The following is a 70,270-nucleotide window of genomic DNA, read 5'->3' as shown; positions in this document are numbered from 1 at the left end:
CTCTTCACTTGATGCGTAAAGGATGACGTGGTTGGGGGAGTGGTTGCCTTCGACTATATATTCAGTCGTCCCTGTCTTCAACTCAGAGAAGTAGAGTACAGACAACTTAACTAGAAAAGCTCAACTCAGCCTCTATATTCCGCAGGTTCTGGGTGCAAGCATGATCAAGAAAATGTCACCATCCGAGAACGAGTTTGACATTCCGGCAAAGAACTGTCACAGAATGGTTATCCTGGGCTCCACAAAAGTTGGCAAGACAGCTATCATCTCCCGGTTTCTCAACGAGAAATTCGATGACCAATACACACCAACTATTGAGGACTTTCATAGAAAATTCTACAGCATCAGGGGAGATGTGTTTCAACTAGACATTTTGGATACATCTGGACACCACCCGTTCCCCGCAATGAGGAGACTTTCAATTCTGACTGGTAAGTTTTGCTTTGCAGTTACCAAACTGGTAATAATGAATGTGCATAACTAGACTTCCAAATATAATAAAAACATATTTAGAATGCATTACTGTATAACGTTGTATTGTTTTTAGAATTGTGGTATTCACTGTACTTTTTCTCTTTTCTCAGGGGACGTGTTTATTCTGGTGTTCAGTCTGGACAACAGAGATTCATTCCAGGAGGTACAGCGCCTGAAGCGACAAATATACGAGACCAAGTCCTGCCTCAAAAACAAGACCAAGGAAAATGTTGACGTCCCGCTGGTCATCTGCGGCAATAAGTGTGACCGGGACTTCTACCGAGAGGTTCAGGCAGAGGAGATTGACCAGTTGGTGGCCGGCGATAAGCAGTGCGCCTACTTCGAGATATCCGCTAAACGGAACTCTAACGTCGACCAAATGTTTCAAACTCTCTTCACCATGGCCAAACTGCCCAACGAGATGAGCCCGGACCGTCACCGCAAAGTGTCCTTGCAGTATAGTGAAGTGCTGCACAGAAAGTCGTTCAGAAGCAAGAAGTTCAAAGATGGGGATGCTTACGGGATTGTGGCACCTTTTGCACGGCGACCAAGCGTGCACAGTGACTTGATGTACATAAAAGAAAAAGCTATTGGTGGAAGTCAAGCCAAAGAGAAAGACAGGTGTACTATCTGTTGAGGACTGCGCAAATAAATAAGCACTTGAGAAATAGACTGAGAATGAGACGCAACACGCGCCGATAAGTGATATCAGAAAAGTGATATCCGAAAAGTGTTCAAAGTACGGGAATTATCGTCCTCAAACTTTGTAAGTGCTCAAACTTTGAAGGTGCAGTCTGAACAGGGACAGACAGTCATGCGCTTGTCCCGGTGAAACTAGCGCGCTACACTTCAGCAACATAAGCCTACTGAATCTACATCTGCCTACTGAATGAAGTGACACTTTGTGGACAATTGTTTACATTTTTACAATTTTCTAAACTGGACTGAACTTGAATGTTTGTTGGCTAATGAACAAATTAGATTCTGAATGTATATTTATTCTTATGCGTTTACTTTTTCAAAAAAGAATTGATGGAAAAAATAAAATATGAAAATCTAAACACGTTTGTGCTCATTGGTCACAAATATAAAGGCAATGCAAAGCACAAACACACACAATGAATTTGCTCAGTCATACTGATGCCTACAAGGCTACTACATCCCAATCCCTTGTCTCGTGAGACATTTAGCCTCAATGTAACCATTACATTGACTAATAAACAATAGCCTACAATACACAGAATAGCGTATCTCTGGACATATTCCTTTATTGTATAGACAAAACGTATAAAATAACATTGTAAAAAAAAGATTGGTAGTGCAAAGAAAATATTGCCCAATAATAAACCCATTGCACATAATTTAGTTGCGTTTGTGTGTGTTTTCTTCAGGAATCGTTGTTCCGTTTCAGTCATTCATCAAAACGTGTCTTCGTAGACATCTGACGATCCACACTGCTCCACCCTGCTTGTCCATGAGCGTCTTAATGCAAGTCTCGTAAGTCACGAAGCTTTGGGTACGTCAAACATACATAGGCTCTTGTACTTCTGTAATAACTGGTTCTTGGTATGAACCTGCTCCCTCAGTGTGGCCAGCTGCTGTTGCTGCTCTGCTGGACTTGTTTCAATTCCGTGCATGGTTGAGATTTGCTCGCGCGCCTCCTGGATCTTTGCTTTTAGTTTGGCCAGTTCTTGATGCACATCCTGGCTATCTTTATCCATGCTTTATCCAACATAGAAACAAGTAAAATATACATTAATATTATTTAGTAATAAAAGACATATGACTGTAAAAATGTAAACAGTCGGAACCAACGATGATAGCATGTGTTTTGCCAGATGAGAGTCAAGATAATAGATTTAATCATGTTTGCTAAAGCGTTTAACTAATCGTCCTGCCAATTACATTACGGATACTGAACATATTTTACAATCACATGATTTGCGCGAAACTTACCATTTTATAATCGCATGGACTAAAGGCAATACAGAACAATCTTCGTTGTCTTTCTCTCTCTTTGTCTGAGCTACCGCCATCATTGTCGCTCTACATAGCAAGGCGCGTACGATACACGTCATCAATAAAAAAATGCGGGAGGTGTGGGAAAAAAACGACGGACGACATTTAAAACAAATACAACTGTTTTGAATATTTTATATATATATATATATAAATATATATATAAATATATATATTGACTAATATATATATATATAAAAAATGCTAAGTGACTAGTGTATAAACAAGGGTTTGTGACACTAAATGTAGTTGCAGGTTTTTGCAATTATGAACTTGACCTTTTGAAGGGTAGCCTTCTAGCCTGCTCCTTATAACAGTCCCTAGCAACTGTCAGTTGTTTTATCCAAACAGCAATGTCTGCTGGTGTGAAACGCCACAATCTGCAATCATACGGATTGGTGAACCATCAGCCTGTGCAAACACAAGATGAGTAAAATGTGTAGGATGAGCATAGATATAGGTCAATGTTGTTCAACCATCCAATAGTAACAGTTAAGAATAGATTGCCGCTAAAGTTGTATTGAGGTCATGGAAGTGAAGATTTGCTGTGTGAGCTCATGACTCTATAACGGAATATTTCAAACCTGAATACATTAAATCGAGAAGTGACTAAATGTAAAATGACTAAATGTAAGTATGTTCCGAAACAGGTAGGCCTAATCAGTGCATGTCTCTGTTTATGGCAAATGTGTAGCCTAAGTCTTACCTTCAATATTTTATTAATTTAGCAGATACTTTCATCTAAAGTGAAATACAAATTGTGTATATAGTAAAAGCAGCAGATAATCAAGCACCAGAAGTGCACAGTTCTTAGTTTTTTGTGGTATTATTCTGTGGGAAGCCTAGTTTTCCTACAATTTGAGCAGAAAATGTGGCCCATTTTCAGGGGCAGCAGTCAGGTGCTGCCCTCCTGTGTCATAGTCACCCTTATCTATGCGTGTCAACGTGTCTGGTGATCACTACCCTATCAAGGGCCACCTATCTTAACCTAGTGCACTGGCTTTTCAAGTCACATTGACCTGATTCTTTTCTTTGTGCCCGTTCGAAGCCTGAGGATTAAATAATCTGTTTGAAGACTGATAACCATATTAGTATTTCAGTATGAACTGATTGGTTGACTATTAATTTGTTGATGTAGTTGTGTCTTGCAGAAAGGATGTTACACAAAGATACCTGGCCATGTCCTTGTTCCCTAGGTGACCAGTGTTTCCTTGAGGGTTGGTGGGAGTTTTGTCTTACCTGACCCACATTTGATCCGGTGCCTGTTGGGGGAAATCCAATGGTGAAGCTAGCCAGCGGGATGTCCACACATTCGCTCACACACCTGAAGAGGTTCAGAAGGTGAAAAAAGAAGGGAGGGGGTCATATAATATCTCTTTGATAGATAGACCACCCTTACTGGTTTGGTGAGTTATATAAGGTATATACTTTAAATATTGAATGTTTGCAATATTTGTGCGTGATTCAGACTGGGGCAGGATAAACTCTCATATGTAATACCTAATGGTGTCTATTTACCCACAGAATGGATCCAGCAGTGAAGCCAGCCTACACACACACATCTCATACAGGTGGCAAAGATGCAAACCACAGGTTGTGTGAACCAGGTGTGAGAGAGAATGGCATGATGCTTTCCCAGAAGCATGTAGCTGATCAAAGATATGGTCAATTCTTACACTTCATTCGTCCAAAAACTGGGTCACAGTATGCATTTCGCGCCTCAGTCCCTCCACAAAGGTCATTGAGTTGCTGTTTGGACGTATGATTTGTAGAGAACTAAAAGGATTTGTATAATGCTGAAGTCGGCCTGAACCTGGTGTGTAATGACCTACTTCTGTGTCATTGAATAGGAACAGGATGTGTAGATTCAGGTCAATAGACAGAATACGATTTATCCAAAGAGAGAAAATAAGATTTCATATTTCATCTATCTCCTTCAAAAGCCAGACATCACAATTTAAAAAAGTCATTGCATTATGCAAAACTAGCCATGCTCACAAGAATAGCATGGTAAGACAGTTTGACAGTAATGTTTTGGGTGTTTTTGATGTGTAATTCTATTTTTGTAGTTGTCAGTTCATGGACAGCTATCAGACACTCTGTCAGTGTCTTTGTTGTTTTAAATCAGTGACCGTAGGAACATTCTCCTGGGTAGTGTTATGGGCCCCCTCTGTGTTTGTGCTCTGAATTAATGAACTTCATAGTACATGCTGACTATAGTATGAAAATGTAACTATGACCATGTTTTTGCAAAACTCAGTGAATGGTTCATGAAATTAAAGTTACAACATCACCCATGAATAGCATCATATAACAACCGGATGTTTTTCTATGAATGTTTGGTAACACGTTATATATAGTCCATATGCTAATAAAGAGTTACCAAAGGTTTTTCCAGACATTCTGTTGACAATGTCTGCTTTCAGATTATATAATATACATATATATATATATACATATAACATATGATCTGATGCAATTTCAAGTTTACCAGTAGTCAATAGGAAGTTTGAAGGATTGTGCCAATTGATGACTCACCTCTACTAAAACACACAATGAGTTCACAAGGAATGTTGAGACTTCTGTGAGTGAGTAAAATCGATCATACATAATAATAATAATCAATAAAATATTATTCCTTTTCCCAAAATTATTTTTTACTCACTCCCAGAAGACAGGTGGATGCAGACAAGACCCAAACATTTTTACTGAAATAACTTAAATGTGAATGTGTAGTGAAGGCTCCAATAGCCAGCATTCAGCATTTTACCTCAAATGTTTGGTGTCGTGAGTAGTTGAGGATCCAGCAGTGCGCCTTACACTGTCAGGGGAATTCAAACTGCTGGTGGAACAACCAATTTAAAATGCGGCAGAGTGTTGCTGGGAATTTGCATAGGTAGCTCGCTAAAACAAAATGTTCTATTTTTTGATCTCAGTTGTGCTTCATGTTTGTCACATAAATGGTCTGGTGCAGAGCTCTGTGAAAACACCTTGAACCAACACTGAACCTCAAAGTTTGGACCGAACTACAAGGGACCTTTGTGACAGTTGAATGACAATGACAATGGATGAAAAACTCATTCTTTTGCCGTTCTAAATTCAGTTGTTGTCATGGCATGTCTTGATTCCACTTTCATTTCAAATATGTCCTCTGACCCCTACTGGGGGTCTACCGATTACCTACCTATTTTAAAGGAATGCAAAACAAGACACACACTTTGACACTTACTCCAGGCAACATGAAGTGCACCATCAAACAGCTTCCAGTAGCTAGTCATTGTTTCCTGACCTCCTGCACTCTGACCTCCTGCCCTCTGACCCCTTTTGAAATCATGCAACTGTAAGTGCAAGCTCTGCAGTGTCAGTCCAGAGTTTCTGCAGTATGAGCTCACCCAGGGTCTCAGACATCTATGTTGCGTGTGTGTGTACATGTGTGTGTTCAGAATTGGGGTTCACTAATTCAGCTTGTTACCATCAATCTTTTCTTGCCTTTCTCCCACCGTAGGAGTGTAACCCCCTATCAACACTTTAGATTGTGCCACAATTATGCACCTTGGCCCTCAGGCTTGCCAGTGTGAAAAGAGAGGGTGTAGCATGAACGGTGCTGAACCATCATGCTCCTCTACCCATTCTGCCTCTCCTCGCCATGTCCTCCGTAGGAAATGACTCACTCCTACTTTGGCGGACGACGTCAGAGACTTTTTTCCTCTTAGTAGGCAGACAGAGTGATGCTAGGAAGCGACACACACATGCAAATGACCGATAAAACGAACGCTTGTTATATTTTCTCCATAGAAACAAGCCACGTCATTGGGAGGCAAGGCTCTCGGCGGTCTTCTTGTTGAGGAGTTCAGAGCACGCCATTGGGATGGGATCCCGCCCCCATGCAGGGCCCTGTGGGCGTGGCCCTTGGTCTATAAGGTTGATCGTTAGAGTGATCAGCGACTCTAAACAGCTTCATATTGCGATCTCTGACCTTTAGAGAGACTCTGTTTAACATGTCAATGCCTCATGCCTCAACATTGAGCATAAGGTGGATAACACAGAGCGTGCTATTTTGATGATTTGCATCCCAGCATTCCTGTGTAGGGTGGATTTATAGGAATTGTTTGTGGAAGCTGACAGAAACTATGCTTGAAGTCGACATACAGTAAATGGAGTTATATAGATGTATTATTCATCCCTTCCTTGCGAGCATGTTTAACTTCACGGTGCATTTTATAAAAGCCTTGCTCGGTCAGAGAAATGGTTGTCAGGAAGAATGGAGGAATTCATAATTAACCAACACTTGTTTAGCTTTATTTGTCCTTCAGGGTATCCAGATGTTCAGGGAAAACCCATCAGTGTCAATGGGTGTTCATTTGCAATGGGGAGACCGGCTACTTGCCTTCACAGGCTTGTTTCATTATTTCTTTCAACCTCTCCGTATCTCAGGGCATGCAGAGTTAAGGAGCTGAAAAGGCCCATTTCTATAATAGAACAGTTTTTGCCTTTAGAGGATATAAGGTCAACCGCAGCTGTTACACATTCAATTTTTACCAAATCAATTTGATCTGTATACGATTTGCCATCAATTGGCAGAATTCATTCGTTTTACAAATAGGTCATTGTAGATTTGCCTGAACAACCAGTTCTTTCACATTGGTCATCAGTGTGTTATCCTCCACAAGTCTGTGGATTTTAAACTGGTCATGGGTTGCCTATATCCCTTTTATGTGGGTAGTAGTGGTAGTTTAGGTAGCTCACAACATGGCAAATAAGTTAAATGACCATACATTTATGAAACCTAATGTCATAAAACCTTACATGAACAAGTTTCAGGGTAACTACTGTCATCGCAGTTTACAGACCCTTAGAGATGAAGAGGGCACCTCCTGCCCCTCCTCCACCATCTGCCCCTTATTCCTGAACAGTGGGCTTTCTTTGTACCCCCTCCATCTTTTCCTCCTCTCTTCCTCCCTTCCTCCAGCTCTCCGCTCTGTTCCCACGCCCTCAGTCGCCCAGCGCGTGTCTCCAAGCCCGGCCTCGTGTCTGCCTCTGACCCCGGCTTGGATCCTTGGCTCTCGAACACTTGCCTTTCAGCTGCTCCGGGTGGATGGAGGGGGAGGACACTCAGCTGCGGGGTGATTGTTAGTTTTCTGCTGTGCTGGGTGGGTGGGAGACAGGGTGTGTCATCACCCAAGTGAAAGGTGTTACACTGTTTCCCATTCTGGCTTGTGTTTCTTTCGCAGCCAATAGGGTGTCTACTATTTAGGATTTGAAATGTGCCATTTACGAATAGAAAAATGGATACATGCTATTGCTTTGACTTGGTAGGGAGGGGAGCTCGGTCAGGTATGGGAGTATAGCCCTTGGGAGTGGGGTTGGGGTTGGGGGGGTGTGGTGTGGTGTTAAACAGCCTCAGAAGAAACAGGGAGGAATCACGAGTTGTCGTGTCCATGTCCGGGAGATCAGTGTACTAGCTCCAGACTCATTAGCTTGTAGAGCCACAACAAATTAATCTCTCTGTATAAATACTATCAATCACACCCACACATCTTATTTCACTCGGAACATATCTTAATTCAATATCCAAACACAGTTTTCATTGATGGCTCTGGCGAGCCTGTTAGAACTAGTTTGAGACAGCTGTGCGACAAGGAGGCAACAGAGCCTGTGGAGAGGGATGCTTGCTCTCGGAGAGGAGTCACCGGCAGCAAGCTGTGCTGGCCAGCTGTCCCCAATTGGGAGCGTGTGTGAAGTAGCCTTCCACCTTCTCTGGCCACACTGACTACAGACACACTGCCTGGGAAGGTGCGTCATGTTGGACACTGTGTGACGCGTGTGTGTTGTTACAGTAGACCGGTTTGAACCGCATTTGTCCAGTGGACGATGCTAGAGTGTCTGGTTTGGATTTTGCTCTGTTTAAACAGATGTTTGCTATCTCCTTCAACGTGCACGCGGTGGTCGAAGGGGTTCAGGTGTGAATGTGTAGAGATGGTCATAAAAACAACTTGATGTTTTGTTATACAACACGAGTACAAGAAGTCTCTATAAAGAACACACAAAGAAAGTTCTGTAAACAGTGTGTTGAATACCATGGATAGAGAGTTGAATATAATAACTTCTACTCAATGATAACAGCCTGTGATATTGATTAATAGGCACTGTCTCATGATTTAACACTCACAAAATAACCAACTTTTCAATCCTATCCTCAGTACTATCCGAGGGTACAACACAATGATTTGAACAAAGTTAAACAAACAGTTAGTTTCACTGTAGTTTTAAAGGGTTATGCGGCCTGACAGATTCCCAGCAGGACTTGGCAGTGCAGGGGGAAACACTGGCAGTTATGGCCAGCAGTTCTTATGTATTCCCTCAGTGCATCAGTCTTGAGTTGTAACATTCTGTCCTTTACTACTACTCTAGGACTACTTGTCCATTCCGGGGGCTTGGTGATCTTGATCCCCAAGCCCCTCCTCCCACCCCCTCATTGCCCTCCCTCAGCGTGCTCCCTCTGCGCCCAGTATGACGTCCCTGGCATCCCACAGCATACCCTGAGTGTGTCATACTCTTCAGGCGCATCTTTCCAGAATTTTCCAAGGAAACATTGCTGCTCATATCAATTCATTTCTGATTCCGTATGCAATCTTATCAGCAATGCTGATGAATCACATGTATTTTGTGGCCTAAACAACGTGTGCGGGTAGAAAAGATTGTGTCTGGCCGTGTAAGAGTACGTATGACTGTACGTGTGTGGCGGGGGGTGAATACTCTATGTGTGTTTGTGTGTGAGCATATGACATTGTGTGTGTGTGTGTGTGTGCGTTTACCTGTGTTTGCTCCTCAGACAAGGATCCTTGGTGTAGCTTTCCCTCCTGATCAGTCTCAGTGACCTGCTCCATTTATGACTCACCTGCCCTGGCCTCACCTCACTTCACCACCCCCTTAACTGATTCATCCAATAACTGAGCTGGCACACGACCCCTGAGGGGCACTGATTGGATTATTGGATAATGTGTAATGAGTATGTAGGTAATATATATAATATATAGTATAATATATATAATAATATATAGGTAAATGAGTTTCAGGATATTAGTTATTGGTTAGAAATAACAAAAGACAAGAGTGTTTCATACCAGAGTTGATCTTAGCTATTGTTTGACCAAAAGGTGTGAGTAGCACAAACCACAGGGTTGCATCACCACTCCAGCATTACAACTCAGTGAAACAGTAACAGTTCTCATGTGGGCTTACCAGTCTACTAACTCCTAAGGTTAATACGGCTGTACCAGGGCAACCTGGATCCCAAAATCATATCCTGGACTGTCATAAGAAACAGTCTTCAATCTAGCATTAAAACACACCAAACAGATGAACCTTTGGGGGACAAGAGTGAAGAATGTCATCCTTGCCTGTGATAGTCCATTTGTCTCTCTCTCCAACAGCAGCCTCCCAAGGTGACGATTCAAGGCTCCCCCGGCCCTCACCCTGAACCCCAAGCTGGGGTATAAATAGATGTGGGATTGTTGGCAAGCAGCAAAGAAGCTTGTTTTGTCTGCTTCTAGGCTCCGAGGTCACCTCTGTCATGGCATCTCCACTGTGGCATTAAGATACTGGAACATGGCTGGCCATCTGGCTGGTCCCAAGGACCCATTCTATTTTTCAACTTTCAACAGATCAACCTGGAAGCTTCTTCCTTCCGTTTTTTAACATCGTACTCGAGAGCCAGAATGACGTCATATTGTAGTGGAGATGATGCTATTGTTGCAATGTGCCTGGTCAAAATACAGACCGTGCCTTGGCACTAACCACGGAAATCATTTTAGAAGTGGGCATCTGGTCCAGAATCTGGTCCTTGGTTGTCTGCTGTACTTATGTACAATATGTACATTGCTTTGGATAAAAGCTAGAAGGTGAAAAAACTATAAATGCAAAAAGAAAGAAGATGGCATAGATATGGAAACTTTAGGGTCATTCTCAGCCTGTGGCTGCAGTCTACTTGTAGACCTGAGATAGCATTTCCTGACAAATAGTAGCTGGGGGGGAAGGCAGTCCTGGGGCCTGCTAAGAGACAGTGATGTTATTATGGCATTACAGACAGTGTTATTGGTGGTGAGAGGCAGGTTTAGAACACGCAATATAGTTTCTCACAGTACAAATACATCTATTCATTACTGGCAATGAAGAAAACAAACAAGGTTGTTGGCCGATTTATTGAAAGTGAATTTTTTTCTTGGTCTTAGTAATTTAGTGTTTGTGTGTTCATGTACGCTCAGTAAAAAAAAACAATAGTGACAAAAAGGAAATGCGGGTGGAAGTGCAAAGTTGGCAAGGAAATACTCCAGAGGCCTGCTTGTTTGTTGTTGTACTTGAGCTTGTATACAGACACACACACACACGCACACACGTGAGGCATGAGCGGTCGTGAGCCCCCCCCTTTTCACTCTTCTCTGAGGGCTGAGCTGAATCACTGCAGGGAGAGAAGCACCTCTCCTATTCCCCTCAGTGAGCACATCACAAGGAAACAGATGACAATCAGGACATGGAGTAAGAGGAACACAGCCGCAGCGGGAGAGCGACAACGGCAGATGTCATTCATATATTCTATTGGAGAAACCGAATTTGCGAGACACACCATTTGTTAGACAGCAGTAGCTGAACCTCATACCAACTCATAGTTTGATGTCTCTCTAGCAAACCAAAACTAGGTGTTCAAAAGCGATTCAATGAGTCAGTGTCTATCAGTATACAGAGACATTGTCAAGTCTTCTGATGCTGAAGTAAAACAATCCATAAATCAATCTGAGTCACCCCTCCCTGAGTCACCACCTTACCGCGGTGGAGGGGTTTGCCTGTCCTAGTGATCCTGGAAGCTATGTTGTCGGGGGCTTTATGCCCCTGGTAGGGTCACCCAAGGCAAACAGGTTCCAGGCGAAGGACCAGACAAAGCAAAGCGGGGCTCAAAAACCTACCATGAAGAAAAATAACAATGGTTCTCAGTTGCCCCTGCCCAGAAGCGGGTCACCGGGCCCCCCCCCTGGAGCCAGGCCCGGGGGTGGGGCTCGATGGCGAGCGCCTAGTGGCCGGGTCTTTTCCCATGGAGCCCGGTCGGGCACAGCCCGAAGAGACAACGTGGGACCCTCTTCCAGTGGTCTCACCATCCGCAGGAGGGGTCACGGGGGTCGGGCGCAGTGTGAGACGGGCGGCGGCCGAAGGCGGTGGCCTTGGCAGTCTGATCCTCGGCTGCAGAAGCTAGCTCTAGGGAAAGGAACCTGAGCTGGTGCGCGAGGTAGAGAAATTCCGGCTAGATATAGTCGGCCTCACCTCGACACACAGCATAGGCTCTGGAACCAGTCTCCTTGAGAGGGCTGGACTCTCTTCCACTCTGGAGTTGCCCTTGGTGAGAGGCGTCAAGCTGGGGTGGGAATACTTGTTTCCCCTCAGTTTGGCGCCTGTACATTGGGGTTCACCCCAGAGGACGAGAGGGTAGCCTCCCTCCGCCTTTGGGTGGGGGGACAGGTTCTCACTGTTGTTTGTGCTTACGCACCAAACGGCACCTCAGAGTACCCACCCTTTTTGGAGTCTCTGGGGGGGTGCTGGAAAGCGCTCCTCCCGGGGATTCCCTCATCCAGAGAACGCCTCGGGGTCCCCCAGGAAGAGCTGGTGGAAGTGGCCGGGGAGAGGGAAGTCTGGGCCTCCCTGCTTAGGTTGCTGCCACCGCGACCCGACCCCCGGACAAGCGGTAGATAACGACGACAAAATCAATCTGTTGGAGATGGGTGTTTAATCTCCATGTGAGCTCACCAGCTGAGCAGCTACTGTGGATTCATTCTAATCACCTCCCGGTCATGTGGAGCTGTTGGTGGATGATCAGACTTTTGTACATTCTATTTTTTATTTAAGATCCATATTTTACATATCCATCGCCATGGTAGCCATAGTGGGCGGTTTGATTGTAGGTGTGACAATGACTGCACTAAAACAAAAATTGACTCTGCAAATTAATAAATAACAAGGATTGAAAGTACTGACCACTGCATAGAAAACAAAGAAAGATGTATGAGTTGCACCTTCCTGTCACAGTAAATGTGTCGTTTGTGTGAACTTAGATGGCGAATAAAACAAACTCTGATAATACAATCCTGAAGGAGGGGACCAGCCAGAATCAAGCAGAACCCCTAATCCTCTGACTGTTGACGTCTGTCTCCAAATGGTGTCGGTGATATGCCCTTATGTCTACAGTCTTCATAGCTCTTTCTCTTGACAATTTTCCTTTGATAGGCCACAGAGAGATGAGCCCTCTGTATTTCTTAAAGGTGGAGCATTGACACACTCCTCAAATTATACGGATTTAAGTGATGTTGTTTAACTAACCTTGCAGGGACCATATGTCCTCACGAGTACAGGGAAACGTGAAAAACTTGACCTTGTAGGGCCCTTTAGCTGGATCCCTTAACTTCTAGTTTTGTGGGTGTTTGGGGTTTTAGAGTTAGGATTAGAATTAGTGTTAGGACTACAATTACATTGAGGGTTAAGGTTAGGGTTAGACAGTAGTGGCTAGAGATAACATCATTTTGAATGGGAGTGAATAGTCGGGCCCCACTAGGATAGAACTCCTGTGTTGCAGAAGCTGCTCCAAGGGGTGCAGAAGTGTCAAGAATAGCGTGTGTGATTCTCACACAGTCCATAATGGTGTTATGTAGCAGAACCAAATGAAAAGTGACACATCACTAAGTTTGGCCTGACTGATTAACTTCAAGCAGGTTATGTTGGATTTTTGCATCCCCTGCCCTAACCTTCTTACCTAACGCCTCCGGTCTGTTAGTCAGTAAACACACGCCAGATCCAGAGACACATGTAAGAGGTGACAGATGGAAGGTCAAAATGCATTTATATATAAAACACTGAGTAAAAGTTTGGGTCCTTTCAACCCTGGTACGTTTCCTTGAAATCTTTGTCTTTATGTATACACACTTTTAGTGCCCCAATGCATGTTTCTGGGGGTTAGCGAAAAGTCAATCCCAACTTTATTCTTATATGATTAAAGTGCACTTTCAAGATAATAAAAATGCTATACAGTACATTTAAGGTCCATTAAAATGGTTTCTAAAAACTTTGGCTGAAGGTTCATGCAAACTTCAGGTTATATTGCCAATTCGAGGACAACAAAGACTGAACGAGCAGTGACTCATTGACTATTTAAATCGTTGGTCAAAATGTTTGATACATTGATACAATAAGTGGCGGTAAACAAAACTGGAGTCAACTTTACTGCACCACCAGGGCCCACTCTAATTGTATACCAACTGCGCATTCTAGTGGTGTGTCAGTAGAACTACTCCATCCTGAAACAGTTCAACAATTTGCATCGGTCGAGGCATCCTGCTATGCAGTGATGTATCCACCTTGAAAAAATGGTGTCACAGAAACGTACCTCTATAACAAATAGGATACTAGCGCCATCACACACACACTTACAATGCTTCGTCTTCGTTTAGGCTATTACACATGTATTCTTAACAATCATAGGCCTATCTATTAACCTGTGTATGATGATCACTGGGTAAACGCTTGTTTGTTGAGACTTGTTTTCATTGGCGAGGTGATTGGTTTTGTTATGTAGAAGCATCACTGTCTGGTTCAGCCATCAAACCTAGAGTTACTTTCAGAACTTCCTATTCGTTCATAATTCCGCCGGGTTCTATCAGGTCCGAGCACATTTGCATTGGGAATGTATATGGGGTTAAAAGTCTGCGATATGTTATCACCTGGGAGACTGATATTTCTTCCTGACATGGGGATTTTTAGAAGCCTTTTAATCAATATGTCATATTAATTTAAATAATCACACAGCAGAGTCATCATTGATATTACTGACGTATTGAAATGACTGGAGTTCAGATGGACCTTACTGTATCCAGTTATCCTTTTGTAAGTACAATTATATTCAACCACTAGATGTCAGTGTCTTGTTGACAAACTGCGGATGTACACTACTATGTATTGAAGTAAACACAGGGGCTTCTTATGAAATATATCCATGTAAATAATATGTGTATGTATAATATAACAGTGTGTAGACGGAGAAATGTTAGGTTCACAGTACAGCACAGAGCATGTCCTACTATCTATTCCCCAAAACTAGGTAGGCCAACTTAAAATCTTGAGATACATTTATATGTTAAATTCGATTGCATAATACGGCAGAGGATGAATTTATCAATAAATAGGTGTCGTCAATCTTTACTAAAAGCTTTGATTGACACGTTTAATAAGAAATGTGTGTTTCTTAAACTTACCTATTGGTGGAATTATATTGGTAAGAACGCCTACTCCTACAAATGGCACTAATTTACACCAATAACATTATTTTCATTGCTGCAAAGAGGCGTGGCCTTTACGGGAAACGTGTTCCCCAACTCTTTTGTATTAGCAAATCATGTCTCGCTTTGGGCGGGCTTAGTAGAGCTTGTGGTGTGCTGTTGAAATCAGCACAGTCCAGCTACCATAAAAAAAAAGAAATCTACGAATCGTGTGTAAGTGTCTAAGCCAAGGATAAAGGCACTTTTCAAATAGAAAGGGAACACATGTACGAATTCAGAAATTCTAGCTGATATACTACAAGTATATAAAGGACGTATGTGTCAGATGTCCGACACCGAGTCGTATTTTGGATATTGCCGCGGCTGTCCCCATTTCCAAACGGAAACCATCTCTGGACAGCCAGCTTGCGCTAGCTTCATAATTCTTTAGGACACTTTTCATCATTTAACAAACAAATTGAATGTTGGTTGTGTCATGAGTCCGGCCGGGTGCTCCCATGTGAACGGTTATAAGGTGGACAATTGGAAACAGAACCTACGAGTCATTTACCAGTGCTTTGTTTGGAGCGGGAGTGCTGAGACCAGGAGACGAAAGGTAAAAACAGAGGAATGCAAAAAGCAAAAATGGAATATTGCCAATGCATATTCAGAGAAATTGGTTATGTGCATATGACGCCCCACACAGTTTGAAGCACTCAAATATTGGATAAATAAGTTGGCCATGAGCATCAAAGCTTGCTGAATGTGTGAGACTGCTAGTGCTAGCTTGGGATGGTCTGTGATTAAGGATCAATTAGCCAGCTAGTAGCTAGCATCCTGATGACTGCTCTGCATCGCTGGGTAACTTGTATTTGGCAGTCGAAGAAGCTAGCGTTAGTAGCCCTAACAGCAAGCCAGCAAACGTTTCACGCTTAGATCAGACAGCCAGCTAGTTTGCAAGTGCAACCTTTTTCCCTCCATGGGTGAACTAACACAATGCCTCTGTTTTTAATAGCTGGCTAACTAGCTAACTGCCCATAAGAGCTAAACAACACATGATGCAAGCTTGCTAAGCAACTTCTTAGCATGTTATAATGTAGTGATAATCACTTCAACATTTTCTCACCGGGTCTAGTATAGCTAGATAATATGCGTATAAGTTCGTTTTAAAACGGAAGTACTGTGGTTTTTAGACGGCAACATATAGCAGCTACACTTAAAAGGTTCCCTTTGAAGCTTAGCTAGTTAGCTAGCTTTAGTTAGCCAAATCTTTTGTGCTGCCCCCCCACACATTGTTCAGTGAGACAGACACCCCCCCCCCCCCCCCGTCATCTCTTTCATTCACCCAATAGTAGTAAAGCAGGGGTCCCGCACATTTACACATCCAGCTATTTAGTTCCACCATCTGCTGTCGTTCTTCATGGCCATGTCTGTATGCTAATTCCTTGGGGACAATTTTAAAGCTAGGGTTTTTATTAAAAACACGTACATTTGACGAGCCCAACATCATATCATAACTTGTCATGATCATAGTTTATCATATTGTGCATTCCCACTTGCAATCCCAGCACATCTTACATGTGTCATACATTTTTATTTCGTTGTTGATGAAATAGGTGCTTCAGAATGATGCGGGATGGACAGCATTGGTGAGTTGAAAAACCCCTTTCCTCCTTGCACTGACACAAGCAGAGGCCAGAAATGACCGGCATCAATCGACCAAACCATTCATTCTGTTTCCCCAAGGACGTTTATCCTTACAGGACTTGTTGCCATTGTGAATCAGACAAACAGACAGCCTGATACCACGTAGATGGGCGAGTGGGTGGTAGCCTCAATGACACAGCCACAGTAGTGGGGCTGAAGCCCCCAGCACGACTCACTCTGGCCATGATGAGTTCGATCACTGCAGAGTTCTGCCTCGTTAAAGCAAACGGCTCTGCTCGATGGATGACCCTTTGTTTGCACTGCGCCGTGGTCCCCAAGCCTGGCTGTTAACACGACGCCCCGCTCGCTGTTCTGTATGGCGTTATGATTAACTTTTGCTTTTTTTTGTCGCCCCACCGTTTCAGAGTTTTCCTCTGAAAGTAATTAAGCCGGTGCTTCCTCTCCCGCCGCGTGCCGCGCTGGGTGCGGGGGAGCGGCGTTCCCGGAGGTACGGTCTAGACTGGGCCAACTGCAGCGCAGCAGCTACAGCAGCCCAACTGGAGCCTTCCTGTCAGGAAACGAGAGCATACGCAGCTCTGTGGATGGAATCTGCTGGTCCATGCTGCACCAGATCATCTCTCTGCCTCACGGAGCCATTTGTTGGGCCTATCCCAACCCCAGTCAGAAACCCCAGTGGGAAACACTGGACCACAGTCAGGGGTGCGTTAGCCTTGCTATGTATATCCATAGGCTAGGCTTAATACAGTCGGCCGCAGCTGGACCAGATTAGTGGGTTCTGACTGTCTGTAGGTCTTGACTGTGGAAGCTCGCCAGCCCCTTAACTCTCGCTCTGACCGTGACGCTGTAAGCATTTGGCACTTGTTTCTCCAGTTTGGCTTGATGATTCAGGGACACAGCCCCTCTTTCAGTCCTAGATTATTGTGCGGCTAGTTGGAGGAATTCAGGTTCATTGTCCCAAGTCCCCTCTGTCCAGTGGTCCGAGTTGAAAGCCTCGCTGTCACTGTGCTCGGCCCCCAACCAAACACTGCTGTCTTGTTTATCGTCAGGATTCGTGGAAGCCGTTGTAGCGTCTGTTATGCAAACAGGACCAAACAACCAAGGTAGGCTAGTCTGTCAGTTACAGACAAGGGTTTGAAGGTCACCTGTGCCGTAAGGGCAAAAATGCTCTTCAAGTATGTGGTACTCCCAAATCTCTTAAAAGGTTAGTTGCATACACAAACTAAGGGTCAAGGCCACCCCCAGTTTTGCTGAGCATTTTTGCATTAAGGACTAACAACAAGCTGTAGTATTTTGTGTCGTTTTTAAAACGTTTACCCTCCAGTCTAACAGAGGGATCCATGGTGTTCTTACAGTTTCATATGTCATGGCCATATACTGGCTTATCTGTCTATCTTGACAACAGTAACCAAACAAGGGTAGGAAACATATTCTGATCTGGGACTAGCTACTGCACGAGGACATCTTCCACAGGGCAGCCTCTCCTTCCAAGACACCACTGCCCTTGGAATATTCCATGAACACAATTGCTGATGAAAATGAGGGTTCTGTTAGGACTGAGTTCCATAACCAGTTCCACTGTCTGTCTATGTCTCTCTGTCTTCCCATCTCCCATTGTCTCTGACACGCGCCACAAGCACTAAGCCCTGAGGCTTAGAACCCCCCGAGCTTGCTGGCTAGCTGGCTTCCTCCCCCTCGCAGGACCACTGCATTCCCTCCCCACATACAGCCTTCCAGACACACCCTGCCTCACGGCGCCAGCCCCTGGCAGGTGTAGATGTTTATCATGTCCGTGGTGGCAGGCTCTGTTGCTCTGGCGGGGGGGGGAGGGGGTGTCTAGGACACCTTCTTGTTAAACAGCTGTCCTGACACCTGTCTGCCAGGCTGCTTGGGCCTCCAGGGGGCCATTCCGTATGGGGCCGGGTGGGCCGGTCGCTGATGCCCACTGGGAGAGAGAGCGGTGGTCGGAGGAAGGCATGGATGGATGGAGGGAGGGAGGGAGGGGTGGCTAGATGGAGGCAGTGGGGGAGGGAGAAGCTGAGGGAAGGAAGGCGGGAGAGAGACAGCAGGTGACATCAGGAGAAATGATTTTCTCATTCCGTCTCCACTCAGGTGGGCGGCTTGGCTGGTAAAGATGTGTTGGTGCATCCCTCCTCCCCTGCATCGATTCACTCTCTCACCTAGCGGCAGCAACACTCATGTGTGTTCACACACACACACAGCACAGGCACATCTCACCAGATCATTGCAAACATCACTTATGATTTGTAACTCCTTCATTGAGCGAGGGATCGCGCTGGGTCTTCGGTTGTAGCGCGGCCCTACCTCCTCCTCCGACCCCTCGCGGCTACGAACCTCCCTTCTACCGCAAATGTCCTCTCGATATCTGGCTGGAGAGGGGCAGGGGGGGGGTTTGATTGTGACACGGACACATCGTTGAATCGTACGGCCAAGCATGGCTTGATTTGCTCCACGATGTCTCTCGCCCCTCCCCCTCCGTTCTTATCAGCTGTCGCTGCGAGCCGTCGGCCTTGCTGCCTCCGGCTAAAATCAATTCTCTGTCGACGCAGGGGGAGCACCGGCTGACCTCTCTCTGTCCCGCTCTCCCTCTGCCGTGCCGGCCCAAGTGTCCTGAGCCGGGGCGAGCCAAACATCGGCATCGACGGGCAGGCTCGGTGTGAGCGCGTCGTCATGGCAACGCAGCGTTGCGAGCGAGGCTGCCGCCGCCGGCGCGCAGCAGCACAGCGCTGCATCTTTGCCCCTTTTTTTTTTTTTTCCCGTGTCGGGGTTTGTCAACTCCCGTCCTTTTTTCTCTGTGGGTCACGACGGAAGCGTATGGGTGGTTCTGGTTCGCGTAGCACCCCTGCCCCCCCACCCCCGGTCCTGAGGTCAGTCCATTGTGGTCCTCTCCAGGACATCACGGAGCCTGTCCTGAACTGTGTGTGTGTCCCGTCCCCCCCCCCCCGGTATCTCAGCAGTGGCACAAACAGCCTGGTGTCCTGACGCTGAGCGAGGCATTCAAGATCCGGGGAAGAACACAGGAGACACCCTGAGGAGCTCTTAATGAGGCCTCTACCAGGAGACCTGCATGATCCTGACGCTTCCCTAATCATTCTCTCTCTCCTGCTTTCTCCATCCATCTCTCCCCGCCTCTACTCTCTCTCCTCTTGGCCTGATCGCTGCCTCTTCGGGTGGTGTGTGTGTGTGCGATCAACATGACACCTAGCTGCTGGTTTCCATGGAGCTGAGGGAGAGATGGTCTGGGCGGGGGAGTTAGGAGGAACTCTACAGCGACGGTTCTCCCGGATGTCGCTTTGCGACTTCCTGTTTTTCGCGGTGCGAGGGAGGAAGTGCAGCCCTCTCTCCCCGCGCTTTCCTTTTGGTTCCTATTTTCAACGCTTAATGCGTGCGCCGCCAGAGTGCTTCTCCAGCGTGTCGCAGCGGGCCCGCGTTCTTTGGGAAGCCAGTCCGCTGTCACGACTTGATTCCGTATTCACAAGATGCGTGGATGGCGGCGCGCCTCCTCGGGATCAAAGGTGTGCGTCGTAGCGTTGTCAACAGTCCCTGGTGACGCCACGATGAAGAGCAGCCCGGGTACGAAGCGGAACAGATTGAGCCTCGCGTTAAAAAGAGGCCTCTGCCTTCCCCAGGTTCTGAGGGGTGCCGCCTATTTATAATTCATAGTTTATGAATGGGTAAGGAGGCGGAGAGATGCGCGTAAATATTCATGAAGGCCACGGCTGTAGATGTGGTGTGCTTTTCCCCGTTCGTGCGCAGGCAGGCGAGGCCCATCTGGAGCGCATGAGGCCCCGGCACCTGTTTGAGTCCTCACAAAAGGCGTGCTCGCTCCTTGGCTCGATGCGACAGGATTGTGAACTTCTGGGCGGAAGACCGTTATGATTTCCCCCGATCGGATCATGTTACGGAGGGGGTGGGGGGGTGGGGGGACTGGATGGATGGATGGAGGAACGGGGTGAACGGAGAAGGGAAGGGAGGAAAGGAGATGAATGGAGGGAAGGAAGAAGGCTTGCATGTCGGTACGAGGCCCTGCTCCAGGAGGTGTTTGCGGCTAGCAGGAGGGCTGGCTGTGCCACGGTCGAGGGGGGGGATCTGCAGCCTCCTCAGAGGAGAGGGACGTGGTGATGAAAGCGAGCAGACGACGACAGCGTTCCGCAGCCTCGGCAGCTTTGAAGAAGTCACTGACGCTTTGATTTCAGCAGCTCCGCGATTCAAAACGACATCAAGCCTGACTGTTTTTTTACCCGCCAAAGCCGTCCGATAAATAATGTAATGTATGATCAGAGGAACCGTGGTACTGTACTATACGCCACACCCGATCCAGCCCTTTCCTCTCTAAATGGGGGGGGGGACAAGCCTATGGGGGGGGAAACAAGCCTACGTGTTTCTCTCTGGAAGGACACTTGCTTTTCACCTCCTTCCGTCAACCTTCTGACCGTCCTCCCACCTGCATCCCTCCATCAGATCTGTTTATCACATGACCGCCACAGGAAGCTCATCTCCATTTGTTTTGAGGCGCGGTGATTCACTGTGAGGCCATGGTCCATGTTCAGTTGGCTATCGGCATCATTTTCACCCCGTCTTGTGGCATCCACAGCAGTCCGCAAAGAAAATCCCTTGTGGCCTTGTTCACATTGTGCATGTAGCAGGGGAGGAGGGAGGCCTGGCAGGCGCTCGCTCGCTCTCTCTTTCGCTCTCTCTCTTCCCCCACCCCTTGTCCACTTCCTGTTCCATACCCGCCAGTCTCCCACCTTGTCCTCCTCCTTCGCTCTCATCCGTGTGTCTCACCTCCTGCCCCCCCCCCCCTCCTGTCTCATCCTTGGCTACGCAGGGCCTAGCTGCAGACAACAGACAGTGGTGGGTGGTATGTGTGATATGACAGACCTTGGTGTGTGGGCCCAGTCCAGCCCCCCCCCTCCCTCCCTCCCTCCCTCCCAGCCAGACTAAGACCCAGACCTGCCGAGCAGACATCTGACGTGTCTGTCTGCATGCTTGTCTGTCTGCATGCTTGTCCGTCTGCATGCTTGTCCGTCTGCATGCTTGTCCGTCTGCATGCTTGTCCGTCTGCATGCTTGTCCGTCTGCATGCTTGTCCGTCTGCATGCTTGTCCGTCTGCATGCTTGTCCGTCTGCATGCTTGTCCGTCTGCATGCCTGGCTGTGTCAGCATGGTCGCGGCAGGCTGCTCCAGCCTAAACAAAGGCTTCTGTCCCTCGCCCTATCCGCCATCCCCCCCCCCCCCCCCACACCCCAGCTTAGTTCCAGCCTGTCCGACCTCCCAGACCACGCCCGTCTTTCCTCGAATGCCTCCAGTATCACCTGATCTCTCAGCGCTCGGGGGGGGGGGGGGGGGAGTTAGAGCAGCAGACGCTCCATCGGCTTCTCTTGGTGTTGTGGCTTGTCAGATCGGTGATGCCAGGCAGGAGGGAGATGCATGGAGGAGACTGTTCCGGCCACAGCCCAGGGCTTCGTCGGTCAGAAGCCGTGCTCCCTGGCATGGGGATCTTCAGTTCTGGATAGGAGACGGACGGCAGGCTGGAGCTGTGATGGCTGATGGGATATTGACGGGGAACACACGGCGGGAGGGAGGGAGGGAGGACAAAAGGTTGGGTGAAGGAACGGGAGGGAGGGGGTGAAGGAGAGGGGCAGGAGGAGAATCCCATGCACGGGTCGAGAGGAGGGGGCGGGGGTTGAGGGTGGAGAAAGAAGGCAAAGAGAGGGATGGAAGGATGGCGTGATGGGTGGTGGAGGGCGGGCGGTGGCTGCAGCCTGGTTAATTGGACGATGTTAAACTTGGCTCCAGCGTCAGCAGAGGGGGGAAGCTTCATGAAACATGCATGGTTCAGGTTCAGAGGGCCGCGGCTTAGCTCCTTTTTAAACTTGCAGGCAGCTGCTGTGTGTGTGGTGTGTGTGAGAGATTTATGTACGTATGAACACAACTCAGGCCTCCTCATTGCGACGGTATGAAACATGTTTTTCGGGGGGTTTGTTCAGTTAAAGATTACGTGTGTGTGTGTGTGTGCATGCGAGTATGTACATTTGTCTGTGTTACTGGAGAATTTGGATTATGTCTGTGAGTGTGTGTGTCATTCCCCAAATGTTCACACTGGATGAGCTCGCTCTCCTCGCTCCCTCCCATCCCCCTCCCTTCCCCCTCCCTCTCAGCCAGGGAAGGAACCATGCATCAGTCCACAAGACCACAGGAAGCCATCTTAACCGCAAAGCATGCTGGGAGCAGACCGATGACTGACGTAGGCGCCGACCGAGGCCCTACTGTTTAGATGCGCTTCAAATGAATCCCTTCCATCCGTACTTCCTGCCTCCTTCCCTCTTTTCCATCTTGGATGGGGGGGGTGGGGGCGGGGGGAGGAGCGGGGTGGGAGGAGCCTCGCTCTCCTTTGTCATTCGAGGGCGGCTCCGTCCTCTCCCAGGCTGACCATCTGGCTAATGACCTGTCAATCACCCACCAGGGTAGTGAGTGAGGGCGGGATGGAGGGAGGGAGGGAAGGGAGGGAGGGCTGAGTGAGTGAGGGCGGGATGGATGGATGGATGGAAGGAGGGAGGGAGGGAGGGAGGGCCCAAGTAGAGGCCCTCCATCAGCTCCAGTGTGGACACTATTACTGCCCATTGTCCTGGCGGTCCCCTAGCCCACGGTGAGAAGCCTCTCAGGGAGTCAGCGGAGGGCCGCAATTAATGAGGCCCGGCGAGGCCAGGCTTCATTGGAGCCCCACGGGGCTGTGGTCCTGGTGCTGTTGCCTCCCAAGGTGATTTAAAGTGTTAATAGTCCCTCTGGGGGAGGGGGGGGGGGGCAATGGAAACCCTCTATAGATTTTCGGCCCCATAATACCTTCCTGTTTTGGAGCTCTGCGACCCCTGATTGGTGCCCTGGGCATTCCGCCGAGGGGGTTGTTTGTGTTCTCATTGGTTAGGTGATGATGCTCTCGGGAGACCGTTCGCTCACTTACCAGGCGGCTGCTGGCGCGCGCGTGTGCGCGCACGTGTGGACACTGGACGGATTTGTTTGAGGGCATCTGGTATCTTTTGAATCTTGACAGATGACTGTACAACCTTTGTTCAGCTGCGGTGTTTTGGTCTGTACACAAAACACACACGAGCGTCTGCTGCTGCCGCCGCCAGCGCTTTCCTCCCTCCTCTTCGTGGGTCGTTGTTGTTGTTTATCTGTGTTTGTGTGCACGTGTCCGTCCTACGCACACAGCGGGCTGCTGTTCCATACGCCCCCAGTTCAATTGGATAAATGTAGGTTTGGGAGCGGCTCCACTTCCTGACTCGTTTGCGAGCTGGCTGTTCAGACAGCCCCAGCCCCAGCCCCAGCGCCCTCCTGGCAGTGTGGGCCAGCGCACACAGCCGCGCTGGCTCTGCCTGGATGGGACCTGCTTGCGGATCAGAGCACGCAGGTGTTCTCTGCCTAGCCGTCAATGTAGCCTCATTAGCGTTAGCGCTGCTGCCGTCGCAGCTTTACCTCTCTTAACTGTGCCTCCTTGATATATTTGGGGCATGGAGATCTCCTGTAATGAGAGGACTGTTCTGCTTTGGGTTGCTCTCTCTCTCACACACACACTCCTAGCCTACCTTTTTAACAACCAGGTTGCGTCGTACGTACGCACCACACACAAACGGTTCTTCTCCTCGGCGCCAGTCGAGGAGGGAATCGAGCGCCTTTTGATCTCCACCGAAATCAAAAGACGCCACTCGTGCCTGATGCCGCTAACGGGGGGGGGGGGGGGGGAGCCCAAGGCATCCATCTACTCATCCATCCACCCATCCATCCTCCTAATCATCGTCCCGTCCCCCCTCCCCCGGCGTTCGGCGGGCGGAAGATCCGAGCGGCCGTCTCCTGCCGAGTGCGAGGGCGCGGCGTCCTGGATGTGTGACAGTATGAGGCCACGTTGAACATCCGCTCCCGCGCTTTCATCTCCCTCCTGGCTCGCGCTCCCGCAGCATGAGCCAGGGCGGAGAGGGGGAGAGATGGCGTGCGCCGCGTGCGTGCCGTCAGAGAGCCCGGGAGGTTGCCGGGGGACAGAGGGCTATGCAGAGGGGCAAGAGGGGGGGAAGGGGGGGGGGGGGGAGCATCTTGTCTTGTGCTGCTTAGTGAGGCTGACAGACCAGGCGTTAGACACTGGGGGGGGTGGGTGGAGGGAGGGATGTCATGTAGCTGAGGACTGTGCCCTTGGGGGGTCAGTCAGCACAGTGCTGGAACATCCCCATCTACATCACCATCAGCAACACACATTGCAGCAGCTTCCGCTCTGCCTCCTCCCTGCCACCTCTTTTCCTCTACCTTTTGCTCTTGCCCCCTCTCTGCCTCTTCCCCTCTGCCGAGCTCTCCTCTCTGCCTCCTCCTCTCTGCCTCCTCCTCTCTGCCTCCTCCTCTCTGCCTCCTCCTCTCTGCCTCCTCCTCTCTGCCTCTTCCCCTCTGCCTCCTCGTCTCTGCCTCCTCCTCTCTGCCTCCTCCTCTCTGCCTCCTCCTCTCTGCCTCCTCGTCTCTGCCTCCTCGTCTCTGCCTCCTCGTCTCTGCCTCCTCCCCTCTGCCTCCTCGTCTCTGCCTAGCTCTCCTCTCTGCCTCCTCCTCTCTACTTCTTCCCCTCTGCCTAGCTCTCCCCTCTGCCTCCTCCTCTCTGCCTCTTCCCCTTTGCCTAGCTCTCCTCTTTGCCTCCTCCTCCTCTCTGTCTCCTCCTCCTCTCTGCCTCCTCCTCCTCCTCTCTGCCTCTTCTCTGCTCTGCCTCGTGCCTTCGGGCCCGGCCTGGCTGCAGTTCCATGTGGAGCAGCAGCAGGAGGAGGCAGGAGAGGAGCGTGCGTGGCGTGTCAGAGAGCGTGCTCTATGTGGACGCCTGTTCAAACAGAGGGCTGACTTGGAGTCTGTGAGTCGCCCTGAGACTCGGTGGCTTATTGCATGTGAAGGGATGCGATGAGTCACTGCTTTTCTGTAGCAAAGGTCTACTGGTTTATTAGCTAGACCTCCCTGGCTGTGTGTGTGTGCGCGTGCGTGTGTGTGTGTGTGTGTGTGCGCGCAGCTTGAGCGTGCTCTGTTAAATCAGGGCTGTGTCCACATCGTTATCACTCAACCTATTCACGGTCTCAGCCGAAGACGGTGCAGTTGTGCATATATGAATGTTTTGGCAGAAACGATGAAGAGTAAAAAGTGAGGAGATTCCCACACCGTCTCTCTCTCTCTCCCCCCTTTTTCTGTGCTGCTGGCTTGCTACCTGTACGACACTTGTTCCAGTCATTAGAGCCGGCGCCTGATCAATAGGTGATCTAATAAGACATTAAAAGCCCAGAGAGAGGGAGAGAGAGAGAGAGGGAGGGTGAGATGGAGATTGAGAGAGAGAGGGGGGGGTAGGTGGGGGCAGAGAGAGAGAGAGAGAGAGAGAGAAGGAAGACTGCTGACACTGAGGAATAGAGAGCCTGGGAAATGGGTAGCGGAGGAGGGGGGAGATGGATTTTCCGCCCGGGGACGAGGGGTGGAGGGTGGGGATGGGTGCAGCGTTGGCAGGCCTGCTTGTTTTTGACTGGAGCCCTGGTGCAATGCAGGAGGACAGAGACCAGCAGCGCTCACACACACACACACACACACATACACACACACCCAGAGGACTGGGGGCCCCAAGGCTCTCGGGCCTTGAACTCAGCGCACTTCCTTCCACAATTGTGTGTGTGTGTGTGTGTGAACACGTGTCTCTGTCCCCATCGTTCTCTCTCCCAGTCATTCTCTCGCTCTCGCTCTCAGATCCCATTCATCGTGCTACAAGCTCCGCCCACACAGGCCAGACTGAATGAAAACAGAGCTTAGTGTGTGCAAGCGCTGAATGTCCCCCACCCTGCGCCGTCATCACAATCCTCCAGGCCTCCTAAGGCCTAGCCAAAACACCGGCCCATGTCTGTCTGCGCGTGGCTCTGTGTGGCCAGGGTAACAGTGTGTACGCGTCGCCTGTGTGTGTGTGTGGGGGGGGGGGGGACCTGTATGGAAATGTGTGTGTGTGTGTGTCATGCATAGGTGTGTGTTATTGACATGGATCGTGTGTGTGTTGCGCTTCACTGATGTCCCCTCACCTCCCACCTGCCCCACAGTCTGCGTTCAGCTCGGTGCAGTTGCAGCGGGCCGGGCTCTGGAAAGGAGAGAGATTCCTGTCGCTGCTCCTTCCTCCCGGCACTCCCCCTACTGGTCACCACTTGAACCACAGATTCTGATATCCAACCCTAAATACCCTGTGGACCCCTTCGTTTTTTGGTAGTTTTACCGCTGCAAATACCACGGCCCAAATAACATACATCTATGACACACGTGAGTGATGTTGGACTGGATCACATCAATCCTGGGTCGTTGGGGCCCAGTGTGGTCGATCACCTGACCAAGCTCTCCCTGCCTGTCGGTGCGATGCGGTGAAATGTGCGGCCCCTCTACCCGAGGCCTTCTGTTGGGATTCACTGTGAAGGCTTCCTCGTGTTCGCACAGACCAGACGGCGTGTCTAGACACACACACACACACACACACAAACACACAATGTACTAGTACAGTCATAAAGAGTCACCCTCTCAGTTTCACTTCTTTCTACGTGTGTGTGTGTGTGTGTGTGTGTGTGTGTGAGAGAGAATGGTGTCAGGTTTTCCCATTGTGTCCCAGCCTGTTCACCAGCTGCCTAGTGTTCTTTGGCTGTCCCTGCTGGACAGGTGGTGGGTGGGCACACAGCAGGTAACCTCAGGTGTGTGTGTGTGTGTGTGTGTGTGTGTGGAGACTAAATGGATGATTGTTGGGGTGCAACTGTTTTCTCTTTCTATTTGGCTGCGTGTCTCTCTGCTCCCTCCCTCCCTCCCTCCCTCCCTCCCTCCCTCCCTCCCTCCCTCCCTCCCTCCCTCCCTCCCTCCCTCCCTCCCTCCCTCCCTCCCTCCCTCCCTCCCTCCCTCCCTCCCTCCCTCCCTCCCTCCCTCCCTCCCTCCCCAGTGGCTGAGTCACGATGACGAGCCTGCACCCTGATAGGCTTTAATTAGACCAATTCACCGAAAGCGCTCTCCCTCTCTCCCCCCCCCCCCACCCCCCTTTGTGAAGTTTCTTCGGGATCTTCTCACCTTTCTCCTTTGCTCTCTCTCTGTCTCATGTGCGCTCTCTCTCTCTCATGCTCTTTCTCTCTCTATTTCTCCATCTCTCTCTGTCTCTCTCTCTCATGCTCTCTCTGACTGGGTCTGTCAGAAGGAGGCCGTATGGATAAGCAATGGCCTGTGCTTTCTGCTCCCCCCCTCCCTCCACACACACACACACACACACACACACACAGCCCTACTCTGCGCTCCCCAGGCCCTGGGCCATGCAGAGCTCATTTTAGCAGCTTTGGTAAAGACGTGAGGCATTCTAAATGGTTGTGCAAATCCCTCGGTCACCTCTGAGCATTGAATTCGAGCAAATTACACCCTCTCTCTCTCTGTCTCTCTCCAGCCCTCGCTCTCTCTGTCTCTCTCCCTCCCTCCCTCGCTCTCTCTCTCTGTCTCTCTCCCTCCCTCGCTCTCTCTCTCTGTCTCCAGGCCGCTGTCAGTGTGTGTCAGACAGACTCTCACACCCCAGTGGGCCTTCCATGCATGAAATCCAATCATGGACATGGTGTGTGTGCGGACAGAGGGTGTGTGTATGTGGAGCGAGCCAGCGTGCGTGTGTTAAAGCAGACTACTGCTTTATGTCCGACCACATGGGGGTTGGTAAATCCTCTGTCTGTTCTCTTGTCTCTCCATCTGAATATTAAGGTGTCGTCCCCCCCCCCCCCCCGCCGCAGTGGAACCACAACAGGTCATCAATATGGATTCCCTTTTTCATGGACTCTCCTTTTCCCTCTCTCTCCCTCTCCCCCTCTCCCTCTCTATCTCTCTCTGTCGCCCCCCGCAGGCCAAGTCGTGTATCTGTCACATGTGCGGCGCCCACCTGAACCGGCTCCACTCCTGCCTCTACTGCGTCTTCTTCGGCTGCTTCACCAAGAAACACATCCACGAGCACGCCAAGAACAAACGCCACAACCTAGGTACGACGCGCACCCGCACGCACACACAATCGCACGCGTAGCTGCACGTGTGCACACGCATACCTCAATATGCACACGCACACAGCAGACGCGTCAACAGACCATTCTAGGATGGTTCGGACAGTTTTTAATAGGAAAACCGTTGGCCGTTTGCGGCAGACGGAACGAAGGTCGGGATGAGCCGGTCACCGCGTCCCCCTTACCTGACGTCGCCCCAGAACACACACACACGAGACGAAGAGCGAGGGGGAGATGGAGAGACACAGATGGAGTGGGAGAGAGAGGGAGAGAGAGGGAGAGAGAGGGAGAGAGAGGGAGAGAGGGAGAGAGAGGGAGAGAGAGGGAGAGAGAGGGAGAGAGAGGGAGAGAGAGGGAGAGAGAGGGAGAGAGAGGGAGAGAGACGCAGGCCTGTCGAGCTCAGCTTCCGGCACTTTTGCACGGAGGGCTGAGCGTGTCAGATGTCAGGATTTCAAGCTGCTACCAGTGTCTCCAGTACAGACACTTGTAAGCCACGCTCAGCTAGAGAGGATCACAGCCCTGTGTGTGAGCAGAGGGAGACAGAGGGGCGTGGGGTTGTCTTGGGAGAACACCGAAGGGGGGGGGGGGTGGTGAGCTAAGCTCCTTGCAGGGGTGTTATGGGGTTTGGGGGTCACGTCCCATGGGTTGCGGCATATGCACACACACCCACACACACACACACACAGGCTCTCACTCTGACACACACACACACAGGCTCTCACTCTGACACACACACACACAGGCTCTCACTCTGACACACGCACATCCGTACAGCTGTCCAAGGCCTCCTGTGTGTTGTCGTTTTTAGGCCGAGGTTTGGGCTTCCTCCGTCTCTTCCTCTCTCTTCTCCCTCCCTCCCCCCTTCCCTGCCTTGACATCCACGCTCTCTCTCTCTCTCCGTCTCTCTCAGTTTGTCTCTCTCTCATCTCACTAGCTCGCTCTTCCTCTCCTCATCCCCCCTCTGCCTCTTCATCCATCTGTCCACTTTACCTCATCTCTCTATCTCTCTCTATCTCTGAATCTGCAGTCCATTTACCATTTTACCAGTTCCTTGTCTTTCTATTCATCCTAGATGATGAAGACATTCCTACCAGCCCTGCTCCCAACAAGACACTTTCACAATGTCACTTAGATATGCTAACATTGTGTTTCACATTGTCACGTGACTCCTTCACGCAATAGATCTCACACGCACACGCGCGCCATTCGTATGTTGCTCGTTGACGTTCTCTGTTTGCAGTTGTACCACCTCCCTCATCGTTCCTGTCTCGATTCTGGTATTAAAATGTTCAAGGTCCTGCCGGGCTAAAAATAGGTTGTCACGGCAACAGAACCCAGGTATTGTTGCCAAGGAGTTTGAGAACATGGAGGGGTCTTGGCTGGTTGAGAAGGCGTCAGCGGGGAGATCGCAGGGGACACGGGACGACACACACACACAGAGAAACACTCAACACGCACACACCCAGACACCCCTTCCAGCCAATCGGCCCACTCCCATCTGTGGCGATGGCTCAGTGTGAAGCGATAAGTTGGAAAGACAAAAGTCCAGATCAATAAGAGTCTGAGTGGATGAATCAGGAGAGAGAAAGTGTTTTGTCTTCAGGCCTGGCCACATCATCCAGGATGAGACCAGGCCACATAGAAACCCAACCGATGGTGCTGCAAACTCAAAATAAAGATCCATTTCTAATGACTGTGAATCTCTGACTTGTCCTTTCTCTCTGTCTTTCTCCCTCTTTCAGCAATAGACTTATTATACGGGGGGATATATTGTTTTGTGTGTCAAGACTACATATACGACAAAGACATGGAACAGATTGCCAAAGAAGAACAGAGAAAAGCCTGGAAACTGCAAGGTGTGGAAACGTGCTTGTGTCCCAGTGAACTTTCCTATGTACCTCCTTATGAAAGGTTTCATGTCAACAAGCTGCGCCCATGATGATGATGAGTGTGTGTGTGTGTTCAGGTATAGGTGAGAAGTACACTACGTGGGAGCCTACAAAGAGAGAACTGGAACTGCTGCGACACAATCCAAAGCGGAGGAAAATCACTACAAACTGCACCATAGGTGGGCCTCCGCCCCTGTCCCCTTCATTGTGTGAGCGTTCACTGGGCCTCAGTATGGGCGTGTGTGTGTGTGTCAGTTGGTACGTGGAGTGTGTGTGTGTGCGCGCGTGTGCTCAGTCTACAGACGCTGCCCGTAGGGTGTCTGAATAGTCCAGGGTTACTCATGCGTTTAAGTAGGTCAGCAAAGGTCAACTGGAGTGATGAACATGACAAGGCAGCCCACCAGCCACACGCAGGGAGGCTCCACAGCACGGCAGACTCTCTCTCTCTCTCTCTCTCTCTCTCTCTCTCTCTCTCTCTCTCTCTCTCTCTCTCTCTCTCTCTCTCTCTCTCTCTGTCTTTTCCCTTGTTTCTTTCGTTCTTTCTTGCCTCTATGTCCCCTCCCTCCCTCCCCCCAGTGGAACAGACTGGTTGGGAGTCCTAGCAGCTGCTTGGGGCCCGGGGGCGGTGGAGAGTGGACCAGGGCCAGTCTGGAGCGTTTAAGCCCTGGCTGATCCTGCTCTCTCTCTCTCTCTGTCTCCCTGGCCAAGCAGACCCGATCGGGCCCAACTGGACCCAGACCAGAAACCGCACAGACTTTCACCCCCCCCTCCTCTCAGCTTAAGCTATGCACAACATTCTTCAACCCCTTCTCCCCCCACACCCACCCACCCAGGTGGTAGGTGGTAGGCCGTGTGGGGGGGGGGGGGGGGGGGGAGGCTGCTGAGTCGTCAGTGCTCTGCAGGTCTGAGTGAACGGCTGACAGAACAGACTGGCTCTGCCTCCTCGTCGTCCAGCCCTCCGTCTCCCTTTCGGCGTGTCTCACGTTCTCTCTCCCCCCCCCTCCTCCCCCGCTCACCCAACCAGGTTTACGAGGGCTGATCAACCTGGGCAACACGTGCTTCATGAACTGCATCGTCCAGGCCCTCACACACACCCCACTGCTGCGGGACTTCTTCCTGTCCGACAGACACAAGTGCGAGATGCAATCCAACTCCTGTCTGGTGTGTGAGATGTCCCAACTCTTTCAGGAGGTAAGCCTGGCCGCTGGTTGTGTGTGTGTGTGTGTGTGTGCACTAGGAACCGAGGCGATGCGGACTAACATAGTGGGTGTGTGTGTGGGGTGGGGGGCGGGGGGGGGAGCAGATGCCTCTGTCGTCCGTCTCCTTCGTCCTGCTCAGAGCGTGTGCCCTCAGTGTCCAGCACTACAGAAGCCCTGAGTCACTGTCTTCCGGGAGAGGACGACAGAGAATGTTTGCGCCCTGGCTGAAAGGAGGGAAGCGCGGCCCCTTCAGGGGGATATCGCACTGTGGAGCCTTCACACAACCGTTTGGCCTTCCCACTCCTCACCGCTCACATTCGTTCTGATTCACCGGCGCGCACGTGTGCGGTGGTGTGGGAGGGAAACGCGCATGTTCAAGAGGCCGGTATTCGCCCTGTTCCTTTCTGTCGCACGTAACAGTCAAGGCGCCCCCAGGATATTACAACAACTCTCAACGTACTTTTTTTTTTTTTTTGCTCGACCCTTTCTCGCAATTTTCTCTCTCTCACTCACCCTATCGCCTTGTCTCGCTCTCTCCCCGGTGTGAGTGTGTGTGTGTGTGTGTGTGTGTGTGTAGGGCCGCAGATGGCGTGTTAGACTTGAACAGGTTGAGTCGTCGACGATGGGGCCGGGCTCCTGCTGATAGCAGCGTGGCCCTCTCCCCCCCCCCCCCCCCCCTTGCTCCTCAGTGTGCTCAACCGTTCAGCTGCAACGCTGGGCGGAAGCTACCATTCACCTCTGAACCGGAGGGGTGTTGACTGTAGACTGAGACATGGGGGGAAGGGGGTTGCTAGTAACATTCACAGGAAGAATACACTGTAGTTCACCGTGCGGGATGGACCACTGCTGTATCCTTTTTTTCCTCTCCCAGTCCTAGTCACGTCTCTCCTGCCTGTGGTCGCTTGGTCTCTCTCTTGGTCTCTCTCTCCCTCCATCTCCTCCTTATTTCGCCTCTCGCGTTCCCCGCATCTCTTCCTCTCTCTCTCACGCTCTGCCTCCATCTCTTCCTCTCTCTCTCACGCTCTGCCTCCATCTCTTCCTCTCTCTCTCACGCTCTGCCTCCATCTCTTCCTCTCTCTCTCACGCTCTGCCTCCATCTCTTCCTCTCTCTCTCACGCTCTGCCTCCATCTCTTCCTCTCTCTCTCACGCTCTGCCTCCATCTCTTCCTCTCTCTCTCACGCTCTGCCTCCATCTCTTCCTCTCTCTCTCACGCTCTGCCTCCATCTCTTCCTCTCTCTCTCACGCTCTGCCTCCATCTCTTCCTCTCTCTCTCACGCTCTGCCTCCATCTCTTCCTCTCTCTCTCACGCTCTGCCTCCATCTCTTCCTCTCTCTCTCACGCTCTGCCTCCATCTCTTCCTCTCTCTCTCTCACGCTCTGCCTCCATCTCTTCCTCTCTCTCTCACGCTCTGCCTCCATCTCTTCCTCTCTCTCTCACGCTCTGCCTCCATCTCTTCCTCTCTCTCTCTCACGCTCTGCCTCCATCTCTTCCTCTCTCTCTCACGCTCTGCCTCCATCTCTTCCTCTCTCTCTCTCACGCTCTGCCTCCATCTCTTCCTCTCTCTCTCACGCTCTGCCTCCATCTCTTCCTCTCTCTCTCACGCTCTGCCTCCATCTCTTCCTCTCTCTCTCACGCTCTGCCTCCATCTCTTCCTCTCTTCTCCTCCCACACTCGCCTTTCATCCGCTCTCTCCATTCCTCCTCTCTTTACCTCCGTCTGTCTCCATCTCCTCTCTCTCTCTTTCCTCCCTCTCTCCATCTCTCTCTCTCTCTCTAACATCTCCCACCTCTCTCGTCCCATCCCGTCCCCCCCATCTCCAGCACCCTCTCTGACAGCCCTTTTTAGCCACACTGTCAGGCCGCTTCAAACGGTACAGAAGCACCAAAGAGCCTGTAAGATACAAGATAGAGGTTTTGTGGTGCGTTTCATTAAGTCTCAATCCCCCTGTCTTCAAAGGGAGGATAAGAGAGAGAGAGGGGGGGGGGGGAGCAGGGTGTGATGTGTGTGTGTGTGTGAGACGTGTTGTTGCGTGTGAGAGGGGGCAGGGTTCCTCCGGCATGTGCAGAGAGGTTGGTGTTCAGGGCTTTTGCACCCCTCCTTCCTCCCGGGTGCTATTCCTGGCCGTCACCTGGACCCTGTCTCACCACCAGTCCCTTTAGCAACCCCATCCTCTCACATACCCTACTCACTGTTTGTCTCCTTCAGTGTCTCTGTGACATAACTGTCTGTCTGTCTGTCCTCTTCAGTTGTATTCGGTCTGCCTACAGTATAACTGTCTTGTCTGTGTGTCTGCTCTGCAGTTCTACTCGGGCCACCGCTCGCCCCACATTCCCTTCCGCCTGCTGCACCTGGTGTGGACTCACGCACGCCACCTAGCGGGCTACGAGCAGCAGGACGCCCACGAGTTCCTCATCGCAGCGCTGGACGTGCTGCACCGACACTGCAAGGGGGACACCACCCGTAAGCATGGCCCGCCCTCCGACAGACTCCTCCCCAACCTCCCCCCCCACCCCCCCTCTTCAGCACCAGCTGCTTTTATGGACCGATCTCAGAGAAGGGAAGGTTTTTTTGTTTTTATTCCTCCGTGAGAAAGTACCCATGAAGATAACCGGCCCGGGAAGGAGATTGGTGAAGTCGCGACCGTGTGTGTCCCTGGAGCCCCGCTGACTTTGTTTTTGACTTTGTTTGAGACCCATTTAGAAGGCCGGAGGGCATTGAGAAGTGTCACGACTGAGTGAGAGGGGGACGAGAGCGTAACGACAGAGAGGGGAAGGAGAGGTCTGTGTGTGTGTGTGTGTGTGTGTGTGTGTGTGAAGACAGACAGACAGAGTGAGAGAGAGAGGCAGAGGGGGATGGAGATAAAGGGATCCACTTCAGATCAGGAGATGCATCTCGCGTCTACCCACAATGCACTCTGTCCGCCTCTGTGGAAACACACTGAAGGAGACTGATAATACAGTCCAGCGCTGGACTCTGGGGCTATGTAGAGAATTCTAATGTGCTCGCTGCAGCGCAGTGACAAAGCTGACTCATAGAGGGACCCGCCAGTAAGGAGGCCTCTGATTGGCCCGAGTGTCCCGGTGAGGTTATACGTATTAGACGAGCTCTACTGCAACACAGAGTCAAAGGGAGGTCTTCAGGGGTGATGAAGAGAAGCTCTGTTTAATCTGTGTGTGTGTCTGTTGTGTTTTCTTTGCTATATAGGAGACGACAACGGGAAGAAGGCCAACAATCCAAACCACTGTAACTGCATTATCGACCAAATCTTCACCGGGGGGCTGCAATCAGACGTCACCTGTCAAGTCTGCCAGTAAGAGCCCGCGTGTCTGTATGTGTCTGCATGGGGAAGGTTGCATGTGTCAAGACCACTAAACATCCCACGTTTGACCTCTGCTGTCCACGGGGCCTGACAGAGCACCCCCCCTGAGCGGCGTCCTAGCCGTCAACGCTCCCTTTCTAGCCCCTAACCCACCCCTTCCCCCAGTCATCGTGTCCTCCACCCACCCACCCACCCAGCCAGCCAGCCAGCCCTCTCCCCTTCGGAGAGCGTGCAAGCTAGCCCAGCCACGGCCTGCGTCCTCCCCCCAGTCCCCACCGCTGCCTGCCAGGGTCCCTGTGGAGCTGGAGGGGGGGAGGGAGGGAGGTGGCTGTCTAGACTGCTGTGCTGCCGCACTCCAGAGCTGTCCTGTCACGTTAGCCCAGTCAGACTGCAGCGCAGCGCACAGGCCCAGCCTAGCACTCTTATCAGGCTAGCACGCTAGCAGGCTAACACACTAGCAAGCTACGACCCAAGGAGGCTTGCTCTAACCATACAGCTCTAGGGCTAGCTTAAGCCTGCTATACTAGGATTATAAAACAACATATACACACTTTTTTCTTTTTTTTTTGTCACGGAAAGGCGCATTGGAGTGAAAGATCCGGCTCATTAAGGCCTAGCTGTGTGTCACATTGGTCCAGGTTACAAGTCTGTCTTCCTTGTTGATTCATGCAGTCTGAGGTAGACTTCTGCAGGCGGGGCCGCCCTCCTCCTCCCCGGCCTCCAGCCTCATCTGCCCCCTGCTGGTCACAGTTCACACTGCAGCACAATGACTCATCTCATCAACACTGTGGGAATGCATAGGAGTGTGTGTGTGTGTGTGTCCTGAAAGCAAAGTCATGTGCACAGGCCTTATGCATGTTTCTCTGATGGAACAGTTGATTGCATTGGACATGGGGAAGGGAACACACACACACACACACGCCACCCTGCACTCGTGTTAACGGGCTTCCCTCTCTTGTCCGTTTGCAGCGGCGTTTCCACGACGATAGACCCGTTCTGGGACATCAGTCTGGACCTGCCGGGCTCGTCCACGCCCTTCTGGCCGCTCAGCCCCGGGGGAGACGGAAGCTCCGTCAACGGGGAGAGCCACCTCCTGGGAGCCACCACCCTCACAGACTGTCTGCGCAGGTACCACACACACACACACACACACACACACACACTCTTTAGCTCTCTCTTTCGCTCACTCCAACACACACGCACTGTGTCTCACACAAACACTAAAACAAGCACTCCTTTTCTTTCTCTTTTACAAACACACCGTCTCTCATAGAAACACACACACTCGCTCTCTCTCGCTCTGTATACGCTATTGCTATCTCTTTCCCTTCCCCAGCCCTTTCTCCTCGTCCTATTGTCCACCGTTGTGTTCACACAGGTGTGTTTATCCTTCCATCTCCCCATGTCTGTCTCCACACTCTGACTGCCGGAGCTGGCCTGTCACCTCCTCACTCTTCCTTATCTTTCTCCTCCCCCTTATTCTTCATTCCTCGCTTTCCCCCCTCTCTCTCTCTCCCCCCCCCTCTCTCTCTCTCCCCCCCCTCTCTCTCTCTCCCCCCCCCCTCTCTCTCTCTCCCCCCTCTCTCTCTCTCCCCCCCCTCTCTCTCTCTCCCCCCCCCTCTCTCTCCCCCCCCCCTCTCTCTCTCCCCCCCCTCTCTCTCTCCCCCCCCCATCTCTCTCTCCCCCCTCTCCCCCGTCTCTCTCTCTTCCCCCCCTCTCTCTTCCCCCCTCTCTCTCCCTCTCTCTCTTTCTCTCTCTCTCTCTCTCTCTCTCTCTCCTCGTATCTATTTGTGCTGCAGCCCTACTCACACCCTGGTTGCTGCAGCACTTCTCTTAAAGGCACAGGGTTGAGTCGGTCCTGTTGCCGTGGTGATGCGCGCGCGCGCGTGTGTGTCGGCAGGGCTGTGGTTCAGACCGCACCGACCCTCACACACCAGCAGCCTTGGCTCTCCTCTCCCACAGTAGCTTCCACCCACCCACATACAGCCTGAGCTCCCACCTTGGGCCGTATGTGCCATGGACAGGACTAACAGAAAGATTTAAACAAACATCCGTTAGTGCCATGTGACTGGAAATATATATATATATATATATATATATATATATATATAAAGCAGTTTTTTTTTTTTACCTGAACACGTAACAAATGATTTCATGATTTGCTTTCTATTTAACCTTCCTGCTTTTCCTCTCGTCCTCCTCCCTCTCGCCATTCCTCTCCGCTCGCCGCAGGTTCACCCGGCCAGAGCATCTAGGAAGCAGTGCCAAAATCAAGTGCGGCGGTTGCCATAGTTACCAGGAATCCACCAAACAGCTGACGATGAAAAAGCTCCCCATCGTGGCGTGTTTCCACCTCAAAGTGAGCACCCTCACATTTCCTCATTTCGGTTTCGCCGCCCGCGGCGACAGGCCCGCCCGCGCCGGGCCTTGTGATTGGATGTTTCCGGTGACGAGTGATGGTGTGTGTCGTTAGCGGTGACAGGTGCACCTGCTAGACGTTCACCTAGGAAGCACGCGGGTTTAAACAGAACTCTGGGGGGGAAAGAGATGCTTGGGTTCAGCTGAAGATGGGAGTTTGAATGGAAATAGCCTCCGGTATCCAATTTTGTGTGTGTGACAATGAAAGGGAATTCCCTAAGCTCTTGCGGCAGAGAGACACTCTCACTTACACACACACATACACACACACACACACACACCCTCCCTCTAGACCGGGATAAGGTTTGAATGACAGCATGTTTTAGTAATGCTCTACCTAAGCTATTAATGCTATTCATAGAAATGCTGGGATGGTAGGTTCTTAGATGTCTCCACGCCTGGCCGTATCCACGGGTTACAGTCTAAACGTCTGCCTGAACACAGGAGTCGAGTCACACCTGTCTCTCTGCTGTAAATCCCCTCTCGCAGAGAGCAGCATGGGAACTGAAGGCACTAAATGTTCCTGTCCTCCCTCCCCCCAATCCGTCTCTCACCCTCACCCCTTTCTTCTCTTGTCCTCCTCCCCCCTCCTCCCCCTCTCCTGCTGGACGATAGCGGTTTGAACACTCTGCTAAGCTGCGGAGGAAGATCACCACCTATGTGTCCTTCCCTCTGGAGCTGGACATGACCCCCTTCATGGCTTCCAGGTGGGTACCCTGCCTCTCCTGGTGTTCCCCATGTCTGTCTGTCTGTCTGTCTGTCTGTGTGTGTCTGTGTGTATGTGTGTGCAGGGACAGGGTTATAGCTCCGCCTCAGTGTTCCATTAGATATGGAATGACCCATCATCACTCCCCCTTTGTAAAAAGCCAGCGGTAGGCCCCTCGCTTCTCTCCATCACACGCTGCCTCCACCTAGTGGACATGTGGAGAGTTGCGGCCCGTGTGGCGCGGCCGCTCCGTGACAGAGATGGACGAGGCGCCGGTCCTAACCCGACGTGTCTCTGTGTTCCCCACAGTAAAGAGAGCAGGATGAACGGCCAGTATCAGCAAACAGTAGACGTGTTGAACAACGACAATAAGTAAGTACCCCTTTCCTCCACCACCCATTGAATCCACTGAAATAGTGCGTGATCTGGAGTCAGGTGGATGAGCGGTGAGGGAATCGGGCTAGTCATCTGAAGGTCGCCAGTTCGATTCCCGGCCGAGCCAAAATGACCCTACTTGCCTCAGGGGAATGTCCCTGTACTTACTGTAAGTCGCTCTGGATAAGAGCGTCTGCTAAATGACTAAATGTAATGTCAATTTAAATAGGTATGGCTTTTTGAATTCATATTCATTCGGCACCTTTTCACTTCAGAGAGAAAAGGGAGGAGGGGTTGGAGAGAATGAACAGATGAATGATTATGTCATCGGCGGCTGTTTGGCAGCGGCGGCCGCTAATGACATTCGTCATCGTTTAGAGACCGTCCTGAAACGAAATGTCTGTCGGGCTCATTAGAAGCTGCTTAGTGCTCATCCTCACTGGCCCTCACTGTAGCAGGAGTTTACCAGCACTTTCACCAGCCCTCCACAAGCGACAGCACTTCTTGTTTTGTAACTGTGTGTGTGTGTGTGTGTGTGTGTCGCCCATGCATGGTTTTCAGGTATTCCTTGTTCGCGGTGGTGAACCACCAGGGCACCCTAGAGAGCGGCCACTACACCAGCTTCATCCGCCAGCACAAGGACCAGTGGTTCAAGTGTGACGACGCCATCATCACCAAGGCCAGCATCAAGGACGTGCTGGACAGTGAAGGGTAAGGAGCAAGGCACCTTTTCGTTCGTTCGTTCGTTCATTGCGGTCATCGGTCAGACAGTGCATTCTTTAGAGCGCGCATGCCCTACGTCAGGATCTCCCTCGATCTCCCACCTCAAACGGTTCACAAACGAGTCCTCGGGGAGTCACACGCCTACCCCGCTGCCTCTGATTGGCCGGCACAGGTAAATGATATGCCGGAGCAGGGAACCGATAGGCCGAGCGAGGAACCGATGGTGCAGTCAACTCACCTTTGCACTGACTAAACAATCTCGGTCCTGAACGAGCCCCCCCCAAAAGCGGCAGTCGTGTGGAGATGGACCGGAGCGACTCAGGGACACCGACTCGGGTGTTAAAAGCCGTGTTTCCCCTTTGTGTCTCCGCAGGTACCTCCTATTCTATCACAAACAGTTCCTGGAATACGAGTAGCCTAAGCAGATCCCGATAGAGGAGAACCTTCTAACTGGAGAGGTGAGGGGGAGGGGGGGGGCTGGGGGAGACAGAGGACGAAGACACAAACCTACCTGAAACTCTGCACACCTGTCTGCTGCCCTGGGTGAACCAGGGAGGACAACCAGACTGATGAAATCATGCAAACGTTCAAACACAGCACTGAGCTACCGGGCATCTACTTGACAAAGCTGTAAAAGAGGATGGAGGAAGAGGAGGGGGGCGGTGGAGGGGGGCGGGGCAAAGGAGCCTCTCTCCTGGCCTCCCCTCCTCCTTCCTGCTGCGGAGCCTAAGAGTGAGTGATTGAAAGTTCAGTGGCGTGGGCACATGAGGACTGTAACTACAGTATTGTATTGAGATTAGCTTTTCTTTTTTTTACCTGTATTTTCTCTCCCCCCCCCCCCCATGGTGCTCTGGTATCAACTGACCAAGCGTTTACCAAGTCACAATGGAGGAAGGACTGTTTGTTGTCATATGCATATGGAACTGAATGCAAAAAAAAAAAGAAGAAAAAAAAGAACGAAATGAAAAAAAATATATATACAAAACGTAAAAAGTATGGTATTATGAACTTTGCAAGGAGTTCTTTTTTTTGTTTCGTTTTTTTAAAGATATGGTTATGATTCTTATCATTTGTGAATTTAGTTAGGAATACTGTATGACTCTAGTATACATCTATATTTTTCAAAAGAGGATAATCGGCACGTAGGCAGAGAGACACCATCCGTGCTGCTGGCCGAGGAAGCGCTACCATGGAAACTAAGTGGACTCGGATTGGACCTGAGCGTGCCCACGTTCCACCATTTTCTGGTGCCGTTTCATTTTGTTTGAGGGCAGGGAATATCTATTTTTTTAGCAATTCATTGAAATCTTGTTTGTGTCCATGTTGTTTCTTTCTTTTCTTTTTTCTTTTTTTTTGCAGTGCAGTCATGTCCTTGCTGTCATGGTACTGAAAACGTTTTTGGCCGTATTATTCTTTATTATTGTGGAAATGTCGGTATAAAAATGATGATGGTAATGGTGGTAATTAAATTGGCTCACTCTGGATGGTTGTAGGAAAAAAAAAAAAAAAAAAATCTCCACGTTGACGTTGAACTGTAGGAGTTGTGGGGCATTATGGAGATGCTGTCAACTGCAGTGCTGTTCATTCCCAGTCACTCACCACCTCCCACCCCTCTGCTCTCACCACGCCGCCAGCCGCACAGCCAACACCTCCGACTCCCTGTTGCAAAGCCGTGGCCCTCCTGAAGCCCCTCCCTCGTCTTCAAGCTGTCTGCTCCGCCTGCAGAGCTGTGGACTCTCACACTCTGGGATTCCTCTGTCCACCGTGATCAACGTACTGTAGTGATGGAGGGAGGGAGGGAGGGAGGGAGGGACGGGGGGTGTGATTGGACGAGGGAGAGATATTGCACATATAAGGGGGGGGGGGCCTCTTGTCCACTGCATCCCGGGTTTAAATCCCTCAGTGTTCCGCTCACCGTGGCAATGCGTGGCGTCCCTCAGGGCAGCTGCAGGGGTGCGGTGAGGTCGCCTCTCCAGCGCTCCGTTCAATCAGTGTGCCGTCTCCTGGGAATAAAGACCGAATATATCATATTTACAAACACCAGGGTTCTGTCTGAATATCACATATGTTGTCAATGTAAAGAAAGTGAAATAAATAACAAACATTTGTGGGGAGTGACAAAAAAAATAAACATTAAAAAAAAGAAAAGAAAAGAATCAATAGCGACAGCAATGTTCACTCATGTTCATGTGATGGCCGGGATCCATCGGGGGTAGCGTTATGGATCCCGCCTGGTGATGGTCCGTCGCTTGTCAAGGTGAGGTCAACCCAGAGCATACAGCTCCTCTGGTCTGCTGCAGAAACAACTATTTTTGGAACTCTGAGCCAGAGGGGAGGGGAGGGGAGGGGGGGGGGGGATAACTGTTAGGAGACGCTAAATCCAACACTTTTAGAATGGCGGCACCAAGGCTTTTGATGTATCGTGGCGCCCACAGAGACTCCACCTGACGACATTCAGGAACTCAGCTGAAACCTTAAAGGACGAGGAGACCTTCATTGTCCCGTTTCAGTGAATAAACAGAACAAAAAACTGGAACATTTTCTCTTTGTGTGGGTCTTTTCTGCTGCTGCTGATGCTGCTGCTGCTTGGGCGTCCTCTGTCTCACAAGATAACTGTTATATAAGAGCAACAAAGAGTGTGGAGGCTGCGGAGCTCTTTTTCTCGATGGCTGATCTGACGTGCCAAGGCTGGTTAGCTATGTTCCTGGACAGCTGCCTTGCTGTTGGGTTTTCATTCCTAGTTCCGACCCATTGTAATCATTTCAGTTTGTCCGTAAGTAGTTATGGTCCAACTCGACTTGGAGTGAAAACCTGCAGGAGGATAGATCTTAAGGAGCAGGGTTGGGAAGACTAGTGACATGATTTGCAAATGTGTATGTCATTGTACCAACTATCAAGAGGTACCTATATTTGTTTTATATTACATCTACACATGCACAGTTTTCATTTTTGAGTATCCAAAGTTTTAAGTTGGGTGAATTTGTGTCACGTCAGAAACTGGAGCAAGTCTGCTTCCAAGGCAAGAAGCCCATGAACGAGTAGAAAGTGTTAATGGTATATATTTACCACAAGGGGGCACTCACCGACTCTGGGAAAAAGTCACTGGTTTATATTCTGCACTGCACCCTCCATTGCTTTCCCCGGATCAAAAGAGGATAAACAAACAAGGATGACGCAGTGTATTTAATGAGCAAACCAAATTGTATCATAACAGTTCATTTAACAAAAGCATCACATATAGCAAAATATGCACACAAACAGAAACCATAAAATCTTATATATATATTTTTTTTTTGTTATTGGCTGGGGAACAATTGGGGAAAAGAAAGGATACAGTACAGTCTTATGAGCAGAATGATCTAGGCAGAATGGTAGCTATAGCCTACTCCTACTACAATGCTTTAAGCCCACTGATCTAGCTTCCAACCTGCATTCATGTCAACAATGTTCCGGCTGTATTTTAATGTGCTGCAATGCCTGCTACTATTAAGGAGGCTGTGGCTGAGAATGGGGCGACTTTACACAAAGCTATAATGTTTAAACACCTAAGTTGACTGTCGTTATGCCTTTTGAGACTGGTCCCATTTCATCTTAAAAGTTTAGATGTAAATGATGTGTATATATCTAAATATATTTCTTGTTTTCTTCTTTTGGCTATGTAATTATTTCTCCAAAATGTATTTTCATCTATTATCTGTTACCTTAAAGTTATACTCTCATTACCTTTGTAATTAATATTTGGAGAGGTCAGTTCTTGGATAATTATGTGCTAATTACAGTCTTGGGGCAAAATTCTAGGTAACCGGCTATTACCCGAGGTCATACAAAAATATGTTTGTAATTGTTTTCAAGCTAACTAAACGCTTATGCTGCCTAAAACAGAGACCAGAGTACAATGCCCCAGCATTTCACGTATACTGCAGTAGGCCCCATGCAACAACGTCACATAAATAGTACGAGTACCATGAATATGTACAAGCCGGAACGTTTTTTTTTTTCTCTTTTCTTTCTTTTTTGGAAATAGTGATCAGTCACGATTGGGCCCCTCTCTCACAGAATTGGCCCTAAGGGGGGTGAGGCTTGTTCACGGGACACGCACGCATGCACACACAAGGAGTGTGTCTGGAGGGCCAGCGCAGGGTCAAAGGCACATCAGATCCATGACTCCCTGGGTAAGAGCCCACACACAAGGGCAAGCCTTTGACTCTTAACTGTACAGAGAATCCTGCCCCCCACTACACCAGGCCAGGTGGCCAGTCTCTCCTGGAGAGATCCAGGGAGAGTCATGATGGACTGAATGGAGCCATGGTGGGGATATGAAGGAACACTGAACCCCACATAGGGGTATGTGTTCTAGCCCTTCTCAAATTCACATCTCTCTGGCTGCAGGGAGGACCCCCCACATCTAGGGGGCGCTGCTCCGCATGCCTGCAGGCTAGAGCGGGGGTCGTGTCACATGATTTATGTACTTAAATGTATATACTCATATGCAAGGAAAAGTGTTCATACATTAAGGATGTCTGCACTTTGCATTGCAAGAGATCTGAAATGGTAGCATTACTCAGCTGAGCTGGTTATATATACAGTTCAAAGCATGCAGAACTGCTGTGTGGCATACCTTGGCCCCTCACTGTTCCTATACTTTGTGTGCCATACGTACATACGGGTCTGAGAGTGGGCAGGGTAGCAATCAAATCAGAATGGCAGTATTCAGTAGCGAAAATATATTAGTAGCAAACACAATTAAGTCATACATCCAATACAAAATCATAATTTTAGACGTCAAGGAATTAATTAAAAAAAAAACATTTTAAACTGGACCTAAGTATACAGAATGTAATACATCTATTTTGCTTAACGGAACAACAGAGCACAACTATGACATGACGATAGGATGCACTCAAGCCCCAACTCATACAGTCTAGCAGCAGTTTGGTTAGTTGTCAGCCTGGTCGATACCATGGCAATACCATCCCACAATGAAAGAGCATTCTTTATCTTACAAGTATACTTCAGTGAAAGTAGATGAGCTATCTTCTTAGATCTGACAGGCAATCAGGGGATGGATGTAGATCTTACACCCTAATGTTTGAAACAGTTTACAGTAGGTAATCAATCACTCACTCTCTCACTCAGCTCATTAGTGAGCGACCGGCTGAAGGTTCGCTCATCCATGGTGGTATGAGACTCATTCACATTCATGAGGTCATGCTAGGTAAAGCATTAAACATTAAGGTCAAGTACAGTAACAATGTGTTCTTTTCCTCTTATCTTAGAAGCCAATATTTGTGCGTACGTATGTGTGTGTGTGTGTGTGTGTGTGCGCTCATGTGTGTATGTGCTTGGCTCTGAGATTGTTGAGTTCTGTATCTACATGGTGCATCCTTTGCGGTGACGGTGTCATTATGGTCCAGTCTTCATCCTACTGTCAATGAGAACATGTTCAGCTCACAGTTATTTAGTATATGAACATCACAGTGACTAGGGAATCCCCTAATCAATTCACTGTTTGCTTATGGAAAACAATCCCTGTTCATTTCCAAAGATAACAAAGGTTTTATGGTTTTATTTTCCATAACTAAATCTTCTTCTCCAATCGCAATTGAAAACAGGGCCTTGCGTGGCAGTACTGCTGTTCGGTATGCGCAAAACATTCTGTCCATGGTGTGAGTTCACGGAAAGACGAAATTAAATGGATGAACTATCCCACGTGTGTGTGTGAGAGTGTGTGTGTGTATAGGTTGTCTGTGTACTGTATGTGTGTATCTTTGTGTGTTTGCGAATGCGGGAGTGTGCACGTGTACTGTACGTGTGACAGAGCGCGCAGGAGTGTGCACGTGTACTGTACGTGTGACAGAGCGCGCAGGAGCGTGAAGATCAAAGGCGTCGTCTCTGCTTTTTTTTGCCAGCGCGTTCCGCGAGCCTGCGAATGGGGCGAACGAAGGAGCGCCCCGGTGTCGTCAGATGCTGGTCTGCAGATCTCCGTTCAGCAGAGTGCTCTGAGTCTCCGTGGGGTCGTTCATCATCCGCGACTTGTCGTGCCTGCTGTCGCTGCGCTCCATCTCATCCAGCCCCCCAACCTGTTTCAGGCAGAGGACATTCTGGAAGCTCTTCTTGAAGTTCTCCGACAGGAAGGCGTAGAGGATGGGGTTGGCGCACGAGTTGGCGTAGCCCAGCACCACCACGAAGGCGAAGGTGCTCCTCAACACCGGCGTGGTGCTGATGGTGCCCGTCACCGAGGTCACGTTGAACACGTAGAAGGGCAGCCAGCAGAAAACGAACACGGCCACCACGATGGACACCATCCGGGTCACCTTCCTCTCCGAGCGCTTCCTCTTGGTGGAGCCCACGCGGAGGCCCGAGGACTTGACCTTGATGATGATGAGCAGGTAGCACAGGCAGATGACCATGAGGGGCAGGAAGAAGCCCAGGATGAAGGTGTAGAACATGAAGGCCGTGTAGTAAGCCTCCTGCGGCTCGGGCCACACGATGGTGCAGAAGCAGCCGTCGTGCTTGGTGATCAGGCCGCTGTAGATGACGATGGGCAGGTTGACCAGCAGTGACACTCCCCACACCGTCAGGTTGATGGTCTTGGCCATGCGCGGCTTGCGCCACTTGGTGGACTTGATGGGGTGGACCACGGCCAGATAGCGGTCGATGGACATGACCATGAGGCAGAAGATGGAGGTGAACTGGTTGAGGGAGTCCACTGTCATGACCACGCGGCAGAGGACCGGGCCGAAGGGCCAGTGGACCAGGGCCAGCTGGATGGCGATGAAGGGCAGGCCCATCATGAAGAGCACGTCGGCCACAGCCAGGTTCAGGATGTAGATGTTGGTGACGGTCTTCATCTTGGCGTAGCGGAGGATCACGTAGATGACCAGGGCGTTGCCGCCGAGGCCCACGGCGCACACCATGAAGTACAGAAAGGTGATGACCACCGTGCTGGTGTGGTTGAAGGTGTGGTCCGTGTAGTTCCCCAGAGGGTCCGAGTCGTTGAAGCCATCGTACATCAGCGGCTCTGACAGGTTGGGGGGCGAGGAGGGGAAGACCCAGGAGTCCATCTTGACGGAATTTTTCTTCCTCTGTCTCACTTTCTCTTTCTCCCCCTCGCTCCCTCTGTCTCTTTCTCTGTCTCTCTCTCTTTCTCTCTCTCTCTCTCTGCCTTCTCTGATCAGGAACGTCAATGTCAGCTCCCGCCTGTAAAAAAGTGTGTAGAAAATACACAGCATAGTTAATATCACAACCTCCAAACAGTGTAGTATGTGTGACACATTGTCATGAATCAGCCCATCATCATGTAAATAGAGACATAGACAATGAGCTATATGGGTAATGTTCCCTGTCGTTAATCCTCTCTCCAGATATTGAGGTCATTACTTCACCTTCAAACCCCAAACCTCTGCGGAGATTCTGTAAGAAACCTGCAAAGTGGATATATATTTTATGTCATAACTTCTGTTAAATTTCATCATAACTTGTAATGTGTTGTTTTGAAGTACAGTGCAGTGCAAGTGGGACATGCTTGCTGCTATTGGGTTTGGTATATCATCACCCTGTCCTAATGTGTAGCCTGTTCAATAACCTCATGCTGGATTCAATTCCCAGGGGTGCTGTGTGGGAGCCGACAGCATGTCTACCAGGCTTCAACCTCTGGGTTAATCTGCACAAAGCCCTGGGAGAGCTGGATCCAGAACAAGGAGCTGGCATCAACCTGTGCAATCGCCCCCTTCTGAAATCCCTCTGGTTTGAAATATGTAACGGTTTGAGTAGTGGCTTATCTGCAGTTGTGCTGTGACTGCAGTACAGGTCACCTGGGAAATCAGTCACCAAAACCTCTCCAGTCCCTGTCTTGGGAGCTACCTGCCCTTTCCCTCACACTCTCCTCCCATAAGTAAATAACAGCCAAAGGTTGCCCAGAATGACTCTCCAGTGTTGGTAAACTTGTATTTATTAGGGGGTGGGGCCCAGATGTAAATGAATCATGCCTAAGTAATTGGAAGACAGGACCACAGGCTCGTGGGGTGTGACACACAGTCAGATTGAAGAGCTTGTCGTTGCCGATACCCGCCAGAAGTGAGGATCTGACGAGCTGAGGTACAGTCAATACCATAACCCTGTTCTTTGAAGTCACTTTGTCACCACCTCCTTCTGCAGGATGACATGGGCCTGCCTGGACAGGTTTCCATGTTCAACAGGCAGGTAACACATGTGATCAGAACCGGATTGGGTGGCAAGAGGCCAAACAATATGTGTCTCTGTGTCGTACCAACATAAAGCTACAATCACAGGGATTAAACACCGGGAAAAACGTATCATGTAAGAATGATGAAATGGACACCCCGTGTCATAGTACTGTATCTGCCAAACCAAATAGAGCACATCAAATGCAACGGGTGTGGTGTACAGTGCACATAGTGACAAAGACACTCCAGAAAGGTCAACACAAAACCTTGCAATGGTGGACCTTTGCTGTGTCACCCAGGACAACACAAGAAGTCCTGCGTCCCGGGCATGCCAAACCTGTCACTGGGGAGGAATTATTGATTGGAAAAAGTCTGCTTCTGCACCAGTTGATCATGCTTGTATCTTATATACCACAGATCCAAGACCAAGTATACGATGGAAAACATTGCATCATAAATCCATCTGCATAGGCTCTAAAATGCTACAGTCTGCGGTTTGGATTCAATACGCCAGTGGCAAATCTGAGGGAGAAGATGAACATGTAAGTCACTGAGGCTGCAGCCCCTAGGCTGGCAATCCCTCACCGGTAGTCCTCTCTGAAACAGGTCAGGCACTGGAATAATGTCATTAAAAGACCCACAGCATATTTAAATGAGTATGGCCCTGACAGTTACAACATGTGGAGTTGTTATTAAATGTATTCTACATGAGATGAAAGGCTAGTCACATGATGCCACACGTTGTACTCATATGATGTGGGAAATTAACTGCAGTTTTTAAAACATGTTATTAAACATATAGCAACATTCTTAAATTATTTCATTATGCCTATAGGCAAGTTATAATATCATATTAATATTTCATGGTTGACCATTGCAGGTTGACAGTTATGCCATTTATCAAATGCATGATCACTTTTGGTTATGAGGGTAAAACAATTACTTAAGTAGGCTAAAACCATAATACATATCTATTTATATGCCTAGAAACATTTATCTGACAAATATTTATTTTCCTTACCTGCAAATTGATGTAAAATCAGCTTAAAGTTGAATTAGTCGATAAATCGAATCTGAAATAGTGAATCATAAAGAAATGCATCTTTTTAAACATTGGATCCTTCCTCGCACCTGTTCCGCAGTCTAAGTTCTGCTCAGTCGGAATGAACTAAAACAGAGCGTTGATGTTTGAGTTTTCCTCTGAAACTGAAAAGTATTTGATAATATCCAATCTTACAAATAGTCCTTTAAAAACAGACCCAATAGAAGAAAACGAAAAAAAACGAAGCAAATGCATATATTCACTGAATGTCTTTTGATTAACGCCTATGGCAGAGGCGCACGGTAAATGTTGCGGCTGAGTGACTGGAGTCGAGTGAGTCGAGGTAAGCGCGCGCAGTCGGTAACCTTAGCAGAGATAACAGGGGCAAAGCATCTTTGGACGCAGTCGTTCGTTGTTAGTTTTCTAGTTCAGCACACAGATGGAGCTACCAGTCCATAATTCCCCTCTCATGCCAGCAGCAGCACTGGAAGCCTGTGAGCTTGGACGTCGACAAATAATTCATGATGCAGGGTAATAGTTGTCATGCTCAAACCATCACAGATCGTACAAACGTAGGCAACTTCTGAAGCAAACTTAGGTTACTTTCTGTTGTGTTTTTTGAAGTTCAGAAACACGCATGTATTGATTTGATTGAACCATGCAATGTAAATTGTTTTAGATTGTGGAATGGTTGTATAAAGGTGAAGCAGATAAGATAACAAAGCGGGTAGAATATGGGATCAATAGTGGACAGGAATAGTACACTGATTCAGCATAGACGAGCGACGGTGGAGGGTGGCTGCAATTTGCACATGATGTGAGAGAGCATTTGTGGCCATGAAAGCAAGCAGCGCATATGTAGCCTATTAGTTTTAATGAACAAAACACACCTGCAGTTGATTGCCTGCGTATCAGCCTTACTGGACATACCAGCCGAGTCCTCTGCTTGAATTAGGTTTCGACACATTTAATGATACGTGTAGCCTACAACGTGGTGCTGTATGCCACCATTAGAGAAAATAACTATAGTATTGGCCAAAGAAAACAATATTTGTTTCTCTCTCTCTCTACAGTAGCTACAGTGCTACATATTATCATCAAAATAAATATGTCGCAGGTCCTTTTGATCTTGGCTGTAAGTGCTCTGACTGTAATACCAGCAGATTAATGTCCATGACTTTATCCTTAATACTCCTTCTGACAGAGCGACTGGGCATTGGATACGGTCATCCAGATCCTGCTGTTTCACCCCCAATCTGGTCTTATTGTCATCGGAGCTTGGCATGGCATACGTGTGGTAACATGTGAGTTGTTTTCTCTTCTCATACTTACGTCATCTTTGGCTAGCAACAACTATTGGATGCAATGCCACATCTAGTGTGTCAGAGGTTAGGCTGTGAAGTTGACTCTGCAGAAGTGATATAACAAGATAGTGTGGGCAAGCAACTGTGCATGTGTGTGCCGGGTTTCTACAGTATTGGTGTCTGTGTGGAATGTCCGCATGTGTGCATGCTGGTGTGGCAGAGTGCTTGTTGGTGTGTTGTCATTAAACTACAAGCTCACCGAGTCTCCTGACCTCACCTCTGACGGTCTCTCTCATCAATGCCTACTGATGATCCCAGCTGTGCTGTACTACAAATCCCCCAATCTCCTCCCTCATTTGAACTCCCTTTTCCTTGATTGCTCGGAACGGCATTTAATTGCATTTCTGAACAGTTTTAACTCAAGAGTTTAAACTTCCCACCTGAAATCGAATTGCTTCCAAGTAATGGTCTGTTTGAGAAGGATGTTGACTTTTGCGATTGATGAGCAGCCAGCTCGAGCTCAGGCCAAGACAAGGGTGTAAGCAGAATGACTTGGCAGTCTGGTGACTGTGCTACAGTTTGTCACCTATGTGGCTCTAATTGATTTCCCCCTCAGTGCTCCACCATCTGTCAGCAGACGGCAGAGCTCTTTGTCGTCTGTCCATCCCTGGACGATCAGTGGTGTGTGAGAGCCTGTGCATGCTGCGTTGTTGTTCATTCATCATATCCCCAGAGTGGCCATTAGAAGAGAGACCTCACTGAGAGAAGTCGGTGGTCCGTCTGTGATTTGTGTGGTTTCTCCAACCACACACCAACACCAACCTCCTCCATCACCACCAAGTCATCGGGGGGTGCTTTGAATGATTGAATTATTTTATTTTTCTCTGGTTGTATTTACTGTGTATGAAACCATTTGGAAGGAGATGGTTTGTGATAGACCTGTTCAACCGAAAAGTGCGAAGCCAGAGGTGTTCTGTGTTGCCGGAACAAAGGGTAGACTAGAGAGGAAGAGAGTTTTCTAGGTTGAGCAGACTGTTCTGAGGTAAGTGGTCGCCCCGTATCACTCTGGAGGTGAGCCGGAAATTGTTTTGTGTAAGACTCCTCACTCTGATGGACTTCCTGCACAGACAGTTGTTTGATGGGTCTAATATCAGACACAGTGCACAGCAAAGGCCCGGACTAGCTAGTATTAATCTCCCCCCTTCCTTCTCATAAGCTGTCTGAACTCAAGAATTTCCAATGTGTTTCTTAGGTCTGTTGTTGAAGGGCATATAGCTGGTTTTCTGCTTCCCGGCATTTCCCCAAGCCAAGTAAAATGAACACATGCTGAATTTTGACATTACCAGCATATGTGAGTCGATATGCTAAACAGTGTTTACTGTACAGAGTAGTCTTTGAACATGTGCCTCCAAGGCATAGCTGAGGGAAACGAGAGTTTCTGCTTCAATGCAACACCAAGATGACATAGGAAATCAATGTCTGACCCACCATGCAAAAATACTAGAAAATCACCCTTGTAAAATACAAATATAAGAAGATACCCCGAGACTTTACAACCGCCCTGTCGGAATATAGCATCAATAAATAAAAGGGAAGCCAAAATGTGCAGCCCGTGTTGGGAGTGCCCATCCCCCACGGTGTGCTCCTCCATGCCCAGGATAACAGATGGCATCTGGAATGCATGGAGCCTCGTCTCATCCCTCTGGTCTGTGTTCCCAGAGTTGGCTAATTCGATAAGTGGTTGTCGGAGGCAGGCCCTAGCAGAGCATCCCCTGGTCTTCTGTGAGGGGGCAGAGTGGAGGAATGTTCTTCTGCACAACGGGCCCTTCCCCACACCACTGCTCTCTGCTTCAAAGAGAGACGTGACGTGAAATCTAGAAATAGATTTAGAAAGTGAATTTCCACTGATGTTTTTGCCACGCTTGATTTTGGTGACACAATAATATAAAGATCTACATGTAAGGGTGCACTCTCCAAACTCAACACTCTCTATCACTCTGCTATCCGCTTTGCCACAAACGCCCCTTTCCACACGCACCACTGTACTCTTTACTGCTTGGTCAACTGGGCCTTACTTCGCACCCGTCGTAATATTCACTGGCTTATCCTCATCTACAAGACCCTTCTTCACCGGACGCCCCCCTACCTGGCTCACCTGCTGCATCCGCTTCCTGTCACGATCAACACCCAGTCTTCTCTCCATATCTAGTTGAAAATTCCCAAACTCAAATCCACCCTTGGTCTTGCGTCCTTTAAGTCTGCTACCGCCTCTTGACTAGAATGCTCTGCAAAAACACCACAAAGTGGACAATTAATTTCTATCCCTGGCTTCAAAGAAGCCATTTCACTCATCCTCACCGGATTCTGTAAACGCTTTCTCACCTTTCAACCCCTCCCCTCAGTGTCTTGTTGTTCTATTCATCCCCATGGTTTGTCATTATTGTCTGTTGCCAACTGCCTATTTGTCCTCCTGTTGCACTTGTGTTGCCTGCTTTGTTTTCTCACCTGCCTGTATCCTTTGTTCATACCTGCCAGTGTCAGTCTGTCTTGATTGGGGTTGTTTGGTGTAAATCATCTCTGTGTCTTGCTTTGTGCTTTTTGTGCTTTTAACATTTGTACCACCTATGCTATTAATGCCCTGTTTTGTTTGACCTGCTTGTTTTTAGTTGTTGCTTGTTTCTGTATGTTGTACTGCTGTGGTTGTGTGCCGTTGTGCTTTTTAACCTGATTCGTCTTCCATAGCCCCCTTCCCCTCTCCCTCAAAAAGCTGGTGCTTTTTGCCAGGCCATCACTGGAAATAAGAACTTATTCTTAATGATTCTGCATGGTTAAATAAAGGTTAAATACATAAAATAAAAAATACAGTGGAATTGATGGGCAGACTCATGTTAGCTAAAAAACATGTGTTCGCAGTGAGCCGAACCCCTGTAGCTCTGCACTGACACTTTGATTAGATTACAGAGCCCATAAATCAGACTGTCAAATCTCTCTCTCGCTTTCTCTCTCTCCCTCTCTCTCCTTTTTTCTACATTTTACTTTTACTCTCTCCCTCTTTGATTTCTTATCACACTCTTTGTCATCTCTAATTGTCTCTCGGTTTTATTTTCTCTCCCTTTCTCTTTCATTCCCTCTCTCTCCATCTCTCTTTCTCTTTTTCACTTTCTACCCGTAGCTTCAAAGAATAACAAACAAGCACACTCAGCATATTGACTACGTTTCTTCATTTTACATCAGCGGTACATGAATATTTAATAATAAACATTTGTATCAGCAATTCTCTTATCTGAAATTGATATGTGGAAGTCAGATACCATAGGACACTCCAGAACTCAGCCAACTACCATGGCAACAGGTGAAAATGTTTTGATGTTCTCTATCCGTGCGAAACGTCTGAGAGAGAAGGAGCACTCAGGAACTGAGATTGATGCTCATGCTGAGATGCTATCTGATTATACAACGTGCTTTTGTCGCGGTTTCTGCTCTTTCCGTTTGTATAAAAGATGAGAACGTTGGCACCACTTATGGTTCGAGGGATAACTCGAATCTTTTGGTGCTCTTGAGTTGTAAACCTTTGAGACAAACGCATGGGACTCTGTCAGGGTTTGAAGGGTGCCCCTGCACTTAACACAGAATGCTCCACCTCTGGCAGCCCCTCTCCACAGCCGTCACTCGGAAGTCACGACACTGTTTGCAGCCTGTCCATGTCTGGTGTTATGTAAGACAAATATTGAACACCTCTCAGCTCCCAGACAACACTCATAATGGAACAGGAGAATCAAATTCTGTCAGGTATTGAGCCACCGCATGGGTGGCATGACCTGTCAGACACTCCTAAGCTCAGTGATCACAGTTGGATATCGGCTTGGGTCTGACCCTGAACATGATGGGGCAAGGAAACGTCTGTCATCACCAAAAAAAAGTGCCAGAAGGAAGTGACCAGGCTCAAAGTTATTGTCTGGGGCTTTTTCTTCACAACATGTGTGGACATGCCCGTCGACAGTGAGCTCTGTAGAGAAAATGTTCCTATTCATTAGGAGAAGATTGGACTGCACTCTTACACTATCCATTTGGAAATGCATTTGTTTCTTGTACCTCAATTTACTGACAACAAATGTTTCTGTTTTTTTCCTCTACAAAAATAGTATTTTTATTAAAACGACGTGCCTGTTTAAAAGTAGGTTCGATTTTTGACTGTGTCTTGCAGCTGAACTCAGCCATGCACTTTCCATGTAATTTAGAAAAAAATATGGTCCCCATTTGGGATGCACACTTCATGCAGGTTAGTAAGGCTGCTATCTGGCTTCAATTCCCAAGGATAATTCCCCTTTTTTTATGAGAAAACAGTATGCTGGTTTTGCTTTCCCCACCTCATCAATTTCTCCAGTACCATCCCCATTCTCACTGACTACAGAACAGCCTTAACAACTTTAACAACTGTAAAATACAATTAGCTTAATGTGGCAATCAGTCATCTGACAATTACAGTATGACATTTGTGAAAATCATTTGGATATGGATTGGATTTTTGCCTGTAGATGTTCTTAAATACGAGTATCTTTGTACTTCGTAATCATGATCAAATATGATAAGTAATGTGTTTTATGGTAAGAATGTGCTTGACAGAGTAAACATGCATGCATTATATACAGTAAAGTTTGTATCATCTTGTTATGTTACAATGCAATTCCTCATCCATCAACACTTCTCATCTCAATGTAGTTCCCCATAGAGCACAGATTCTAATGCAACTAAATGAACTACACAGATTAAGTCTAAGTGTCTAAAAGTGTCGTTTCTAAACAAAAATATTATGCTGTACACGGCAACCAGGAACAAATCATTAAGAAGAATCAATAAGAGTTAGATAGATCTGGTCAAATTGGATCCCCCTTTCACAGTGGAACCTTTAAACAAAAGAGGAATAGTCCCCATGATTGATGACGCTCGCCTGGCATTTCTTTCCCTGTATTGCATCCAGTCAATATATTTGTCATTTTATGTCCAATCACAATATGCCATGGGCATGATTTATTTGACCAATCTCCATAATAGTTGTAAAGTGAGGTTTTTGGTGTGTGTGTGTGTGTGTGTGTGTGTGTGTGTGTGTGTGTGTGTGTGTGTGTGTGTGTGTGTGTGTGTGTGTGTGTGTGTGTGTGAGAGTGGTGGTGGTGGTGGGGGCAGGTTGGTACCAGGGGTGATGACAGCTCTATCAGAACACATCAATGGACAGAGACTGCTGCACCTGGGATCTGCTGACCACCCAGAGAAGAAAAGAACGGGGGCGCAGGACAGAGGAGGACAGAGGGAGGAGAAAGATGGGAGAGGCACGCTAAAGGGAGGCTGGAGGGATTGGAGGACACTGGAACACAATGGAGGCAAAGAGCACATCAAAACACTGACTCCACTCAACGGTTGGCTCCATTTTGTAGACTTTACTCTGCTCATGCTATAGGGTGTTGTCCACGCGGGCACGTCGAGGAGAAATCAGGTTATTAGTGACTTTAAATGAAAGCCTAAGGCCAGGCAGTGTAAGCCTCTATGTCAATTTGTTATTTCCTAAATTTATAAGATGGCGGCATTGTCGGAGGGTAGCCCTCCATTTGCTGACTAATTACTAAGACATGACTGAGTGTTCAGTCCTCCCTGCCCAATATTGAGGGCATTGATTATATCCAGCCTTGATAAATTGACAATCAGGTAGTCTGTAGCCAGAGGCAACACAGTGATTCCTGTTGGTGCTTAAAGCATCCAAATAATGGCTACATTTATTACAAGGACCTGGCTAGGTTAATACTCATCTCAAACCAATGGATGTGTTATTGTTATTACCACCAGTAATGTAACTCAAAAACACTCGATGCTATAATGACTTGATGAAGACTTGGACGTCTGATTAGGTGGGTAAAAAAAGAAAGAAGAAAGGTGCAACTAGTCATCCCATTCAGTCTTTCAGCCGTTCTGAACTGGTTTGCTGCTGGATGTTTTAAATGTCAGGTGGTCAACCCTGGGCCAACCCTCGCACCCCCTGCTGACATCCTGGATGTGCAGTCACACAGGTGGTGTTCCATTTTTAAGCTTGAGCCCCCCGGGCAGCAGTAGCTACATGTCAGACTTGGCGTCTGTCGACGTGTCCCTGGAGCAGTGTGGCCTGGATACAGTGTGTGTGTGTGGGGGGGGACTTCCTCTCTGCTCCTGACAGCCCTCCAGGTTAACCATGTGTGGAAGTCAGTCCTGCCCTCCAGGCGTTTTCCCCCTTATGCCAGTGATCAGTGGTTCCTTTATAGTGCCTGTCATGAGTTTGTATCAGGGAACTACAAACCATAAATCCACAGTGTGTCTTTTCTTTTTCACATTGGCGTTGTATTCATTTTGGCAGACTATTTTATCCAAAGTGACACACAAATAGTGCATAAGGAAAGTAGGCTACAGAAGAAGGTCAAGGATCGGAAGCTACCAGGCACAGCAAATGATAAAGAACAGGTCAGTTACTTCAGTACAGTGCAACAAAATCTTTAACCTATCTTTGCTCTGCTCATCCTAACCTACTATACGCATCATTATGTCATATGTATTTAGTAGTTGGGTGAAAATGGAAATTAAATGCCATGGGAGAGTCAAGTGGCTGAGCGGTTAGGGAATTGGGCTAGTAATCAGAAGGTTTGTGGTTCGATTCAGGCAGTGCCAAATGACGTTGTGTCCTTGGGCAAGACACTTCATCCTACTTGCCTAGGGGGGAATGTCCCTGTACTTACTGTAAGTCGCTCTGGATAAGAGCGTCTGCTAAATGACTAAATGCCATGGATTGGCTGCAGAGGCCTGAGACTGTACGTTAATGAGTTGAGACAAGAGTAAACAGCAGTTCAAGTCCGAGGACAGTGGTGAGCAGGGCTGAGGCGAAAGAGGGCGATTGGAGCTGCCGTCAATAACAACTGGAAAGTACTATTTCTCTACCTTCCATGTACTGGTACAGCTCGGCTCATCGCAGACCAGAGTCAATATCTTTAGAAGCAGGGATTTTCTGGAAGACAAGGTAAAAGCTTTCACAAGTCCTTGTGGGGAATGGATTTAGTTTCGACACGCTCTGAATGTTTCAGCTCTCTGCTTCTCAGCACTGTCAAATACAAAGTATGATTGGTTGATTCTCCTAGTGTGCTTCAAGTGTTTGCAGAAAATTGTCTAGTATCAACCGCTCAGAGGTGAAACAGTTTGCATTGTGTAATTTGAGGCAATTTCCCGCCTCCAGTGTAGCAGCACCTAGTGGTAAGTGTTTCTGAAAGACAGTAGCAAGTGTCTGACTGCCTTTCATCTGATCTGTACGGATCTTACCTTTTTGTTTTGGGTACTCTGATAATAAAGAGCTACACGAGAAACTTGAATAAAACTTGATCATTCTTGTCTCTCAGTCCGACATATTTGGGCCACGTCAGTCTGCCCCATGAGAGAACGCCACAGAAGTGACAGAAGAGCAGCCATCTACAGATGCCATCAATAGAGTGGCATATAACTGGCTGTTGCCACGGTCCCCATATGCAATTCTCTTTCCAGGGTGCCTGGCTGACTGACTGCAAACACACATCACAGACGGTTACCCTGCATCTCAATGCCAGCTGCAATGTTCCCAGTGACAAGGCTTTATACCTGTTTATATGGAGTGGGTTGAACCAGTGTCAGACGCCAAATCCACAGTACAGATATTGACACTGAAAGCTTTTCATCTTCATACAAACATATATTGAATTCTACAGAAATCTTTGCGAAAGAAGGGCAGACACTGACAATTCAAGACATGAAACCAGAAGTAAGGTGTGCCAATTGAGTTATTTTTTGAAATGTTGATTTAATTCCTTGAATTTGTATAGGAGGCCTGATACTGCTCATGGTAATTGAAGACTATGGAACTCATATGTTCTGACATGGTAGAAAGAGATTGACCTTGAAAGTGGATATTAGAATAAATTATCATTATTTAGTGAGTCATCTTACACTTGTATCAACAATATTCCTCATAAACTCTGCAGACTCATCCCCTGTTTATGGAATTACGTTAGTGGTCCTTCCTTTATTAAGGATGCAGTGGTAGCCTAGTCAATATAACTCTATATTTTGTTGTATATTCTGTGGATATATTCAGCCCTGGCCTTCTGTTAATGAACCAAATCCAAGTTTGCTTGTCTGAGGTGATTTGAAACTCAAATGTCAGCAACCTTGTTTGTTTCTAATTGGTGACAGCCAATGCCTGTAACCAGGCTGAGGATGCCCCAATGGACACTAGCGACAACATATTTAAAACATACTTACTGGCCCCAAACCAGCTGCTCTCCTCCCTTCTGCTCACCATGCAGTGTGCAGAGCACTGAGGTAACTTTGTCCCTGATCCGTACGTCCGGGAATATCGGCTTATTGTCCAAAACCAATTTTCTTCTTTTATTTTGATCACTGAAATATAATTCTATTGCATACTTCTTAGGCAGAACATTCACAATACATTTCTTTGAATCGTTCAGTTTTTACGCCCTCGCAAATCAAATATTTATGTCAAATAATGTTTTAATTCCCCAGCTACACCCTCCTTAGACAACATTAGCATAACAAATCCATGACATTACCATGGTGTCATTGTGTTTGACTAACTTGTCAAGATTGATAAATTATTCTTGACACTGTTCTCTCTGAAACGAAATAGCACAGGAGGGAATTCAGGCAGAAATGCACAGTCAATGCATTGCAATGGGTATCTATTTACATCCATAACTAATCAAGAACAACGTTTCAAGTCCTTTGGCTCGTGAAGACATTGACAATGAAGAGGACTGCAAGATCTCCTGATCAGTCCTGGTTTATGTCCTGCAATGTTGCAGCCACCGTGGATGGCATTTAGCTATTTTGGTACTTCCGTTATTCCCTTCATCTTTTGTGGCACAGTACTATTAAAGTGTTTGGCAACGCGGTTAATTATGCAAATTCAATGTGTGGTTTCAGAGGAAAATAATTAATATGGAGATTAAGCCTCTGAATATGGATCTATTCTCAGACTTCAATTTGAGCTTGGCAGCGACCGAACCCACAACCTTTTAGATTTTGTGAACATGCGTAACTGTGTGTGTGGATGTGTGTGGGTGACTGTGTGTGGTATGAGAAGAATCCAGACGATAAGTTCTTTGAATTGAGGGAAAATCCTGAAAGTGGCCCTAAAAGTCACTCCTTTGCGGTCTTTTTTTTCCAACCCGAGACAGACAAGTTCAGGAAACCTTGAAAGGCTTTCAAAGTCCCATCTCCCTTCTAAGCTCTCCTGGATAAATAGAGCACTCCCACTGGTATTCCAATAACATAACGTTTTAAAACGTAACGTCAACTAAAACCATTTCCAAGGAGGGACGTGTCCAGATGCTTACAAGAAAACAGTTTGGAACAGAAAACAGTGCTGCCTCTGAGCACTTAGCCCTCTCACTGAGCATCTTCCTGATTGTTTGTTATGATGGCTGATAGCAGACCAAATGCACATATTAAAACATAATGAGGGTCTTACCGGGGCATTAGTAACCATGGGTGTGTGTGGCACACACTGTGCGCGAGTGTGTGTATATGCTTTTGTGCCAGCATGCATACTTTTACTGTCAGGGCAGTATTTTATATATTCAGGTTTCTAAGATCACAGCACTGATGTTAATAGTCGATAATTTTGAACTTGAAAATGCCCCTCGGTCCGCACACTATAAGGCACAAAATGAATAACCATGATGTCACATTGTAGTTGTTAAGAAGTCTGAAGCCTGCATAGAAACCCTTGCATGTGTTTATGAAGACTCATTGCAACCCTCTCAATAGATTAAATAATAATTATAGTAATGAAAAAGTGATTAATGTATGGGGCTCCAGTAGCTCTGAAAAACTTTTTACACACAAAACCTCTTTTGTTGTTCCCAAGACAGGCGTCGCTCAGATAAGGGGTAGTGATAACTGGGATAAGGAGTTTCCACAGCCTCAGTGCAGCTCACTGAATGAAAAATAGATGACTTTTCTCTCTGGTCCTCTCTCTCTCTCTCTCTCTCTCTCTCTCTCCGAGTCCTGTGTTCCATCTCAGAGCTCTGAGATGATAAATATGATAGATTATGGTCTCCAGGGAGAGAGGCAGGAGCAGTCAAGGGGGTTCTGCTTGACTGAGCTGTCTTAGACCTCCCCCCCACCCCATCGCCCCCTCCCCTCGATCAAACACTCTTGTTTGCCCCTATCTGACCATGGAACCCAGAACTGTCAGTCAGGCTAGAGGAGGTCGCAGACGCTGCTCCGCTCCAAACTCACACATAGCTCTGCAGCCAGGTGCCTCGTTGTCCTCTGGAGTTTTAAATGCGTCTGAAACGGATTGTAGCTTGTGTTTCCTCCACTCCATAATACCGTCATTTCATTTATTCATCATGCCTCCTGAGTGAAACAAACATTGTATTTCATTGATCTGTGGGATCAAAAGAGTTTGGGGGTGTTTGAGTCAAGACTCCAATAGTTTCGGCCCTATCTCTACCGATGCTCCCTGCAGACAGGCCTTGGGAGAAATCAGTGTTAAACTGCAAAGCACGGATGACTGGATTGTGGGGTCAACTAACGGTGTCCATGCTGTTAACCCCCGGTGGACATGAACCATGAAGGTTACTGAATCATATCTTCCAGTTAACATCCCGCGACTCCTAGGGGTTGACTGCTGAGTGTCTCCTCACCCCTGAGTGTGTCCTCTCTTCACCTCCCAAAGCCTGTTATCCACACCCTAGCATATAATGTTTGTACAGCTAGCATACTGTATAAACATTACCCACCGACACGATGTCATGTTGCACATCCTTATCATGCTCAAATTATTCCACGGGTGAGTCACCCGGCCGTCCGTGTTCATTTGGATGCATGTGGACTGTGTGCACGTAGGATTGGGCTGTTCTTCTAAGAGATTGTCCATCAGCAGACGTCTTCTGTTTTTTCGCCTCAGTGATTTGCCTCAGTTGTTTGTTACAGTGGCAGAAATGAAGATGAATTGCTCTGTGAGCTTCTGCTCTTGTCTGAGTCTTGCCTGCCTGAAGAGGTGTGAAGTAATGGAGTGAAACACTGGGTGATAATAACTGTCCAAGTGCTGGATGAGACTAAGGGGCGCACGCACACACACACACACAAATACTTTGTACATGAGTAAATGTATATCTGGAATAAAAAAAATACAGTATGCTCTCTTTCAGGTTCTAATATGCTGTAACAGCTGATCTTTTGTAATGCTACAACTTTGAAGTAATCAGATCCAGGTTTTGGATGCCAGTGCCTCACAGTGTTGTGGGTGTATACCTCTAGGCTGAGAGCATTATTACGAGAAATGTGTGTGTGGATTTACACTTTACACATACTGTTGGCCATTTCCCTGAATTGATTGTGTGTCATTTCGTTTTCCCGGAATACTAGTGGACTGCTGTTTTGAGATTATCAACACTGTATACATCTGTTGAATGTGGTCGACAACTCTTGCTTTGGTGGGATTAAGGGGGTCAAAAGGGTGCTTCATCTACTGTTCAAAGAACAGAGAGTCTCATTTGTCGTTTTGATAGACATAAATGAAGTGTTTTTAAGATTATGTGTTGAGCAAAATAATGACTTGTTGTGAGTTTCTGTTTTGTTTTACGGTGCAGTCTGTGAAGTAATTCTGTCATCTGCATTAAACTTTTGAATTTGAATGGCTCTTATTAACTGCTGGATGCCTATTCCATTGAGTGGACATACAGCTATGTAATTGTCAGACTTACTGTTTTAAATTGCTTGTACTCTCAGTAATTACAGCAATCTGTGGGTGAAGTAAAGCAATTATGTGCTGTTGTGTAAGTGCTCATGTCTCTTTATCATGTATGGTAGCCGAGCACATTGTGATACAAATATCGAACATACATTTTTAACTTTGAAGTGAAAATATTTTGCTGTTGCAATGCATGATGCCACAACACGTTTTTTTTCTTTTTTTTCTGGTACTGGCCACATGCCATTATAAGTAACCTCACTGTCGAGTTTAGTAACCATGTCAACATCAATGTCCTGATATTTGGGGTTAATGTTCAACTGAAGTCGGGTAGTCCCCTCATTTTCCTCTTGAGTTTGAAATGTGTCTGAAATGGAATGCAGCTTGTGTTCCCTCCAGTCTACACTATTCAACCCCTGTGTCTCAACTACTCCCTGTGAAACAGCCTGATATCTCCTCCTCTAGTAACCTCCCCTGGTTCCATAGCTTGCAGCTTAGCAGCAGTCCTCTGCAAACCCCTGCCTCATGTCCAACCTTAATACTCAGAGGTCATGCTGCAAACGTGAGAGGCTCGTCTAAAGCCTTTCTTCATCACTTCGATCGTCTCTGTGTCTGTTGGGCTTTTCAGAGGGCACAAGGATCCTATATGGAACCCCATAATGGATTCACTCCCATTTCAGTCAATAGTTTAAGATTTTCCCTTTTGTGTTTTGATCAGTACTATATGCCTTTTTATATATATGTTTTATATATAGACAAACCTCATCCGTGCTAGTGAAGCACCGTGTCGTTGTTTTCTTCACACAATGCTTCACTTGTACCTAAGGTTTGAACATGACGCGACATCAGGCCCACGTCCGTCCATGATGACGATCAGGATGAACAGGACAGTTGTTCATCAAGTGCAAAGTTCTGGATCCACGAACACAGCAATGACGTGAACGTGACACATTACCCTGAGATGGCACGACTTTGCTTCTCATCATTTTAAGGCCGCCTGAGGACATGTCAGAGATAACAGAGGCAGATTACACTGTTTTGTGTGAAGTCTTTTGTGATGTTACAGTCATTGTAAGCCCCTTTAACTGAGACTGTTGTTGACAAAGCCTCTGTGGAATAGTGACTCAACCAAACCACTATAACGCTGAGATTGGCAGGCCGTCTTTGCATGCACCAGATTACTGAAAATCACAGTGTCGGCTGATCATTGATAGCCTGCAGACCAAGTGAGTGGAGAGGGCTTGGCTGCATTCATTCGGTCAGGACAACAATTCCACTGTAGCAAAACACTAAAACAAACCATCGGCTGAAATCCCACAAAGCGGAGATTGACGGTGCGGGCTTCTTCACTCTGCAACTAAGAGTCAGTTGCTCTACAGGGGTGGGATTCTTTTCTTTGCGCTCCGCTGGGCCTGGGCTCGCCAGTCTATTTGGAGACGAGATGAGAAGACATCTGCCAGGTTGTAACAGGAGCGTCCGCTAAACGAGGAGCTGACGGAAGTGAATCAGAACTGGAGGGGGGCGGAAAAGCATCTGCGCTGGGAATTGGAGGCTTAAAAATCCACCGCAGCAGGAGAGCAGTCCGTCGAACGTGCTCTCACTCCACCTGCTCTCCTGCTCTCCTGCGCACCCTCTCTCCCCCCTCCGTTCTTCCTTCTCTCGCTCCTCTGCAGGTCTTCAAAGCAGCCTCCTCTGTATCCCAATGCAATTAGCAAACTGATTGACTGGGCAAATGAGGTGTTGATGTAGCTTTCATTTGCCATACTTTCAGGAGCCATAGGCTCCCTCTGGAAAACGGCCCAACAGCAACGGAGCCGTAAGTTCAGGCCAGCTACAACCCTGCTCATCAGAAAGATGTCTCATTATTTACATTTAGACATTTCGACTTACAGTAAGTACAGGGACATTCCCCCCCAGAGGCAAGAAGGGTGAAGTGCCTTGCCCAAGGACACAACGTCATTTGGCACGGCAGGGAATCGATCCGGCAACCTTCAAATTACTAGCCCGACTCGCCCGTTTAGTTAAGACTAAACGTCCTAATCCATTCAGTGCACAATACAGCTCAGTGAGATTCCGGAATCTGCATCGAGGAAGAAGTTCTCCTCGCAAAGGAGTTGTGAGGTCACTCTCTCTCCAGCCTACAGGTTCTTGGTCAGCTGACCTTGCGGACTGTCCTCCGCACACCCTCCCAACAGCACACATCTGCTTATTCGGCACCTGGAATTGGCTAGGATGCCCTCATAAATGGAGGCTGATGTTATTACCCTGAATAATAAATCCCCACACGAAATTGCACTCGATGTAGCACATCGCTGGGGTTTTGAGAGCAGGCAGGTGTTCAGAGTAGACAGACTGAACAAAGTGGGAGCAGGTGCCTCTAATCAAATCCAATGAGTCAGCTGGTGGTGTGTTCAGTTGCCTTTTCTTTCCAACAAGACACAAAAACTTTTGGGTTCACTCTCAATAGACACAGGTTGACTTTGAACTACATCACATAATGGAAACTGCAACCCTCTCCATTACCGGTGGGCTGAGGGTAAGCCTAACAGAGGGCGAATAGGTAAGGTCTCCTCTCTCTGATTTATACCTTTCCGTATTCTATCCGTTCTCCCAGATTGGCTGTGGACGTGTGGTAGATGACCGGAATGTTCCTGAGGAAAACATGACAGTCATTCTCTCTTTCAAGCGCTGAAAGAACCAATGGGATGAATTGTGGTCAGATCAGTCAATGTGGGGGTACAAAAGGTCGTGTTTGAACTCGGAACGTCGAGCCTCTTGAGCATGCTTCACATCCGTGTTCATAAACCATCTCTAAGATGACGTGACAAAGGTTCAACGCAGGCGGCATGCTGTGAGGAACCCTACTACTGCATGCAGACATTCCATAGGATGTACACTTACGCTGCACGTAAGCCTGTTATGCTCATTCGGGAATTCAAATGATTGCGACGGGCAATTCAAAAGGCTTTAGAATCGTTTCCCCTCCACACGTCACCACGGTGATGCCTCCAATCCCCATGGGGCTGAAGGGAAACTGTGGGGGGCCTGTAATCCGTCTGTGTTCCCCCCTGGGAGCCACTGTTGTTGCCTCTGCTCTGTCTCCTGGGCTTTGGCAGGGGAGGAGACTGCAATCATCAGCACCTATTTAGTGTCTTTATCCCTGCAAAGAATGCATGGCTGGCTTCTGTGTGTGTCTGTGTGTTGCTTTCAGAAGAAGGGAGAATGGAAATGGGTCTCTGGAGAGGCGTCTCAGATGTGTCACTGGCACGACCGCACTGCATCTTCTCCCTGCCTACGGCGGGCACCTTGTGGCCTTGTTCACACTGTGCATGTAGCAGGGGAGGAGGGAGGCCTGGCAGGCAGACCTGTCCCCCTTCCTCCCTCCCTCAGGTTGGGGGGCGAGGAGGGGAATACCCAGGAGTCCACCTTGACAGAATTTTTCTTCCTCTGTCTCACTTTCTCTTTCTCCCCCTCGCTCCCTCTCCCTCTGTCTCTCCCTCTCTCTCTCTCTCTCTCTCTCTCTCTCTCTCTCTCTCTCTCTCTCTCTCTCTCTCTCTCTCCATGTTGTCATCCAATTGAAATGCACAGTGTGGTCAGGGCTCCTGAAAGTATGAGGGGGCAAAGGGAATTTTGACAGTTTATCAGGTACAAAAAAGAAGGCTCTAAAGTCCATGAGGAACAACGTATAATGGTATTCAAACCCCTGGGCAAGAAGGAATTGCGTCAGCTCTGTCGCGTGTGTGCATTTTTGTAAATGTTTGTATTTGGAATGCTTGCGTGGGTCAGGGTCAGCCATGTTTGGAGTCTCTGTATGAAGAGGATTTATACAGGCTGCGGGAAGGGGGGGGGTGGGGGGGGGCGGGCGGCATTTACTCTGTCAAAAGCCTTGACACTTTTTTTACTAAACAAACACCCTTCCGGGGATTTTTGACTTTGTCTTTTCAATCTGACATGTTGAATGTGAATGCATGTGTGCTTGTGTACAGAGCGCGAGTCATACTTCGCAAACAGAGTGAAAGGTATATCGTTCAGAACTATTCTACAAAAATGATTTGCCATGGCGCCATCAAAGGACTGGTGAAAGATGCAGCGATTCCATACTGTAGATACAAAAACCCAGATAACCCATCTAATTCATGCCTGTTATCAGGCCTACGCAGTGTTCAAACAGGTACAGGGCAAGGGCAGAGACTAGATACTCTCCCTTCGCACACCCACACTCAGGAACGCACACACCTCACACACACACACACACACAATACGAACATTTGTGTTGCCAGAGCTTCAATCATACTCCCCCAGGCCAAAGGCTGTGAGCAGGGGGTTTGGAGTGATGGAGAGATGTCTTATTCACAGAAGCTGAGTAAGCAGTAGGCTACAGAGAATCTGTTACACCAAATGACAGTTTTCCCCTAATTAAACATTCATAAAGAATTATCTGTTGGATTTGCTGTGGTGTGTGTGCGTGCATGTGTGTGTGTGCTGTGTGTGTTGCGTGTGTCTCCAAGCATGTCATTTGTCTGCCGAATTGCGTTTTAGCACCCTGCTCACCGTATAAAACCTCCGACACTGAGCTGTTTTGGAAGCTATAAGCACATCAAATATAAATAACTGCAAATCACACCAGAGGCCCAAACAAAACACAAACACATCCCAAACTAATTCGGCCATGTTCTGTGTTCAGAATTAGGGTCATACATCACAGCTGCATAATTCAGATGGTAAACACGTCACGAATGGCCAAATCTGTACTTAACGACTGGCCTGACAGCCCACTGCTGTATCTGGTTCCCCCTGCCTTGTGGAAATGTTGGTTCGAATAAATGGCACGAGGACGTGTGCCAATCCATACTCACACGGACCTCCAGGATATAAGGACTTGCATTGGCATGGGAAATGATAACAGTTGTTTCAAACTTCCTTCCCACAAACTGATTGAAACTTGATTCCCTTCAACTTTGACCCTGTTTGAGCTGTGGTTTTCACAACGCAGGAAGGACGAGCAGTCGCCATCCCAACATGGCATCAATCCAAATTAAACGATGGTCTGGGTCCTGACCTGTCCTCCTCAACCTATATGATCATATTAGTCCATCCTGGATTATAGACAGATTCCGTTGACCAGTTTGAACCCAGTGAAATTATATTTGGGGGTCAACCTAGTCTAGTCTGGACAATTTCAACAGGAAAAGCTCCCACGCACCCATGCACGATATCTAAATCATGTGTAGTAAGGAATTCATTTGAGTTACTTGCTCTGCTTCAGACGACGTACTTTTTGTGATTCAACAGATGAAATCTACGAAGGGATCTTTCGACGAGTCGGGTCTTCCCTCTTGTCCTCGAGCTCTCCTGCTCTCGTGTCTAGAACCTTCCCTCGTTGCATCCGAGCACGACACAGAAGTGGACAGCCATGTCCAGCAGGCAGGCGGACTGAGAGCCACAGTCGGTGAACACAGCTGAGGACTGTGAGCACACACACACACACACAGCACAGCACTCAAGTAATTCTGTCATTAGCCTTAGCGAGAAAGGGAACATAGAGGTACATTGATATCGAGAGAAGCTTTCATGCCCTGAATAGAGTGACATATCAAATTGGAATGAGAAACAGAAGGCTGAGTGTCACTGACATGAGGGGATGCTGTGGTGTGATTGAATTGCTCTGAACAAAATGGAGGCACACCCGCCATATGGCACTGAGGAACAAGATCATGGTCAGATTAGATCGATCTGATAGGGGTGTGTGGTACAGCATGTACCGTGGCAGAGAAAAACACAGCCCAGGAACGACCACAGGCTTTTGGTAGACATTTAGGGTAGGGCTGGGGTAGTGGCCGGGGACACGTTGTGTATTGTATCAAACAAAAACAAGATGGAATTTACACTTCAGCACTGAAATTCAGGGACAAACTTATGATTGTTTTTTGACCGTAATCTTCCGAGGATGTTTAAGAGCATTTGCTGAAATCCTTTCGGATCTACCATGTGTGATTTGTTTTTAAATCAAGCGTGCCTCTTTCAGATCATGATTTATCTGGATAATAAAGATGCTGTCCTCTTCTCTGGCAGCCTACTGGAGACTGGACCCAGGCCGGAGCCCGAACAGATGGTGGTCAGAGTCAGGTTCAGGTGTTGGTAATCCTAGCATAGTTTGAGGAGGTGGCGTTGTCACATTGGGTAGATAATAAAGGGACACATCTTGTGGAGTGCCTTACCTTTGTGAAGTTCACTATCAGTTTAGGTTCTGGGTTTATAAGTATTAGACTGCCAGTGGATTGGAGATCGAGTTTAACAAACACCTCAACATACAAATGACTGGTTCAGAGGTACCAGCAGAGTCTCTCTAAAACATGAAGGTCAGAGTACAGAATTTAGGAAAACTGAAAAAAAGACAGCTATAGGTGTTTGTTATTCAATTTACCCTGGTACAATTGTTTTAAGTGGCCATTTTATGTTGGATGACAGTTAAAAGAGCATGTTTTATTATTCATTCATATTATTCATATTCCCTCCTTCATTATACCTGTGCAGTAGGAAAGTGCATGCGTTTTTGTGTGCATCGGTGTGGGAGTGTGTGTGATTATGTGTGTGTATCCCACAATCACAGTAACTAGAAGAACCTTCATATAGTACAGCAATGCAGAAGCAGAGACCTGAATCAGTAAGAGCTGTTCAGGCCTCCTGACTGCTACATTAATGGAGGAGCGTGTTTCCCAGGGCTTAGCCTGTGTAGTTAACATGCAGTTCCATGTCCAGCTGGTTAATTATTACTGTGAGTACGTGTGTTTGAACATCTTACATCTTGCAGACACTCTAGCATGTCATCATAGACACACGACGAGAGAGAAAACGGAATGTACCATGCCAAAATGTATAGTAATGCCACCTGAACTCAATCGAGGGCATTGACACATTGATGTCATTAAATGCAGCAGGCTCGGACTCAAGAACGCACACAACCAACACAAATTGCCAACCGTTAACTCTGAGCTCAGATCGATACCCCGCCACAGAGCTGCGTTGATGAATGACTGGGACTGTTAGATAGATGTTGCTCTTTGAGAAACGTTTTCTCCTACATTGATGGACGTGTCTTCTAGGTGGGTCCAGAGAGCAATGGGACTCCCCCTTGAAACATATCCTCACGTGCCCTTTTTGTCAACTCAATGCTCCCTGTGAAAGACTGGGTGCACCCTGTATTGACCTGGCAAGGTCATAAAACACCGCTTCGTTCCATTCACCAACGGCTGTTGACCGCAGATGAATGGATTCCTGTTGTTTTCAACCCAGCCATGCGTGAATGTTATCAAAGAACACTATTACTTGGGGTGGGATATTAAACTCGAAGCCTCTGCTGTTCCCACCTTTAATTTTTTCACCTGAAATGCCATCGACCAGCCGCCGGCAGCACCGAGCGCTGAACAGACAGCAACCAGCACAACGGGTTCAGTATTGATCATTTGAACTTTCTCAATCTTTTTTCTTTTTTAGGAACCAACACAAAAGGGTCTCCTTCTCCTCTCCTGTCAATTGTATCGCAGATGCGCCAGCGTTGCAGAAACGACACTCGTGTTTGGCTGCAGATATGGGTACCGTGAGTCTACATGAAGGAGATTGTTCTTGGCACAATCTGTCAGATCGCTCTTTGAAGATAGCATCTTAGAAGATTAAGCCTTTTTAGTGAAAAAGGATAGAAAATGTCACTCCCATCTACTATCTTAATTATCCTTCAGGCTAATAAACCACTGCGGCCTGTCTGAGGCCTGGCTCACACTTCAGCTTCTCCCCTCAGGACAGTCTTACACGTGTGCAGTTTAGACCTTTTTCAGAAGGTGCATCTAAATATAAATCAATCATACAGGACAGAATAAACTGCGATCCGAGTCTCACCATGCCAGTATCAGTAATAACACACCATGTGGAGTGTAAGATGACAGGCGAGACATTTGACTGAAGGGCACCAGGGACTCCCTCTCTCCCTGATGTCCAGTTGTTGGCCCTCGAACGCCCATCCCTCCCATGAACCGGACGTCTGTTGGCTACGACAACAACACGCCCCTCTCTGAACAAACATCCTATCTCTCTCACACGCCCCCACGCACACACAGGCTTTTTATCTCCCTCCCTCGGTCGGCCGAGTTGTTCTTTATACTGATTGAATTTTGCGTTCTCTTTGACAGTAAGTGGACAATCAGCTTCCAATTATCTTGACCACGCTGTCATGCTGTCAGCATCTATTAAATAACACTAAAACGCCACTGCGACGTTGAGGCCCGAAGGTCAAATGAAGCATTCATTAACGTCGTGGCTAATGTGTGCGTACTGTGGGATCCCAGTTAGCCATCACAGCCCTCATCCTCATCCTACCCCCCCCCCCCCCCCCTTCCACAGTCAGGACCCTGACAACAAACTAAAAAACAACAAATCCTCGGAATCTCACGGCGTCGGATGTCAGTCGCTGTTAATCCGTCTCGACAGCACCGGTGCCGTGAGCGGACTTGCGATCACACTCTTATCCAAACCCTCGGGCTATCGAATCACCCCAGTGTGACTTCTCCCCCCAATTACCCCCCACGTTGCTTACATTACACACGTTCGCGCTCTTGCCCGCTGCCCGTGAGCTCTCTGATTGGCTCTGCGCCCCCTTGTCAAGGGTTCGCAGAAGGTAGTCCATCTCTGCTATGCCAATTGAAAGACTTGCAGATTTTTGCATTAACCCCCGCCCCCCCCCACCACCACCGCCGATCCCAGCAGAGCAAGAGCACTACTGGCTGTCTTTTTCATTAACACGTGCAAACAACATAGACGCACGCTTGCAGTGTGCGTCACAAAACAACGCCC

At 48.2% G+C, this 70,270-nt stretch overlaps 4 protein-coding genes and 1 long non-coding RNA gene across 8 annotated transcripts; 3 read left to right on the top strand and 2 right to left on the bottom strand.

Moving 5' to 3' along the window:
• The first annotated feature begins 100 nt into the window (after window positions 1–100).
• On the top strand, window positions 101–1,535 carry LOC146253173 (dexamethasone-induced Ras-related protein 1-like). The gene is made up of 2 exons (XM_084678824.1): window positions 101–431; window positions 585–1,535. Exons 1-2 carry the CDS (start codon window positions 161–163, stop codon window positions 1,109–1,111), a joined length of 798 nt encoding a protein of 265 aa, XP_084534950.1. The 5' UTR covers window positions 101–160; the 3' UTR covers window positions 1,112–1,535.
• A 182-nt stretch (window positions 1,536–1,717) lies between these two features.
• Window positions 1,718–2,567, bottom strand: LOC146253172 (mediator of RNA polymerase II transcription subunit 9-like). Its single transcript, XM_084678826.1, has 2 exons — window positions 2,431–2,567; window positions 1,718–2,196 (listed from the first exon to the last, which is right to left on the bottom strand). Exons 1-2 carry the CDS (start codon window positions 2,550–2,552, stop codon window positions 1,977–1,979), a joined length of 342 nt encoding a protein of 113 aa, XP_084534952.1. The 5' UTR covers window positions 2,553–2,567; the 3' UTR covers window positions 1,718–1,976.
• Window positions 2,568–2,578: 11 nt separating this feature from the next.
• On the top strand, window positions 2,579–4,811 carry LOC146253171 (uncharacterized). 2 transcript variants are annotated; one of them, XR_014731943.1, is made up of 3 exons: window positions 2,579–3,123; window positions 3,690–3,834; window positions 4,018–4,811. It is a non-coding gene; the product is annotated as an uncharacterized LOC146253171 (long non-coding RNA). The 2 variants fall into 2 exon arrangements; XR_014731942.1 differs by having other exon boundaries at window positions 3,690–3,899.
• A 10,152-nt stretch (window positions 4,812–14,963) lies between these two features.
• LOC146253170 (ubiquitin carboxyl-terminal hydrolase 22) lies at window positions 14,964–40,608 on the top strand. 3 transcript variants are annotated; one of them, XR_014731874.1, is made up of 15 exons: window positions 14,964–15,399; window positions 16,400–16,432; window positions 28,356–28,488; window positions 30,249–30,362; window positions 30,473–30,574; window positions 31,420–31,586; window positions 33,896–34,055; window positions 34,800–34,905; window positions 35,884–36,042; window positions 37,147–37,273; window positions 37,948–38,039; window positions 38,348–38,410; window positions 38,975–39,124; window positions 39,510–39,868; window positions 40,006–40,608. XR_014731874.1 is itself a non-coding variant. In XM_084678546.1 (14 exons), the coding sequence occupies exons 1-14, from the start codon at window positions 15,280–15,282 to the stop codon at window positions 39,550–39,552; spliced, it is 1,569 nt and encodes a 522-aa protein (XP_084534672.1). In that variant the 5' UTR covers window positions 14,964–15,279; the 3' UTR covers window positions 39,553–40,608. The 3 variants fall into 3 exon arrangements, 2 of the variants coding, with proteins under 2 accessions (XP_084534672.1, XP_084534673.1); XM_084678546.1 differs by having other exon boundaries at window positions 39,510–40,608; XM_084678547.1 differs by lacking the exon at window positions 16,400–16,432 and having other exon boundaries at window positions 39,510–40,608.
• A 4,488-nt stretch (window positions 40,609–45,096) lies between these two features.
• LOC146253169 (somatostatin receptor type 2-like) lies at window positions 45,097–46,200 on the bottom strand. The gene has a single exon (XM_084677545.1). It carries the CDS (start codon window positions 46,198–46,200, stop codon window positions 45,097–45,099), a length of 1,104 nt encoding a protein of 367 aa, XP_084533671.1.
• Window positions 46,201–70,270: the final 24,070 nt, after the last annotated feature.

The sequence above is a fragment of the Hypomesus nipponensis genome, chromosome 17 (genome assembly GCF_054491055.1).
Source record: "Hypomesus nipponensis isolate SF chromosome 17, ASM5449105v1, whole genome shotgun sequence".
Classification (NCBI taxonomy): domain Eukaryota; kingdom Metazoa; phylum Chordata; class Actinopteri; order Osmeriformes; family Osmeridae; genus Hypomesus; species Hypomesus nipponensis.
This window is presented reverse-complemented; position numbering and strand designations above follow the sequence as displayed.

Coding starts and splice junctions, on each gene's coding strand:
- LOC146253173 (XM_084678824.1), top strand. CDS start 161: ATGATCAAGAAAATGTCACCATCCGAGAACGAGTTTGACATTCCGGCA. Junction 432..584: donor GAGACTTTCAATTCTGACTG/GTAAGTTTTGCT, acceptor CTCTTTTCTCAG/GGGACGTGTTTATTCTGGTG.
- LOC146253172 (XM_084678826.1), bottom strand. CDS start 2,552: ATGACGTGTATCGTACGCGCCTTGCTATGTAGAGCGACAATGATGGCG. Junction 2,197..2,430: donor GTCCATGCGATTATAAAATG/GTAAGTTTCGCG, acceptor TGTTGGATAAAG/CATGGATAAAGATAGCCAGG.
- LOC146253170 (XM_084678546.1), top strand. CDS start 15,280: ATGAGTCCGGCCGGGTGCTCCCATGTGAACGGTTATAAGGTGGACAAT. Junction 36,043..37,146: donor CTCACAGACTGTCTGCGCAG/GTACCACACACA, acceptor CGCTCGCCGCAG/GTTCACCCGGCCAGAGCATC. Junction 39,125..39,509: donor GACGTGCTGGACAGTGAAGG/GTAAGGAGCAAG, acceptor GTGTCTCCGCAG/GTACCTCCTATTCTATCACA.
- LOC146253169 (XM_084677545.1), bottom strand. CDS start 46,200: ATGGACTCCTGGGTCTTCCCCTCCTCGCCCCCCAACCTGTCAGAGCCG.